Here is a 72,089-nt window from a genome sequence, read left to right on the forward strand (position 1 = left end):
CATTCTCTTTGCTCACATTCCAACATCATTCAGTTGTATTTGAATTCATGACACTGCATGAAAATGTTTCTTTATAAATAGTGATTTCTTTTACTCATATCTAATGAAAACATTTATGTGTCTCAAGTTAGCAAATCTCTCACCACTTGTGGAAAACCAAACTCTCTTAGGCCTAAACCAAGCTGACAGTTTCCCTTTAAATAAAAACTTCTCATCATATTAATAAGTCTAATCCAACCAACTAAACATTCTGTGGTTGCTTCAGAGTGTAACATCCCCTTGATAAAGTTTATGCGGCAGGAAAAGGTTTAAAGTCCTACCCATATATTTCTGCTTTCTTGATGCACTATGGTAGCAGCCAGTAGATAGCATCATTTCTAAATGTCAGCCTAAGTATAATCTATCTGACCCATTTCAAATCTTATAGGTCACAGAGCATTTTATCCAGAGGTGCCTTTTAGTTTTTAAGTATTATAGTCTCTATCTCGCCTCTCCCCAGGAAGAGACCTCCCTGTTCTTCACATGCAGTGAGGAAAGCATCAAGGAATTCAAGCAAATGGTAATATACTTCTCAAGGGAAACAATTTTCTTTTTCTGAAATCAATCATAGTGGCATTCACATGAACAGAAGAAATAGCATTTATCTCCTCAGCTTATTCAGCTCATGCACCCTCTGCAAACACTTAGAAGCCATTGAGCTACTTTCTAGATGTTGAGAATGCCAAAGCACAGACAGACACACAGACAGACACGTATTTATGTTCTAATAATTGTTCTCTGAATCAGTAAAAATATAACTAGCTAGACAGGACAGAGGTGGCTATGTAGTTTTTTTAATAGTGTAGGAAGAAGCAGTTAAAAAAATCTGATTCCCACTTACTTCTCCTTTCAAAAACAAGGGCTCATTGCCCAGTTCCAATGCATTCCACATAGTCATGACTTGTATGACCTTTCTGACTGCACTTTCTATCAAGGAGTCCTGATCATCTACCATAGACCAACACCGCTCACCAAATTTATTATAGCAACTCTCTCTGAGTAACTGCTATATGTAGATTGCAAAACAGTTTCAAGAATAACTCAGAGTTCTCACACATTGTCAGCCATCTAAATAATTTGTATTTGGGGCTGAGGGGGCATTCCCTACCCTGCAGGGTGATGCCATTGAATAAGACTGAGCTCCTAAATTTAAAAAAGGAAAAAAGAAATTAAAACGGTAAGTATCCTTCCTTCAGGAGAGGTGGAATGTATGGGGTTATGTCTCTTCCTGTGTTACATTCAGGGTATAATGATAAGAATATTAAGTTATTAAGTTTCACAAGGTAACACATTTTAAACTCAGACACAGGGGCTGCATCCAGATGAGCATGGCCATGCAGTATGTGGCACTGCAGATCCATCTGTGGCACCACACACCGCACATTCAGGCATTCCCCACACTGCTACCTTGCAGTGCCGGGGGGGGGGGGGGGGGGGGGGGGAGGTGACGGGATTCTGACACTACCTCAAAAAATCCCACACAGAAAAAAAGTGGGGCGGTGCCTGTGACTACAGCCTGTGCCACCTAAAACTGGAGCCTGGCACACCAGAGCCCCCAGGACCCCACGTAAGGCTGCTGGGTGAACACAGTTGCTAGTCACAGCCTTCCCCTCCCCACCCAAGGTAACTTGCTGTGTATTAAAGGGTGCATGGCACAGGTGTTCCTGGGGGATAAGTAGCAGTGGCACACCTTGTTCTCCCCAGGGAACCAAATATCCATGCTCATCTGGACACAACCAGAAGGTGAATCTCTCTCAAACCTAAAAAGGTTTAGCAAAAAGGGATATCTGGCAAGTTTGTGAGTTCAGTCCTCTCCTCCTCAAGGATTGAACAGCAGCAGACTGAGTCTGAGGCTACACATAACTACCCCAAGCTCCTTCACAGCAAAAATATCCTCCTCCTCACCCCTACCTCTCCCCTGCATATAGGTCTTCAGTTTCTAACTCCATCTAAACCCATTTAGTGAAATCATATCAACTGCACTACAGTCAGTGTGCCCCACAGCCATGGAAGAACCCAGAGAGACTAATGTTCTACTTAGGGGTGCACCAGTAGAGATTTTTGGGGCCGATACCAATCTCACATTTTTGACAAGCCACATCAGCAGATACCAATCCAGTTACCAATATGCAGTCAAGCAGCTTGGAGACCAGTGTTGGGCTGGTAAGTCTGTTGTGGGGCAAGGGATGGCTGCCATGCCTTCCCAGGGTGCGCACAGTGGTGGAAGCCAACCCCCCCCACAACATCCTCCAGACTTGCTGATCATGGCTGAAATCTGCGCCCCATCCCAACTGTGCAGCACCTGCCCTGGCCTCAGCCCCACTGCCTCTCTCACTGTGGGGGCCTCCACCTGCCCCCTGTGACGTTCCTTCCCTGCCCCTGCCCCTTCCCCCACAACAGACTTACCTGCCCAGTGCTGCCAGTCGGTGCTCCTGGCCACCTGTGCGCTGCACTGCAACTGCACATATGCATGGGGCGTTTATCAGCCACATTATTGGCTACATCAGCTAAAAAAGCACAATTACTGACACTGTCAATTTTCCTTATATCAGTACCAATCTGATATGGGACCAACATATCCGTGCACCTCAAGTTCTACTCAAAGGCAGAGAGCAAGACCCAGTTTGTGAACTAGGCAGAAAGCACAGGAGATCTTCATGTCATTCCTCTGTCCTGTCTACTAGCCCATGTTTACTGTACAAATGAATTCATACCTACTACTGACAGGAGATTTAAGCCCAGCATAATTTTTTCAGGTTCTTCTTTCCAATCCTATGTTTTATTATATAATTCTTCAGTCTAATCTTTACCTTGCTCATTGAATAATCAGCCATTTATTCTAATAAAGGCTTTCCATTAACCTTTCATCCACATAATAATGGTTTAATCTCTATCCCTGTCCTGAGAAATTCTGCCTACCCTACTTTTATCACCACTTTGTTTCAGTTTTGGCTCCAGTTTCTTTAATACACTGAATATTTTTCTCTTCTTTCTACCTACAGCCTGAAGAAGGCCTTGTTCCCAAAACAACCTCTGCTATCTGAATTACTAGCTATATCTACTGAAGTGCACTGGTTTTGACTGGCTTCTAGGAGTCTGGGCTTGTTTATCATCCTGATACTGATACTGGGCAAACCACTTAACTTTTTTGCGTGCCTGTACACAAGCATGGAGGCTGCTTCAATCCACTGTAATTACAGAGCATCAGAGCAGACTCAATTAACTGAGTCTGCTGAAGCGTGGTAATTACTGTGCTCTAGTCAGCCACTATGTCTCATGTATCAGCATTTCTGCATTTCAAACTGGCAGCAGGGACACTGATACATGAGTGGCTCAGGGCCAGGACTGCTGCAGGGACATAGAGCCCAGACCCCTTTCCCCTGCAGCCCGCCCCGAGGCAGGCAGCCTCATGTCCAGGAGCCAGGGCCGCTGTGGGCAGAGGGGACCCTCCCTACTCCCTTTGCAATTGCTGGATCAGGACTTTGTGGGGGTCAGGTCTGCATGGCACAGAGGCTTCCTCCCCTCACCCTCCCACCCACCTAAGCCTCCCACCACTGAACAGTGAATGTCTGTTGGGTTCACTCCCACTCTAACTTGTAGCACTTTACTTAAAAGTGCTATTAGTTAAAGCACTTCTGCCAGGGGCTTTTTGAACTTCCCTACTTATCCAGAGAGATTAAATTATTTCATCAGAGTCATATAAGACATTATGGCAGCACCAGGATCTGAACCTCAAATCCAGTTCCAGTTCAGTGAATTAACCACAAGCCTATCTTTGGCTGAAAACCAAAGCTAGAAACAGAATTAATGAATGCACAGTTCCCAGCTCCATGGTCAGACTTCTACAAAGAAATATTATTTTTCTCTGATCAAGACTCTAGGCTAACTGAAAAGTCATGGTGTATCTACATCATTCATCCAAACCCTCTTTATCATAAGGAATTTAAGTGTTCGAACACCACTGTATGGAAACAAGGCTGTATTGTGTTACTTCTTTCAGAGATTAAATATCATGGCAAAATGAATGAAAACAGAAGGCACTGGAATGGCTGATCTGTTCTTTTGAGATGGCAATGGGAATATTTAAATACCGCCCTGTTGCTAACATTTATGGAAACAATAATAATCTGCATGGCACTGCACAGTGAAAACACATAGATCTGTATTCAAGGATTCCTTAGTCATGGAAAAACTATTGTTTCCCTCCATGCTTCTACTCGATGGCTTTTCTCCTTCATGATTAAACCTACCATCTTTCCTACTCAGAAATTGTAATAAGGGTTTGTATCTCCCAGCCCAAAGGATCAAGACTCCAAATACACTAAGGGTCAAATTTTGGGTTGTGTCAATGAAACTCTGAAGTAACTCTACTGACTTCACTGGAGTAACTCTGGATTTAAACCAGTGCACAAATTCCGTGCATAGAATCTGTGCCTGTATAGGAACCATGCTGCTCATCATCACTGAAATGAGGCAGTTTCTGGAGTGGACCATGGGATTTATTAACCAGTTACCATCTCTTACAAAAAAAACTTCATTAAATCATTTAAAATGGCTCTTCCAGTCTGGGGCAAGCAATGCAAGGAAGAGTTGTGCATGCTGTATCCACTCTGCATCCAGCCTCCTGTGCTGTCAATTTAAAACTCTTCGTGAATACTGCAAGATAGTTTAAAAGAACTTAGAACTCAAAGGAGTTACAGAAGTCATAAAAAAGAATCACTCTTTAATATTCTTTTCACTGCAAATGGCAGGATAAAATGTCAGACTTCTGTGCCCAGAACAGCCATCTGTCTTTAGGACATTCAAAATGGGACAGAAGCTTGATAAAGGCATCTCAATGAGGCAGAGTAATTTAAGGGACTGCGTACAGGCAAGCTTGCAGCAAGGAACTCTAGTCTCAGCTTTGACATTCAGGTTGGTAAGTCACTTAACATTTCTGTTCCTCTGTTTCCATATCTGAAAAATGGGGATAGCAGCATAACATACACTACCTCATAATGTATTTAAAGGTTAATCAGTTGAGTTTTCTACATGTTTAAATATACTATGTGCTTTGTGCTGTGAGACAGAATGGAGTGGCTGATATAAAACTAAGTGCATGTCAAGATGAAAGATGAGCCCCACTCAGAAAGACTGGATCATAGCCTAAACTTCCCCAACTTGGAAGGGTGTCTAAATATAGGGTTTCAGATATACCCTAAGTCTATTCAAGAGCAGCCCTACTTAGCAGGAGTATATTTGATATTTGCTTTACCTCACATCCAGGAGAAGACTTACTAAAAGAAGTTTGACTTCACCCCTGGAAAGTTTTAAATTCATAGTTAAAAAATGAAGGAAATATGCCTCAGATGCATTGAGTAGGCAACACTGTCAGCAACAGGCTGAAGGTACTCAGTAAAAAAAAAAGAGAGAGAAAATTGTCTTTTCATAAAAGCAAGCGCATCTTTATCAGAGCTGACACTGATCATTAAAAACTGAAAGCCGTAGCACTATATATTGATGGAACCTCTAGGACTTGGCCTTACAGCTAGAAGACATTTCTAGTGAAGTACCATTTTTCCCCATCTGAGGCAATGAAATCCAGTCTGATGTAAGTTTTTATTGCTCAAAGTGATAGATAAACCTTTGAAACTTAATGTATGGTTTAAATCCATGCACTGCATATAAATTAACTGAAAAAGCCAGCTCTTTTAATGAACTGGGACCCATGCAGATCAGTAACCCTACAAAAGTGGTCACCGGTAAGATTCATTTCTTACATGAGTAGGCAGAAATGTGAAATACTAATATGTTTGTCACTGCTTACTGAAGCCTTTTTGCTAGGTAGCTTGTAACTTTTCATACCTTAAAGGAAATACAGCATTAGAAAGAGCTAAGAAGCAAAACTAAGGAAGGTGCCTGAATGACTTGGCCAGGGAGGTGGTGATGGTTAGTTTCTCCTGTAATGTGACTTGTGCTCAGTTATTCACCTGGTCACCAAGAGCCTTCTCCAAGTGTCCACCAATTAAGCATGGTAAAATGAAAACTGAGCTATTAGGTGATATAAGGAGCACACACTGAGCTTGTTTCTGACAGAGGAAACTCTCTCACTTTCTAACATTACATCCTACCCATTTCAGCCATGGGTGATCCTTTTGCATTTGTGAATACTGTCAACTCCTTTAGGATCTTTGGAGAAAGACATGAGAGCTTATTGTATGCTGCCTCCTGCTATAGGCCTGACAGTGAGTCTCTTCCCTCCCACTAGAGAGCAGTGCCATGCATGGATAGTACCATTAATTTAAGAAAAACTACGGGCATTTCTACGTTGTCTCCAGCTGTGCCCAGAAGCACCACTGTGAAGCATATCCAGCCCACAACTCCTACTCTTTGGACACCAACTCTCAAAAATGAAACATTGTGAATGTCCCAGCTCTGCTCCTAGCCTGTCTGTCACAGATGTGGTTACCACTACATAGCCAACTGCACTGTACGGGGACCATATTGCCTCATTTCTTCAATATGGCAGGCACAGAGAGGGATTGAGTGACAAAAGGTGTTTCATAGCCATGCTTCTGGACATGGCCCAAAAGTGTTGTGGACAGCCCCTATATGTCTAAATTACTGTTTTCTGCTGAAAGTAAACAGTTTATAAAATTAACCCTAAAGTGTAAGTAGCTTATGATGTACTTAATACTTTAAAAAATCCTAGTTTCTTTCACCAAGCTTATTTCAGGTTTCCCAAAACAAGTTGGACTAGTCAAACACTAGCAAGTTTGCTTTGGGAATACTAATGAAGAATGTCTTGCATTCAAAAGCTTGTCTAACTATCCCAACTCCACAGTTGGTCCAATAAAAGATATTACCCTATGAAATCCTTGCCCTTTGGAAAAAAATAGAATACAGAATTCCAATAATGACTTCCAATGAATTCCAATCAATGACTTGATGAACAAGAACCTCATTTAAAGTCTTTTCAATGACCCTAAAGGCAGAAGTGGAGAGAAGAGATAACGTAAGCAAAATGGGATAAGACCTTTTATGTGTAGTGTATAAAAAGGCTCTATCGATTTTTTTTTCTATGGATCTAAAAGTTGAACATAGCATGGCACCTGATCAGATGCTACTCTTGAAAGAACATTATGTACATGGCTATAATAGGGGAAGAAATCCCTTTCTTTTGCCACGGTGACTATACATTTAGCTATTATACTAAAGAAAACCTCCATGCACAAGTTGAACAGGACCATTTAGGATGATTTTTAAATTGGTTTCCATATCTGAGATCAACTTTCAAACTAGTGCAAGTCTTCTTCCAGGCACCAGTCAACAGCAACAAGGGCTCAATTCAAATTTTGGGGTACCCAATAAGTTTTCACTGTGGCTTGAGCTCCCACCCCGAAAACTGAGATCATTGAATTTGGCTGAAATGTCCCACATAAACAAAAGCCCCTCCTCTCAAGAACTGTAAACTCAGAGGACAGACTTATTCCAGGACACAAAGATAAGGAAAACAAAGGGAAACACCAAATGTGATTTAAAACACTACCAACTACGAAGTACAGTCTCTAATATGCACCCCTTTTGGGAAGACTCTTGGGAGACCCCAGCCATGCCCAGGCAGGCTGAGACATGGGGGACTCACCCAAAGGGTTAGTTTCAGGGGAGCCTGTGCCCCTATACCTCCTACTCAGCAGGAGAGTCCTGTAAGCTGCTCCTTGGATCACACTGCATCTCAGGGAGCTGCTAGTGAGCATGGGTCCTTCTGCGGTGCAAAGGTCCTCTTGTTTCCCTTCACGTTGGCTCTCCCGGCTCCTGGCATGACATCGCCACAATATCCAATCGGGGTCAGCCAGGTCTTCAGCCTTTTTCTCTAAGCCAATCAATTTTGAAAGACCACTGGCCAGTTTGACCAACTGGGCTAGGGGGTCTGATGCCTCCTGCTTACATGACTGACCCCCATGCCCTTTTATTTACAGTAAATAACAGGGGACTCCACAGAGAATAGGCCAAACAAAAGCCACAGGTATGAGCCTACAGTGCAGTATCTCCTGTCCCTTTCCAGCTTACCCAAGCAGGGGAGAGAAAAGCAAGTCTATTTTTGGACCTTGGACTGAACTGAGAGGAGTATGGTAATTCTCATGAAAAGACTTAGCCTCTCAAAATTCCCAGCCCAGTTATCATTTGAATATTGTAGAGGATGCTCAGAAAAGTTCAACAACTACTATAGAAGTCCATCCAGCCTGCACCTAAAGATACACCTTTTTGAGGATCTCCCAAGACTAGAAATCTAATTCTTGAACACAGGCAGTAAATCACAAAAGATTTGCACATAAACAGCAGTTCAACTAAAATCATTAACAGTGACAAGTCCTACTAGCTTATCTCTTCTTCTGTGATTTTCAGCAGCCAGATCTAAGTTGGACTCACAGGTTTTGGGGAAAGGCTGAAGACCTCCTCATACTTTTTTATGACTGTCATCTAGAAACTTTCCTTCAACATTCCTACCCTCAAAGTGAATGAGGCATCTATAAATGACACATTATGAGCCAGAACTGAGTTTGCTATAAAAATCTGCTCTCCGATTCACACATTGGCCACATTCTGATCTATTCCTGTGCCACTACGAAACAGCTGGACTACAAGATATAATTTACTCCCCATGAGAAGATGCTGGCAAATAACAATGCTACCCAACAGAAAAAAACAGTCTGCTTTAAAAATATTAATCCAGTGCTAAAAGCCTCCCTTTACCCCAGACTGGCCTTGTATTATGAAGAGTTCAGTTACAGCTGAGAATAGAGGCAGTAGAAGTGTTTAAGGTATGTAACAGAAAACTGCAGGCAGAATTCATGGCCTGTTAAATATTCATACTGCATTGGCTGCTCCAGAGCTATCCATTTTCATCTTTAATTCTGAATCCTTCTGAACTTGAACTTCTCATCTTAACTCATGCAAACCATTTAACTCATTTCCTTTTGCCCCGGCAGTGCAGCTCACAAGCAGTTAATGTTCAGCTCTAAGCAGCAGAGGCAGTGGGGAGAAAAACAAGAGCAGGAAGATCCTGCAGCTGCAGCAGAAGTGGAGACAGATTGCAAGTGAACTTCCTTGGGCACAGGCAGGCGCAACAGAAAATCAGTGTCCAGCAGCAGGAGCAAAAGCCAAGACTATAGGAAATGTACTTCATTATGGCCAGGCAGCAGTGGCACTGAAGAGGAAAGAAACTGCAGTTCTGGTTCTGCAGGATCTTCTCCTCCAGCAGCAGTCAGAATTCCTCTGCCTTTGGGAATAAATCCCACATTTCACTCCAGGGTCTCTCTCCTGAAGTATATACCCTAGGTCTCCCTGGGGCAGGTAGAAATGCATAGCTTGAAAGATGAGCTACAAGGCATAACTAGGACGATGTTACCACAAGCTCGTGTAGATCTTTGCTTACAACTAAATGCCCTGTATATAACCAAGAGGCAGAGTTAACCTGCAAGTACTTTTTCTCACACTTGCTGTTACACGCAGTAGTAGTATAGGGAAGATCTGTTCTTCAGCACTATTTCCTGTCCCTATAGTCACTTGCTGAACTATAAGCAACTTGCCACTAAGTTTTCAGCATCTCAATCATTTTCAGTCTAATGTATGTGTGCAGTTCTCCAGTCTCCTGTGTGCTTAGATGCAACATGACAGCAACACCCACATATGATGAGTTACTGCAAAGGCAGAAGGACTGTGTGGAGGAAATGTGTCCACAAGCCTTTCACAAGGACTCTCTTATCTTCCTGTGAGCATTGCCATTAAGACATATGGAAAGGATAGTGAATGTGATTTTTGTTACAGGATAATTTTTCTTTCATAACTCCTACATCACATCCATAAAAAAAATGAGCTGATGAATTTGCTCTTGGAGTCTATGAATTTGTCTTTCTGGAATGAAATCGATATGTTTTTACAGAAGACTGTGCCCTGTGTTCCTGCACTGAGCTTTTGTATCTTGTTAGACATTAGAAAGAAATGTGAAGGAGTCAGCAATCTCTGCTGCCATCTTCTGATGTTACTTTTTATGCAAGCAATGAACAAGGGGAAGAAATCAAAGCCAAGTCCAATCCTCTCTCAAAATGAGATGTAATAAATTCATGCCTTTTAACCAAGAGCCAGAGGTCTGTCATGGAATCATAGAAATTAGAGCTGAAGATGGCTTATTAGATCATTTTGTCCCATTACCTTGACAGGATAGAATTGCTCCCTACTGTATACTCTCCTGTCTAGTCCAAGTTTAATTATCTCAGTGATGAATCCTCCATATTTCCATAACAGCCTCTACTCTGCAGTCTAATGAACTCCATAGAAAGGTCTCCTTCCCCTAATATTCTTTCTGGGCCATATTCTGATACCCTTTCCAGTTTCTGAGTGTGCAACTCCACTTCCATGGATTCATGACACCATTTCTGGTGCAGTCACATTAGGATTTTCATCAGGCTTGTGACCCAAACATTAAGTGTTATGATTTTACTTGGGGCCACAACCCCTACTGCTGGTGTATAAGAAGCTCCAGGGGGACTACTTACTGACTTGGTTGCTCCCTGGCTACACAGACCCTAGAGGTCCCTGCCTGCTCTTTCAACTTGCCCTCATATCTTTCTGTCAAGGGTAGATTTTACCCCTTTGCTGATAATTCACATAAAGAGCCATTAGGCCTTGCTTTATATAATCCCTTCATCTCCTTGGTTAGTACCTGATCAAACACCCCTAGAATGGTCTTCTAAGACAAGCTCAGCTGATGTATTTTCCAGCAGGCAAGTCACATTTCCTGACCTCTAAAGGGACTGGGATTTCATTACATATATAATACTTTGTTCTCCATAGACTTCATGCAGTTCCTTATTAGATCATCCTATCCACACATCCCTCAATGGCTCAAAGATTTGACTCAATAATTTTTCAAAAGTACTTAGTTCTTTTTTCCTTCTTAGTAAGTGTACAGGTCTCACAGCAATAAAGATAGTAAGCATTGCAATGCTTCTAAGCCGAATCTTGGTTTTCTTAGCGGTCATTCAGCATCAAAAATTCTCAACAGAGAAAAAAAGCAGACGTTCTTGTTTTATATCCATTCCTTAAGTCTCTCCCTCAACAAAATGTCAGCAGTAATTAAGGTTACTAGCTATTGAAACTGTCTAGCTTGTTGATTTCTGTGGTTACTGATTACTATCTAAGCTTGTTCAAATCTTTCTTTCAGCTTTCAGCCATTCATTTGGTTTTATCTTCATTGATCTTCGGTTCCATGTTATTAGCCACTTCATCCAAGTTTGCAACCATTCTTGTACAATCTTTCTCTCTGCTATGATAGCCAAATCCTTAGCACATCCACAAATCTACTGCAGCCTATTTAAATTTGCAATTCTGCAAATGAGAATTTTGCAGTGCTCAAGCCCTTATTTTAATAGCCACATCAAAAAGTACTGGGGAGAGCATTTCCCTGCCTCAATGTCAAATCAGGCAGAAATTTTACTCACTACTACTACTACTCTACTTTTTATATAGCATATAGTCACAACTTAATTTTATCAAGGGTGACAAATTCTTTTACCAGGTCACTTTATGCTATGCTATCATATTCTTTCTTAAAAATCTATAAGAACTATGTATGCAATATGCATTCTGATTATATTCCCATCTTTTTTCAATAGAACTAGCCAAGGACTGAAGTAATGAATGTGACTAAGGCCATCAGAATCTGGTATTCACTTTCTTTGCTCAGTTTCATCCTATTTCTTAGTTATACCTCCAGGGACTACTTTTTCTTATTAGTTCTTACAGCTCTTTAAAATGTCTCTGTCAAGCTGAGATGCCCAAAATGATTGTAGTATTCATCGCACCAAAACCACAAAGGGAAAAAATACCAGATCTAGGTTTTGTCATTGATTTCATTAGGAGCCTGTTGTAGCCTATAGCTGTAGTCCTCAACACAATGTTTTTGAATATGTACAGGAAAGCTTCATTGACTGCTTTTCATAGCATTTTAGTAAATACCCATTTTCCTCATCCCTCACAGTAACTGCCATTGCTAAAAATAAGAATCCATCATCCATCACCACTGCTAAAAGATAACAATCCATCATCTATCAATTCAAGGTGCTGTCTGCCCCTCCTCCAAGTCATATGGCACTTGAAGTATAATTGCTCCTCCCTGGACTTTGTCAGATGGCTCCCTTTTTCTCTCTAGCATTATATATCCATATTCAGACCTATAGAGTAGCTAATATGGAAGAAATCTCTACCCACAGATTATAAATCCCTGTGAACATATTATTACAAATGCAAAATAGTGAGATCTTACAGTATGAGTCATCAACCATGTAGAATCCCCACAGGGTTTATAGAAAGAAATTCTAAAGTACATGAGAAGTCAAAAATGACTTAGATTAATGTTGTTATAAGCCAGGAATCTGTTCTGCTCTCAATAACCCTTGATGTCTCTGATAACCTTTGTTTCAAACATTTTTATCCCCTGACTGTAAAGTTAACTCTGACTTCCTTTCTGATCCTCCACACAATTTCACTTTTACTGTATCATTCTCCCCTGCAGCTCCTTTCATCTGGAACTGCCTTCTGGTATCACCTCTGATACTGTGCTTCTTTTTAAATATCCACTGAAAAGGTGCATTTGTTCCCCTTCATTTTCTCACCGCAACTTTTTTTAAATGTGAGCCTAATTTGTATGTGAGGCATTGGGCAACAATGATATATTTTAATGGACTTCTTCATTGACTGGGTATGGTCTAAAAAAAGGTTGAAGGAATAGGAATTAAAATAAAGTGGTCTTTTTGGTGGGGTCAGGAAGTCCATCTATCACAAGCTCAAGAAACGTTACGTGCTACTCTGGCTACCATAAATTGTTGCAGGATTTGTAGACAATGCCATCTCATCCCATTCCCTGATGCTACAGTACCTGTTAGAAGATGACTATATTTCAATACAACACCAGAAGACAGCATTGTGTGGAACAGTCCTCTACCCAGTGACTTTTACAATGTGATAAGACAACAAATGAATGAATAAATAAATAAATAAATAAATATAATATAATATATATCTAAAGCACATCTGGCTGTACTTTAAAGAAGCATCACTGAGCCTGAAATATGCTCATATGAATGTTCCCTGTCAAGATGGTATGGGCCAGGGTAACGCTGGGACTAGGGGGTCAGTGCACACATCCACAGGAGGCCTCAAATGCCTCTACACAAACGCTCGTAGTATGGGTAACAAGCAGAAGGAACTCACCCTCCTGCTCGCTGACACCAGCCCAGACATAGTGGGGATTACGGAAACGTGGTGGGACTCAACGCACGATTGGACGGTGAATGTCAAGGGATATAGGCTGTACAGGAGGGACAGGATAGGAAAGAGAGGTGGGGGCGTGGCGCTCTATATTAAGGAGGAATACACATCCTCGTCAATTAGCAAGGAGTCAGGGGAGGGGCACTCTGAGGTGCTTTGGGTTAGAGTACAAGGCAGTCGAGGGGAAAGGGACTTAACGGTGGGAGTCTACTCCCAACCAGGGAGAAGAGCTTGACCAGGAATTCTTGGGTCAGCTCACAGAAGTAGTGAAGGCTAAGGATGTGGTAGTCATGGGGGACCTGAATTTCCAGGACATCTGCTGGGAAGAACAGTCAGCCAGGTCTGAACGCTCACGTAGGTTCTTGGCCAGAGTGCAGGACCTCCATCTAACCCAGGAGGTGCACAGCCCCACCAGGAGAGGCGCCTTGTTGGACGTAGTGCTGGCCACGGGTGATGATCTGGTGAGGGGGCTGCGGGTGCTCGACCACCTGGGCGACAGCGATCATCGCCTGCTGCAATTCACCATCCAGCGCAAGGCGGCAAAGGCATGCAGTAAGGCAGCGGCCCTAGATTTTAGAAGGGCAAACTTCAACGACTTAAGGAGGATAGTTGGAGAAGCGCTGAGGTCCTGGAGGAGAGGGGAGCGAGGTGTCCAAGGAGAGTGGTTGCTCCTTAAGGAGACAATCCTCCAAGCCCAAAGGAAGGTAATCCCAACGAGGATCAAAGGGAGCAGGAGAGCACACAAGCCTCCGTGGCTCACCAAAAGCATCTGGGAATGTCTCCTTGCTAAAAAGGAGGCTTACACCCAATGGAAAGAAGGGGTCATCACCAGGGAGGACTATTCTGTAGTTGATCGGGGATGTAGCGGGGTAGTTAGGAAGGCCAAGGCAGAGATGGAACTGGGGCTACCTTCCCAGATTAAGGACAATAAGAAGTCCTTTTTTAAATACGTAGGGGGTAAAAAGAAGGTCCCGGGTAATGTGGGGCCCTTGCAGGACGCCATGGGAAACTCGGTTGTCACACCAGACAGCAAGGCTAACATGTTTAACGATTTCTTTGCCTCCATCTTCCTAAATAGGGACCAGAACAGCCACCTCCCTGCTGGGCCCCCCTCGGGCCCCGGGGGAGGCACACCTGGGCCACGGGTTAGTGAGGATTTAGTTAGGGAGCTTCTGGAGGGGTTGGACATATTTAAGTCAGCCGGTCCAGATGATCTCCACCCTAGAGTTCTAAAGGAACTGGCCGAGGTCATTGCAAGTCCCCTGGCACGGCTTTATGAGCACTCGTGGTGCTCTGGTGAAGTACCGGAGGACTGGAAGAGGGCCAACGTGGTCCCCATCTTCAAAAAAGGCAGGAAGGAGGACCCGGGAAACTATAGGCCAGTTAGTCTTACCTCAATCCTAGGCAAGCTGTTGGAGAAAATTATTCTGGCACGCATTCAGGAGGGGCCAGCAGGGGACTGCATGCTTAGGGGCAACCAAAACGGGCTCATCAGTGGCAGGTCCTGTCAGACCAACCTGGTGGCCTTTTACAATCAGATCACCAGATCATTAGATTCAGGGGTAGCAGTGGATATAGTCTTCCCGGATTTCCGGAAGGCTTTTGACACTGTCTCTCACCCCGTTCTCATTAAGAAACTGGGGGGCTGTGGTGTAGACACCCACACAGTCAAATGGGTCGCCAACTGGCTGGAGGGCCGCACCCAAAGGGTGGTAGTGGATGGGTCCTTCTCAACCTGGAAGGACGTGGGCAGTGGGGTCCCCCAGGGCTCGGTCCTCGGGCCTGCACTGTTCAACATCTTCATCAGTGATTTGGACTGGGGGGTAAAAAGCACCCTGTTCAAGTTTGCTGATGACACTAAGATGTGGGGGGACGTGGGCACACTGGAAGGATGCAACAGGCTACAATCAGACCTAGACAGGTTACAAGGGTGGGCACATGAGAATAGGATGGGTTTCAACACAGACAATTGCAAGGTGATGCACCTTGGGAGGAACAACCGGCACCATACCTACAGGTTAGGGAACTCCCCTCTTGTCAGCACAGAGGCGGAAAAGGATCTTGGGGTCATCATTGATTCCAAGATGAACATGGGCCGGCAGTGTAGGGAGGCAGTTAGGAAGGCCAACTGCACCCTGTCATGCATCCACAGATGCATCTTGAGCAGGTCCAAAGCGGTGACCCTCCCCATCTATGTGGCACTGGTCAAGCCGCAGTTGGAGTACTGCGTCCAGTTCTGGGCGCCACACTTCAAGAGGGATGTCGACAGCATGGAGAGGGTCCAGAGGAGGGCCACTCGTCTGATCAGGGGACAACAGGGCAGGCCCTATGAGGAGAGGCTACGGGACCTGAACCTGTTCAGCCTCCAAAAGAGAAGGCTGAAGGGGGATCTTGTGGCCTGTTATAAACTAGTCAGGGGGATCAGCAGGCATTGGGGGAGTCACTGTTCCCCCGAGCACCGCCAGGAGTGACCAGGAGTAACGGTCACAAGCTGACAGAGGGTAGGTTTAGGTTAGATATCAGGAGGTGCTACTTCACGGTCAGGGCGGCTAGGGTCTGGAACCAACTTCCAAGAGAAGTGGTGCAGGCTCCTACCCTGGGGGTCTTTAAGAGGAGGTTAGATGAACAGCTTGCTGGGGTCATTTGACCCCAGTATTCTTTCCTGCCATGGCAGGGTGTCAGACTAGATGATCTGCTCAGGTCGCTTCCGACCCTAGAAACTATGAAACTATGAATTGTACGTCAATTTATGTTATGTATATATAGATATTTGTTGGAGATATTGTTCTCCCCTACCTTGAAGATCTTTAAGAGGAGACTAGACAAGCACCTAACTGGGGTCATCTGGCCCCAGCGCTCTTGAACTTGATGATCTACTAAGGTCCCTTCTGACACTAAAAATTTATTGAATTATTTTTTATTATATATGTATTCAATGCCATTTTGACCGGGAATCTTTATATGAGCATATTTCATATGAACATATTGGTAGCAGAGTTACACACCTAATCCATAAATTCTGACTCTCAGTACTCTGAAAGTTGAGAAATGGGATTAGGGGGTAGGTTTAGGAAATTGCACGACTACTTCTTCACCTTTTAAAAAAAATTAGCCTCATCTCTGATCATGGTATCATACCTAATTGTTTTGTACTCAGATTCAGATTTCATAGAATGGCCAACATGGACCATTGATCGTTCTTAGTCCAAATATTTCAGTCCTTAAAGAATGAATATGGTAGCCATATGTACAAAATGGAAAAGACCAAAATGTAACAGTTGCTGTGGCTCATATGAATTTTCTCTGTCAAAATGATATTGAAGAAGTATGCATAATTTTATATATATCCACAATTTATAATATATATAAAATTACACACAATTCTTCAATATCATTCTGAGAGTAATAGATACACTGGAGGGTAGGGCTAGGATTCAAAGTGACCGAGACAAGTCAGAGGATTAGGCCAAAGGAAATCACATGAGGTTCAACAAGGGCAACTGCAAAGTTCTCCATTTAGGATGGAAGAATCCCATGCACTGGTTCAGGCTGGGGGCTGACTGGCTGGGCAGCAGTTCTGTAGAAAAGGACCTACACTGGGGGTTACAGTGAACCATAAGCTAAATATAAGCCAACAATGTGTCCATGTTGCCAAGAAGGCTAATGGCAACATGGCAACATTTTATATATATTATAAACTGTGAATATATAAAAATATAAAATTATGCATAATTATTCAATATCATTTTGACAGGGAAAATTTACATGAGCCACAGCAACTGTTACATTCTGGTCTTTCCCATTCTGTACATATGGCTACCATATTCATTTTTTAAGGACTGATATATTTGGACTAAGAATGATCAATGGCCCATGTGTGCCACATTGGTAGGAGTATCACCAGCAGGTCAAGGGAATTGATTATGCCCCTCTATTCAGCACTGGTGAAGCCACAGCCCAAGTACTGTGTTCAGTGTTGGGCCTCTCACTACAGAAAGGATGTTGACAAATTGGAAAGAGTCCAGTGGAAGGTGACAAAAATAGTTCAGGGGCTGGGGCAAATGACTTCTGAGGAGAGGCTGAGGGAACTGGGCTTATTTAGTCTAGAGAAGAGAAAATAAGGGGTGGAATTAATAGCAGCCTTCAACTATTACCTGAAGAGTGGTTCAAAAGAGGATGGAGCTGGACTGTTCTCAGTAGAGCAGATGACACAACAAGGAACAAGAGTCTCAAGTCGCACCAAGGGAAGTTGAGGTTAGATATTAGGAAGAACTTTCTCACTAGGAGGGTGGTGAAGCACTGGAACAGGTTCCCCAGAGAGGTTGTGGAATCTCCATTCTTGGAGGTTTTTAAGAACCAGCTAAACAAAGCCTTGGTTGGTTTGATCTAGTTGGGGATGGTCCTGCTTTGAGCAGGAGGTTGGACTAGATGACCTCCTGAGGTCCCTTCCAACACTAATTTTCTATGATTCTATTATTCTATTAACTGGCTCTTAGGTTCTATGAAAAATGTAAAATGCATTTTTTTTCAGTAAACACTTTGTATTTTATGTGTGAGCCACAAAATATAGCTTTTTCATCCTAGTGTAGATTTATGAACATGCTTTTCTGAAATCTATAGTAGTTTATTAACAGCAGAATTCAAATACTCTGCTTTAGCAGTGCTTAACCCTAGACTTCTTCCAAATACACACATGCCAGGATGCCAAATATAATAATTTTTATATCCAACTGCACATTCTTGATTAAATGCTGCAATATCTCTGCATCGAGGATGGACTAGGGGTTGGGGGGTTTTCTCCTAGTCATTTCATAATGCATTGATGAAAGGTGCATCAACAATGAGAATAATCCTATTACATAGAAGTGGAGCCACAGTCAAGAGACCTTTCCCTTTTATTTTCCTAACCTGTGAATCATTCCATCCTCCACTGGCAGACTTGCTCCATTTGCTGAACTAGTATTGGATTTACACAGTAGCTTTGAATGGTGTTTTAAAAGAATTCATGAATATTAATTTGGAGTATTTTTTTTCTATAATGTGTTTACAGTAGTTCAATGATTACTCTCTGGTAATTGTGTATTAATAATGCCAGTTGTTTATATACAAATTTAAAAATAAATAAGCAGCAGTTCCATTAGCAACGGACTCTAAACAGCAATTTCATAATGAAGACAAAAATCCTCTACTTCACATTAAGAAACTGTATAAACACACCAGTCCAGAAGTGAGGGTCAATGCCAAAACAGACAGACAGATGCAGTCAAATATAACTAGGTGTTTTACCTCCTAACAAAAAGCAATCTGTTGCCTACTGGCTAAGTAGAGAATTACCTAATTATCTTTGGCCCAACTCTGTGATCTTAGCTTTTATAGAGTATTACTTATTGAAGTGAAGCTCCACTAAGCTTGAGAAGATTATTCACACTAGGTTAATACTATTCAGGAGCAATAAAACTGTAGAATTAGACCCAGAGCAAACTAAGACTTAGTCTAACACCCTATCATGCGGAGGTTACCAATCTCAATGAGCTTTGATCACCAAAAATCAGGGGCCTAATTTTCATTCATAACAGGACTTCTTTATACCACTTCGGTAGTTGTGGCAGCTGGAGCCACTTACAGGGGTCAGGGGCACCAGGAACAGACCCCAACACTCCCAAAGGCAGACCCAGGGACCCCAGCACCACAGAGAATTTACCTGGAAGGGAACCGTAGCTGGAGCCAGGTGCTCCAGCCCTACGCTCTTCAAACATCTGTCAATCAGACTGGGCAGCAGCCAGCTAATGGCATCAGATGCAACCACCACTGCAAAAACCATGGCAGAAGCCGAGTGCAAGGGAAACAAACAAGGTGATACGCCAAGCTCACCAGAGTGCAATCTGGACAGCGCAGGTTCCCAATGACGCTGACCTGGCCAGAGGTGAGCAGGAGCAATGTAAGGGTGTCAGAAAAGACTCCCCATGCAGAGCTCCCTGAGAAGGGTTTTTGGGCTCTATCATTGCCCTTGGAGCTCTTAATTGTTACAGCTCTCTTTGAACCCATGGAGGGCATGGCAGTTCCAGGCCTGGTGAAGGGATGGTGTAGGGCCAAGGATTATGAACAAGTGCCAGGCTGCAACTACAAGCCGGCACTTCCCACTGAGGATGAGGGGGTCGAGGCCCTACAGGAGGTCATAAGGGGCAGAGCCAGTAATTGGGAATAGTGGCACAACGGCCCCCATGGTTGATGAGTAGACTGGGGTTTGGGGAAGGCAGAGCCCCAGGACCAACAGCACTAATTTGGTGAGTATTAGTGTCTCTGGGACACAGCAGAAACACCACTGAATACCTCTGTGGTGGCGAGAAGCCCCCACAGGCTCTGAGGGGGATGTGGGAAACCCCGAGAGCCCCTGCACGGGACAAACAGGCCCCCCACACCCTGGAAAACTTACCATTAGGAGGGCGGCCGGAGCCGGAACTGGACCTGTGGCCGCACGAGCCAATATTTTGCCAGCTCTTCAAACAGCTGCTCCCAGGACAGGGGAGTGCCAGGCCAATAGTGGTGGTGGGAGATGCTGCTGCCATGGGAAGATTTAAAAACCCTGCCGGAAGCCGGCAGGGAGGCGGAGGGAGAGAGAGCCAGCAGGGGAGCACACCAAGTGTGGTGTGATTCCTGCAGCAGCAGGAGCATTGCTGCAGGTGCAAAGCCTGTATCTGGAGCAGGCAGAACAGGCTGGGGAGGATCCATTAGGATGGGGACATCGAGGGGTGTCGTCTGCTACCACTGTGGTCGAGCCGGGCATGTGGCAAGGGAACGCGGACTCGGCTTTAGTGAACTGAATCACGGTTTGGCTACATCCACCCCGCCCCGAGAAACGGCAAAGGAGGGGGACCAAAGTAAGCCCCTGAACTGCAGCTTGGTTCTACTGCACATGAAGGAGGTTCAGACTGCCTGGTCGTGACAGCCTGTATTGGGGATTGGGTGGTAAGGGCGACCCTGGACACAGGATGCGGACTTGGCCCTGTGAACGAGAGTAAAAGAAGCTGGACCGTTAGTAATGACCTGCATCTTGGGTGGCGAGATATGCTTTCAGAGCTGCTACCTCCCTTTGAAGGTAATAGAGTTCAGAGGCAAACTACAGGTCAGCTTGGCTCCAGCACTGATCTACGAGATGATCTTCGGCCAAGAATGGAGGCCATTTTACACGGTACTTAGATTTCATAGACATTAGGGCTGGAAGGGACCTTGGAAGATCGAGTCCAGCCCTCTGCCCAAAGGGCAGAAAGTCAGCTGAGTTCATAGGATCCCAGCAAGATAAGCATCCAATTTGCTCTTGAAGGTGTTCAATGTAGGTGCTTGAACCACCTCTGATGACAGACTGTTCCAGACCTTGGGAGCTCGGACAGTAAAGAAATTCTTCCTTATGTCCAGCCTGAAACAGACTTCCAGTAGTTTATAACAGTTTGACCTTGTCATCCCTTGGGGCGCTCTGGTGAACAAACGTTCCCCAGATCCTGGTGGTCATCCCTGATAAACTTATAGGTGGCCATCAGATCACCCCTGAGCCTGCACTTTTCCAGGTTAAAGAGCCCCATGGCTCTCAGCCTGTCGTCGTAAGGTCTGTTTTCCTGACCTCTGATCATATGCATGGCTCTCCTCTGGACTCTCTCAAGCTTCTCCACATCCTTTTGGAATTGTGGAGTCCAAAATTGGACACAGTACTCCATCTGCGGCCTCACCAAGGCTGAGTACAAAGAGAGAATGATGTCCCGGGATTTGTTGAGAAGTATCTATGGATGCAAGCCAGCGTTTTGGTCACTGTACTAGCCCCAGCATCACATTGCAGGTTCATGTTCATCTTGTGGTCAATGATGACCCCCAAGTCTCTTTCTTCCATAGTGCTAGCCAGCGTAGCACTGCCGAGCCTTATAAGGATGCTGCAGGTCTTTCTTCCCAAGGTGGAGAAACTTGCATTTTTCAGTGTTAAACACCATCAGGTTCTCATCCGCCCATTTGCTGAGCCTGTCCAGGTGAGCTTGGATCACCCTCCTGTCTTCTGGTGTGGATGCTTTGCCCCAAGGCTTGGTATCAATGAAGATGTTGAACAATATGGGTCCAAGGACAGAGCCTTGGGGGACCCCACTGGTCATACGGCACCATCACAATTGACTTCTATCAGTTACCACCCTCTGGGTCCAGCTGCGGAGCCAGTTCTCCAGCCAGCGGATTGTGCTGGACCCAAGGCCAGAATTGGCCAGTTTTGCCAAGAGGTGATCATGGGATACCAGATTGAAGGCTTTTTTGAAGTCAAGATATATAACATCAATCTTTTCTCCCTTGTCCAGATGATAGGTCACCTGGTCATAGAAGGTAATGAGATTGGTCAAGCAAGACCTACCTGCAACAAACCCATGCTGTCTATCCTTCAGGATGTTGGCATCTGCCAATCCATTAAGGATGGCCTCTTTAATAAATTTTTCTAAGGCCTTCCCCGGGATAGAAGTCAGGCTAATAGGCCTATAGTTAGCCGGATCCACTTTCCTCCCTTTCTTGAAGATAGGCACCACACTGGCCTTCTTCCAGTCTTTGGGCACTTCACCAGAGTGCCAGGAGTTTTCAAATCTGTGCCAGAGGCTGGGCTCTGATGCTTGCCAGCTCCTTGAGTACTCTGGGGTGTAGATTGTCAGGACCGTCTGACTTGAAGGTATTTAGCCTCTCAAGGGGTTCCTTCATGGAGGGCAGGGGATCTCCCACTCCAGGACCTCCCTGTCTCCCGTGGTGGGCATGGATGACCCATGGGACTGATGGAAGACCGATTCAAAGTACCCATTAAATAGTTTGGCTTTTTCCTGGGTGTCATTTGTCAGCTGGGTGTCATTTGTCCAACGTTGCCCTTGCTTCTCCTCTGGCTCTCCACATATCTGAAAAAGGACTTTTTTATTGTCCTTGACAACTAGCTTGAAGCTAGTTGTTCAGTTGCAGCCTTGGCTTTCCTGGTTTGCTCCCTGCAGGACCAGACCAATGCAGAATATTCCTCCTTGGAAGTAAATCCCATCCTCCATCCTTTGTAGACCTTCCTTTTTAGCCTCAAAAGGTCTGCTAGATCCCTGGAGAGCCAGGGGGCTGCTGTGTCCTCTTGCTGCCTTTCCTCTGAGATGGAATTGAATTAGCTTGTGCATTGAGAATCGCTCCCTTGAGGAGCAACCACTCTTCCTGGACTCCCCTCCCCGTGGGGTTGTGGTCCATTAGGGCCTCACTGATGAGCCTCCTGAGCTTGTCAAATTCAGCTTTCCAAGGACTTCCGTGTTGCTGACTGACTTGCCAGCTTTACAGTGGATGGTGAAGGTGATCAGCTCATGGTCACTGTCACCCAGCTTTCCATCTGTCACTAGGTTGCTGATTAGGTCATCCCCATTAGCCAATACCAGGTTGAACAGCTCTTTACCTCTCGTTGGCCCATAGACCTCTTGAGTCAGGTAGAGGTCATCCATGCACTTGAGCATGTGCTATCAACCGAGGAGGAGAGAAAGTGACTAAGAAGGGAAGGCTGAGCTGAGGAAACCACCCCCCCCACACAGGGAAGCTGTCCAGGACTGCATTGATATGGGCAGGTGGCCAGCACTGCACAGTTCCTCCAGGCTCAACAGGAAGACCCACAGCTCCAACGGCTAGGGACAGAGGACCCAGGAGATGGGATATCCAGCAGTCACTCCAGTGTTGAGGTAATAGGGGGGCTGCTATACCAGGTCCAGAGGGGTCAGAAAGCGATGGCAGAAAGGTGGCAGCTAGTGGTTCCATCCTCGCTTCGCCGACAAATTTGGAAATTGGCACATGACACCCCACTAGGTGGTCATTTAGGGCATACCAAAACCTGGGTGAGACTAGTCCAGGACTTCTTTTGGCCACATCTACTGGAAGATGTAGCTATATGGGGAGCAGCTTGCCCAGAGTACCAAAAAGCCCAGGAATGGAGACCGCAGAGGGCACCCTTGTGACCCATGCCCATAACTGAGACACCATTCTCCTGCGTAGCACTCAACATTGTGGGTCCCCTACCAAAGTCTTACGAAGGATATCAATATGTGTTAGTTCTAGTGGATTACGCCATGAGGTTCCTGGATGCAGTTCCACTCAGGTCTATTACAGCTACTTATGTGGCAGAAGAACTCCTAAAATGGATCACTACGGTAGGAATCCCACGTGAAATACTCACTGACCAGGGGACGAATTTTATGTCGGGCATGATGAAGATTCTCTGTAGCACCCTCGGCATCACCCACCTCAAAACATTAATTTATCACCTCCAGACGAACAGCTTAGTTGAAAGGCTAAACTGGACCATCAAAAGGATGCTCAGGCAGTGCGCACAGGAGGACCCCTGTAGATGGGATACCATATTGACCCCGCTAGTGTTTGCCCTAAGCGATGCACCCCAAGAGTCAACACAGTTCTCACCTTTCCAGCTAGTATATGGGCACCGTCCCAGGGGTCTGTCATAGATCAGCTGGGAGGAATGGGAGAGGCTGGTGGGGCCCGGAATAGTACCTGAAAAGTACCAACAGGAGCTACAAGACCAGATCAACAAGGCCCAGTGAATCGCTTGCCAGAACCTATGAGTCACACTAGAACAACAGGAGGCCCAGTATAATAGAAGAACAAAACCCAGAACATTCCAACCAGGGGACATGGTATTATTATCGCTTCCAGCGTCAATGAGTAAACACCTCGCAATGTGGCAAAGCCAATTTAAGGTGATCCACTAGGTAGGCCCAGTAGATTATGATCCACACTGAAGGGACAAGTGCAAGTAGGGGAAGATTTGGATACTGATCAATGACAGGAACTGGAGGAGGTGAAAGAAGCTTTCCGGGATGTGTTCCAAGAAACCCCAGGGACAGTGCAGGAAATCAAGCACAAGGTCAGGACAACACCTGGCACACTAGTCAGGGGGAGATGGAGGCCTGTAGCCCAATGATGGCAACAGGAAATATGACAGGAGATTGAGAAGATGCGGAAGCAGGAAATTATCCAGCAGTCCTGAAGCCCATGGCACAGTCTAGTCATACCAGTGGCTAAACCTGATGGATCACTCCACTTGTGCACTGACTTTCAAAAGTTAAATGCATTAGTGACCTTCAATGCATTACCCATGCCTCATATTGCCCACCTCATCAAGAGAACTGGGGAAGCCAGATACATATCCACCAGTTCCTGGTGCTAACAGACCACACCCCCACTGCAGTGGTTAACCAAAAAACAAAGCAAAAATACCCGCATTACCCGCTGGGTACTGGCTCTTCAACCTTTCAAGTTCATGATAATACACCGCCCCAGCAAGGATAATCTCATAGCAGATTTTCTCTCTAGATGTTGCAGCTCAGAGGAGCCAGCTGAGGAGGCACATCAAGCACATGAAAAGGAACATCAGGCTATTCGGAAGGCATTACAAGAGGTCCAGAAGCCACAAGGCAGCTTAAGGGTGGAGGTCTGTGGTGGCAAGAAGCCCCCACAGGCTCTGAGGGGGCTAGGGGAAACCCCAAGAGCCCCTGCACAGGACAAACAGGCCCCCCACACCCTGGAAAACTTTAGGAGTGCAGCTGGAGCCAAAATCGGAGCTGTGGCTGCCCAAGCGGGCATTACACTGGCTTTTCAAACAGCTGCTCCTAGGGCAGAGGAGCACCAGGCCAATGGCAGTGGTGGGAGATGCCACCGCAGGAAGGTTTAAAAACCCCACTGGAATCTGGCAGACAGAAGGAGGGAGAGAGAGCCAGCAGGGGAGCATGCCAGGTGTAGCGTGACTCCTGTGGCTGGCCAGAGTGTTGCTGCAGGCAGGGAGCCTGCATCTGGAGCAGAGGGAACAGCATCCCTGCATTAGGCTGGGGAGGATCCATCCTCCCCCCAGCTACCTACATTTCAAAGTTGATAAAAAAGCATCTCTGTCTGGGGAGAGAGAGGGACACCAGACAATGGGAGCCCAGCCCTCTTGCACCAGGGTCTGGGGCTCCAGCTGCCTTAACATGCAGGCAAACCTACCGGAGCCAAAGCCGATGCTTGATACCTTTACAAAGGGGCTCACAGGGCACGGTGGAACTACACAAGCAGCACCCAAGCGGTTGGCAAGTGGATGGGGTATAGGGGAGGCAGAGCCCCAAGGAACATTGCAGCACCAATGTAAATACCTCTGTCACTAAGTCCCCCAAGAAGAGGAATGTCACTGAACCCCTTCTTTCACCCAGTAACAACAAGTCATGGCAAGCGAGTTGGGGGGGGGGTGCCCTGGTAAAAGAAGATGGTACAGTACTCACTACGCCCACTAATGACATCACACCCTCCTTCAATTACATTTCCATGAAGTCATGGCAGGAAAGTCGGGGTGCCTGACCTAGGAAGAGGGGAGATACTCACAACTCCAACTGAAGGCATCACAGTAGTGGAAATAATTCAAAGCCACACAGTTACTAAAGATGGAAGGAACTATTATGACCATCTAGTCCAGGGATGATCAAGATCAGGCCCATGGGCCAGATCCAAGCCATGGAGCTCTCCACCTTTCTGGAAATTTGGAAGCCAAGTGGTGTGGTAGCAGCTGTAGCTCTGGAAGCCACAGCAATTAATGCTGTTACCATTAAATTCCAGCCCTGTGAGCCAGATGACACAGCTCTGCTCTCCAAATCTGGTCTGCAGACCAGCACCATGCTCCAGATCTAGCCCATGGATTGGACCCCCACTCTGTATCCAGCTTACAGACCAGCCCCAAGTCATTTATCCATCCTGTGGGGCTGAATGAATTGAACATCACTGATTTAGCCAGACCTCCTCTACTGAAAGGCCACTGAATTTAAACTAACTCATAATAACTTAATTAAACTCACAACTTCTTATTGAGCTGAGGCACCTCTTCCAGAAAGACATCCAAATCCTGATTTAAATACTTCAGATGATGGAGAATCCATCACAGTACTAGGAAGCTTGTTTTGGTCACTAATCACTGATGTATCTGATGCAGAAGTTTCAGTTATTTTGATGAAGAAAAGATATTTCCTGATTTTCATGTGCCAAAACAATCTAGGTTCTACAGGAAATGATAACGATGAATCAATATCACACCGCTGTGTTACGCTATGCTGCCAGAGATGCCATCTCTCAGGTGATATATAAAACCAAATTTTTGTTGCTTATGTTCATTAAAGATTCTGAAGGAGCTTTCTGAAAGAATAGGAGGAAGTGATAGGCACATACCTTGGCCACATTTCAAAGTGGCAATTAGTTTACACCTTCCATTCCCCCTCCACTTTTAGTTGGCTATAGTAGCATATTCTTCACTTTCTGTGCTGACCTAACAGCTACTGAGCAGTTGCTCTGCTGTGTGCTGTTAAACAGCTGCCAGGTTTGCTTATATATAGTGATTAGTTAAGCAATCCCAATCTATTTGTAATTTCAGCCAGTAAAATTTGTACTTCAGGAACTTTGCCTGAAAGTCTATATATTCATGTCAGAGATTAGTTATTAATTGGTGCATCATTATTATTTTAATAAGGCCCTTAATTTGTTTATTAAGTCAGGCAAAACCATCTATGTTTTCTTCAAAATAGGGTCACTCATTTTGTTGTCAGACAGTTTCCATGTATGTGCGCCTGAAATGTAAAAGCTTTGAGAATTCCCATTTTGCAGTTAAGCCATGGGTTCAAAAGACTTGTGCACATTTCTTCACATTTATACAAGTTCTCACATGCATCTCAGATACCAGAAAAGGAATCAGTAGCCTACCCAAAAAGTAACATGCAATTGACTTTCCCTGTGTGGCTTCTAAAAAAAACTTAGGTTTGAAGTCAAAGTTTATCAGCAAAGATCAGTCTAGAAATCATTATAACTATCCTGATCCAAAAAAGAGTTTGCAAAAACCTTCAGGAGTTCTTTGTAGAGACTTACAATGGGGCTGACACATCACTACTGATTCATGAAGACAGGTTTGAGTTTGAAATGGTGTAACAGGAAGCCTAGGGCTCCTGTTATTTAGAGAGAGCCTACAGCAGCAACATGCCAAGCAGCTAAATAGGGTCCTACTATAGGAAGAGAGGCAGCAAGGAAATGCTGCTGCCTAGGCAATAAGCTGCCCAGAAAGGTAAAGGGGAACACCAGCAGCCAGTCAAGGGAACACTGCCCAGAATGAGCTGGCTGCCAGGGAATAGCCAGTTAGGGCATTTATACACGTGCTCTGGGAATGCAGTGGGTGAGTAAGGCACTTTAATTAGAGCAGCTCTCAGAGCCACTTGAATTAAAGCTCCCAGAGCATCTCATGCATCAGTGTCCCCACACTTAAAAATAGCAGCAGAGTCACTTTAACTAGAGCTTGTTCCATGAGCTTTAGTTAAAGTGCCCCACACCATCATTTTTAAGTGCAGGGATGCTGATGCATGAGATGTTGGAGTCTGCTGGAGTGTAGTAATTACCACATTCCAACAGACTCAGTTAATCGAACCTGCTCTGACATGCTGTGCAGCCTCGCTGCTTGTGTATAGGTGTCCTTTGGAGCCAAAGGCTGCGAGTGCCTATTGCAAGGCTACTTGCCCAGCAGCAGTGCAATATGGCTGGAATCTACTACAGGCAGCAAGGTTGTTAGAGCAACACGTGTAAGATGCCTTGGAGATCAGACATAGGGCCCTGATGAGAAATTCCTGCAGGAGGCTGAGGGAATCACCTGACCAGAAAGGGGCAGGGCTTGGGAAGCACATAAACCCTCTTGCAGCTGCCCCAGGGATGTGATGCTGTTACAGATTCTTATTACTACTGAAAAGCTATGTTACAATTGCTCTAAATTCCAGCAGAAACATCTTCTGAACTAAGGGTAGAGACAGACGTTCAAAAAACCTGAGTCTAAATTGATTTAATCTTTGCAGGTTAGTCTAACTTGGCTAAGCTAAGTCAGTTTATGACTGTACAGACATCCCAAAAATGCAGACACATGCCTGCAGTGGCTCAGGCTAGAAGCCGGGGGGTGCTAAAGCATCCCTCCCTTCCCCTCTACAGTGCTAAGCTGAGAGGGGGAGAGGGGGTCCCCCCCACTTCTGAGCAGCCCAGCAGGAAATTGATAACATTGTCTTTATAACCCCTAACTCAGTGTTTATCACCCCATTAAGAAAACAAGAGAGGGACATTAACAGTTACCTGTTGATTCTGCCTTTGTCCAGTCTGCCACAGCATAGACAGTAGCCAACATGTGGTCTGCTAGGTAATACAGACACCTCTCAGCAAGGCAGAGGGGAATTCCTGCTTGGGGGGGGGGGAAAGAAGCCCATAGTCTCTGCTGGAGCTGCAGCCAGGGAGCAGAGGGGAGGGGTCAACTCTGCTGTGGAGCAGAGTCCCACTGAGCCCAGAGGGCATGCCAGGATGCTTGGGGGAGTCTGATTCAACTTAAACCAGCAAGGGGTCTAGGAAAGACATTGCATAAACCAGTTTGACACAAATCAGTTAAGTCTGATATTATGTTCAACCAGTTTATCTAAAACCAGTTTCAGCCATTTTCAAACCAGTTTATGTGTACTGAACGTCTGTTCTGTTACAAGTTTAAGCCAGTTTCTGAACACTTAAACTAGTTTGTGTAATTTCTATCCCTAGCCTAAGTGTAAACATTTCACTGTACTCCCATTAGCATTAAGGATTCTTGCCACTTTACCAACATTGAATAAACACATGCAACAGTCCTAGGAGGAAACTATGTCCCCTGTTTTACAGATGGGGAGACTGAGGAAGAGGAGAGATTTTCCTGAAGCTATAGGTACAGCAAGCATCAGGGCCAGGATTAACAAGACCTGATTTCTATTCCTGTTCTAGTTCACACTCTTGCTTAACCATGTTAGAAGTTAGCAAACGAAACCCACAAAAAACCACCCTAAATCTAAGCCACATCTAAAAGTCAAAGGGAAAAGAAGCTAAATCTGTAACAGCTATGCAATTGCATCTTGGGTAAATGCATTAAGGACACAAAGCTATTGTCACTCCTTCGCAATAACATTTTAGTTTTTACAGCTGCTCATGTGGCACACACCTGGGATGTACAGTCAACCTTCATTACACTTAGCATCTAGAGACACTTTCCAATATTCAAAGGGCTTTATAAACATTAATTAAATGTAGGCTGGGCAGTTCAAGCAGCCTCTGAAGGACAGCCTGCAGGCTCAGTTTCATAGATTTCATAGATTTCATAGACATTAGGGCTGGAAGGGACCTCGGGAGATCATTGAGTCCAGCCCCCTGCCCAAAGGGCAGGAAGTCAGCTGGGGTCATAGGATCCCAGCAAGATAAGAATCCAATTTACTCTTGAAGGTGTTCAACGTAGGTGCTTGAACCACCTCTGCTGGCAGACTGTTCCAGAACTTGGGGGCTCGGACAGTAAAGAAATTCTTCCTTATGTCCAGCCTGAAACGGTCTTGCAGGAGTTTGTGACCGTTCGACCTCGTCATCCCTTGGGGCGCTCTGGTGAACAAACGTTCCCCCAGATCCTGGTGGTCACCCTTGATAAACTTATAGGTGGCCATCAGATCACCCCTGAGCCTGCGCTTTTCCAGGCTAAAGAGTCCCATGGCTCTCAGCCTGTCATCGTAAGATCTGATTTCCTGACCTCTGATCATGCACATGGCTCTCCTCTGGACTCTCTCAAGCTTCTCCACATCCTTTTTGAATTGTGGAGCCCAAAACTGGACGCAGTACTCCAGCTGCGGCCTCACCAAGGCCGAGTACAAGGGGAGAATGACGTCCCGGGATTTGCTCGAGAAGCATCTATGGATGCAAGCCAGCGTTTTGGTCGCTTTACTAGCCGCAGCATCGCATTGCAGGCTCATGTTCATCTTGTGGTCAATGATGACCCCCAAGTCTCTTTCTTCTGTAGTGCTAACCAACGTAGCACTGCCGAGCCTATAAGGGTGCTGCAGGTTTTTCCTCCCAAGGTGGAGAACCTTGCATTTTTCGGTGTTAAACACCATGAGGTTCTCATCTGCCCATTTGCTGAGCTTCTCCAGGTCAGCCTGGATCACCCGCCTATCTTCTGGCATGGATGCTTTGCCCCAAAGTTTGGTGTCATCGGCGAACTTGGCCAGTCCACTCCTGACTTCAATGTCCACATCATTAATGAAGATGTTGAACAGTATGGGTCCCAGGACAGAGCCTTGAGGGACCCCACTGGTCACAGGGCACCACAATGAGTGACTGCCATCAATCACAACCCTCTGGGTCTGACCACAGAGCCAATTTCCCAGCCAGCGGATCGTGGTGGAGCCAAGGCCATAACTGGCCAGTTTGGCCAAGAGGTGATCATGGGATACCAGATCAAAAGCTTTTTTGAAGTCAAGATATATGACATCAATCTCTTCTCCCTCACCCAGATGATAGGTCACCTGGTCATAGAAGGAAATGAGATTGGTCAAACAAGACCTACCCGCAACAGACCCGTGCTGGCTATCCCTTAGAACGTTAGCCTGGGCCAGTCCATCAAGGATGGCCCCCTTAATAAACTTTTCTAAGATCTTCCCCAGGATAGAAGTCAGGCTAATGGGCCTGTAGTTAGTCGGATCCACTCTCCTCCCTTTCTTGAAGATCGGCACCACATTGGCCTTCTTCCAGTCTTCAGGCACTACACCAGAGTGCCAGGAGTTTTCAAAGATCCGTGCCAGGGGCTGGGCTATGATGCTCGCCAGCTCCTTGAGTACCCTGGGGTGCAGATTGTCAGTTCTCTCCATCTTCTCTCTACAAATGCCAAATTGCAAGTTCTGGCTACTCTGGCACCTACCTGTGTAAGCTTTCATGCTCTTTTCATTAATACTCCTTCTGCAGGCTGCTGTCAGCTTGTTCACACATAGGACTGGGAATTAAAGGAATTTAATTGGGCTCTAACCACTGATTCAGTGTGTGACCTTCCAGGCAAGACACTTGACCTTTTTCCCCCGTAACTCAAGCCCAGATGGAAAACTTAAAACTAAAACAGGGACTTCAATGAAAACCAGGTACTGCACTTGAGCTTAGCGGTATGAACAGAAAAGGAACTAGAAACTTAGTCACTTTACCCAATACACACCAATGGCAGAACACAGAAATATTCATGCCATCAAAACCATTGCATATTATAACACCGTCAAGGATCAGAGACCAGAATAAGGAGGTATTTATGATTGAGGTTGAAATATCTGCTACCTGAAGTAAAAATGTGGTTTATGTATCAGTATCTGGACTAAGATTTGCATGGTTTTCCTTTCAACCAATTCTGTTTCTTGATCCTTATATCTAATTGCATGTCTTTCATCTTGGCATAGATCAAGCCAACTGCTATGGTCCATTGTTGATAATGTAAGTTAGAGACAAGTTTTATATAAGTAAAGTAGTGGAAATAGTCTATGATAGTGACTAAAACAGAGAGGATTGGGCAATGGGATTCTTGATTTCTGTCCTTGCTTCTGCCACTGGTAGACATTCTGACTTCTGGCAAGTCATTTAACTTTTCTGCATCTCCATCTGTAAGATACAAATAACCGTGTTTGCCAGCTACACAGACATGAAAATGAACTGGTCCTTCCAAATAGCTTTCAAATCCTCAAATGGAGGTAAAAAATGCTAAGCAACAACATTAATAATGAAAGTGATTCTGAGAAACATAGATTATGCACCATATGGAAGGCACTGAAAAGTCATAATTATCAGAACATGAAACGAAAGTTTGAGATAACAGTTATACTGAGTCAGAGTCTATGTGAATCTCCAGGTAAATGCCAAGTTTAGGAGCAAGTCCAACATCCTCTGCAGGGGAGCTAAACTGATCTGAAGCAGAATAATATGCAAAAAAAAAAAAAAAAATACCTGCCAGGAAATCCTCAGATATTTCTTCCCAGTAGACTCCCACTCACATGATTTTCAGTGGAACAGAGTGATTCTGACCAACATTAATATTTAGTGCTTCCAAGGCAGCTTCCAGCCATGGATGGCAAAATGATGCCAAATGAGTTCTCTGAGAAGTATGGTTCTGTACTGCACATTAAACACAGAAGATGTGCCTACATATGCAAATGCCGCTGAATGGGTTTACTCTGGAGTAAACCCACCCTAGGCAGGCATCTACAAGGGCATAGATTTGGGAGCGGATTTGGGAGCATATTTGCTCCCAATGGGAACAGCCCGGAAAGGTCTGCTCCCACCCTGCTCAGCTCTGCTGCAGCTGCCAGGGCAAGCTTTAGGCTCCCCCTTGGTACTAGTCCAGAAACTGGCAGAGAGCATGGGGCCAGGACACAGGTGTCTCCTGATGGGGGCTGGGAGATTGCAACCTGCCCCTAGGAGCTGGGGCCAGGAGCTTCCTGCTGCCAGGGCAGGGGGACATTGTCTCCACCCAGGTTCCAGTGACAGAGCCCACCCTAACAGTAGGCAGCTCCCAGGGGCAGGGAGTAATCTTCTGCTCCCTACTGCCCAGCTGACCAGGAGAAAATTTGCTCCTGGTCAGCCATCTACACATGTCTTACTGCACAGTAAGTACTCAGCAGTTAATTTGCTACTTGCATTGGCATGGCAGGTAGCAAATTAATTGCCATGTAGAGCAAATTACTGCACAGTAAGGGTCTGCATAGGTAGATGTTGATGCTTACTATGCAGCAGTTTCCTCTACTGCACAGTAAAGTGTCTTGTTTAAACATGCCCAGACAGGCACTTAAATACTGTAGCCAAGAGAGACATAGCAATTCCTAAAATAGGAAAAGTAGGGATTAGTGTGCAGAAATTAATCTATAATTTGTCGTGTCATCAATGAATTTGGTTTATTTTAAGTCTATCAATACGGAGTGCAAGTCTCAAATAAATTCATTACATGGAATTCCTCCAGCAAAGGATTCTTGGTTTGTAAGTAACTGAAATGATAAATAATACAATTAAACATACAAGCTACATTGTAATTTATGTAACTCACATAGTTGACTTATGTAACTACCACAGCCTAAATTTTGAACTGTACCATAATTATTAATTGTCATAATTTTTAGCTCATACCATGATAAGGAACAACATAAACTTTCCAGTTAGGGAATATAAATCAAACCACATGACTTATATAATTAGCCCACCACAAACTGTAAATCCTCAAGTGGAATACACTACTGAAATTTTGCTTCTTAGTGAATATTTCTTCCAAACATCTTTTCTTCTCAGATAGTTATAAGAAAATGAGTTGAAACAGTTGAAATTCACAAAATGGGGATACCAGAGCAAGTTATAGCTATAATTAATTCAAACTTTACAGTGGGAGCATCTACACAGATGCTACTGTGCAGTAGCTCACTGCTAATGTGCACTAGCATAGGAAAAAAAACATGCAGGGACAGTACTATGCAGTAACACTGGTTACTGTGCAGTCCACTATTCATGTAGACACAGCCAGTGAATCTTCACTGTTTATTTTCATCTACTTACTGGGTACAGTCTACACATGCAAGCGCTGCGGGATAGGTTTACTCTGAAGTAAATTACTCTAAAGTAAACCTACCCCGAGCAGGTGTCTACACATGTGAGGATATGGGAACAGATTTGCTGCTCCTGGCAGAAGTTGGCCCTCATCCCCTCCAGCCCTGCATCAGCCAGGTGGAGCTGGAGGTGTGGGTCACACCTGCCTATAGCTGGCAGCCATCTTTAAAAGGCACCCCACATGCTGCTCCCTGGCTACCTGCCTTCATAGAATCATAGAAGTAGGGTCAGAAGGGACCTTGTAGAACTTCAAGTCCAACCCCCTGCCTGGGCAGGAGAAAAAACTGGGCTCAAATGATCCTAAGTTAGGTAGGCATCAAGCCTCCTCTTAAAGACCCCCAGGGTAGGAGCCAGCACCACTTCCCTTGGAAGTTGGTTCCAGATCCTAACCGCCCTAACTGTGAAGTAGTCCTTAGGGATGTCTAATCTAAACCTACTCGCCAACAACTTGCGGCCGTTATTCCTTGTTACGCCAGAGGGCGCTAGGGGAAACAAGGTCTCTCCCAAACCCTTCTGGTCCCCCCAAGTGAGTTTATAGACAGTCACCAGGTCCCCCCTCAGCCTTCTCTTGTGAAGGCTGAACAGGTTCAGGTCCCATAGCCTCTCCTCATAGGGCCTGCCCTGTTGTCCCTGGATCATGCGAGTGGCCTCCTCTGGACCCTTTCAATGTTGTCCACATTCCTCCTGAAGTGCAGCGCCCAGAACTGGATGCAGTACTCCAGCTGCGGCCTGACCAGTGTCGCGTAGAGGAGGAGGATCACCCCCTTGGACCTGCTTGAGATACACCTCTGGATGCACGACAATGTCTGGTTAGCCCTGCCAACCATGACCTCGCATTGTCGGCCCATGTTCATCTTGGAGTCAATAATGACTCCAAGATCCCTTTCTGCCTCCATGCTCTCAAGAAGGGAGTTTCCCATCTTATAAGTGTGCTGCTGGTTACTACTTGTCACTTGTCAGTATTGAAGCGCATCCTGTTTCTGTTAGCCCACCCCTGTAACCTATCCAGGTCTTGCTGCAGTTTTTCCTTCCCTACTAGCATGCTCACCTCACCCCAAATTTTGGTATCATCAGCGAATTTAAACAGCTTAACAGCTTGCTTTTCACCCCATTGTCCAAATCGCTGATAAAGAAATTGAACAGTGCGGGCCCAAGGACCAACCCCTGGGGGACTCCGCTGCCCACTTCTCCTCAGGTCAAATATGACCCATCCACCACCACCCTCTGAGTATGACCCTTGAGCCAATCTGCGATCCATCTGACTGTGTAGGCATCAATGCCACAGTTGCCCAATTTTTTAATGAGGATGGGGTGGGAGATGGTGTCAAAGGCCATGCTGAAGTCCAGAAAGACTACATCCACAGCAACACCTGCATCCAATGCTTTTGTGACCTGATCATAAAAGGCAATCAGGTTGGTCTGACATGACCTGCCCCTAATGAAACCATGCTGGTTGCCTTTGAGCATCATCTCTGAGGCTGGCTCATCACAGACATGCTCCATGATGATCTTCTCAAAGAGTTTCCCTAGGATTGAGGTAAGACTGACGGGCCTATAGTTGCCTGGGTCCTCCCTCCTCCCTTTTTTAAAGATGGGGACCATGTTGGCTATCTTCCAATTGTCTGGCCCAAGCACCACAAGCACTCATAAAGCCATGCCAAGGGCCCTGCAATAACCCCTGCTAGCTCCCTCAACACCCTGGGGTGAAGAGCATCTGGATCCACTGATTTGAACGTGTCCAGCCCGCCACAAGCTCTCTAACCCGGTCCTCCCCAACCTGAGGTCTGGAGGCGTTCCCCTCGAGTCCATCTTGCATCACAGTGGGAAAGTCCCAGTCCCTGCCCAAGAAAACGGAGGTGAAGAATTGGTTAAAGAGGTCTGCTTTCTCCTCTGGCACAACCACCAGATTGCTGACCCACCACAGGGACCACCACTTGGCCCAGGTCAGTCTTGGCCCTGGCAGCTCCCCCACATCATGTGGCCATCTGGCCTGGTTCACTGCACCATTCCAGGCCTCCTATCCCCATGCTACTGCCCCCCAGAATCCATGTTGCCACACAGACCCCAGCAGAGATACCAAAGACACACGCCTGGACACTACCACCAGGGCCATCCATGCACTCCTGGGCCTTCAGCCCTGCCACATGTGGGCCTGCCTGGCCAACCTGGCTGCACATCAACCAGACCACCTGGGATGACAAGCAGTGGCTTGAGTCTTTTGCATGAACTGGATCTCCTCAAGCAGCTCTGTCCACACCTGGGGTGGCAGGATACAACGATGCAGCAGCCCCTCCCAACAGACACCTAGCTGGCCATCACCCTGGTCAGGCTGGCCACACCCACCAGTCTCCACTATGTGTGCCACCTGTGTAGCATGGGCAAGGTGACTGCTGGGGAGGCCATTCCTAGAAGTATGGCAGCACCCTCCAGGCCATGTTGGGGAACATCATGCTCTGCATGCACAACCCCCTGGAGGTGGTGGTGGGGTTCCATGCCCTGGGCTTCCCCCAATGCATCAGGACCCAAGACAGGACCCACATCCCCATCACCTGCCCACCCTGTGATGACTGTCCCTACTATAGTCAGCAGGGCTTCTACTTCATCATGCTCCAAGCCATTGTCAATCACTGTGGTGCCTTAATGAACATGAGCACCAGCTGGGCAAGCAGGGCACATGATACCTGTGTGTTACACAAATCTACCCTGACAGCTGTGGTGGACTGTGGGCACTTCATACCAGAGTACTGGACCTTCAGCTGGGTGTGGTGGCAGTCTTACCCCTCCTCATTGGAGACTGCACTTACTTGCTCTTGCTCTGGCTTATGTAGCCCTACACCAGCCAGCTGGACCCCACCAGGAACACTTCAGTTGGTGCCTCAGTTGGTGTTCAGTCTGGAATACAGTGAGGCCCAGTGTGAGGCTGAAGCCATACAGTGATGCCATCTGTGAAGCATGGGACATGGTGTAGGGACAGTACAGAGCTGTGTACTATGCCCTTGGCATCAGGGTATTAAAATGCACAGCCTCCCACCTACCATCAACTTCTGAGTTACATCAAAGGCGTGGCAGATGAGTCAGGTGGGCAGAGTGCCCTAAACCGTGGGCAGGTCAACATTTAGACCAGCCTTGAGACAGTCCCCATCATACCACAGCAACAGCGGCGGTCCTCCCCTTGTCCTCCCCCGCCCCCCCGCCAAGGTCCCAGGATTGCTGCTTACCCCCCAGCAGAGGCCAGGATACTGGGTGCAAGAGGTGCTGGCCAACCAACTCCTCCTGCACTCCCCACTATAGCCCACCTGAATAGCTACCCATGGACCCCCATCCTACTGTGCACCCCAGCACCACGTTCACTGAAAACAGTACTCATAAAAGCACTTTATTCCCCTCCACAAACACAGACCCACCCTCCTTCCGTCCCCTAAACCAGACCCTACTCCCCCTCCCCCAAATCACAAAACCCCTCCACCACTGCCCACCCACCATCAATAAAGCACCCTCTTTGCCATGCAAAATATTTACAGTGCATGCTGTGTGCGTCCTCCTGGGGTGGGGGGCCATGGGATGGGGGCACCTAGGGGACAGAGCTGGGGGTCAGGCACCCAGCACCCAGCCTCTGGTCACACCTCCACCACCTAGAGGGCTACCTGTGGCTGCACATGTCCCTGCCCCCCACAGCTGAGGAGGACACTGCCACCAGTATTGACATGTTCCTCACCATGTGAGAGACCCATGCCTACCTAGTTGGGTCAGCACAGGCTAATCAATAAAGTTTTGCACTGTCTCCTGCCTCCCTGCAAGCTGTAGGGGAGGGGGCTTTGAGGGACAGAGGGAGCACAGGTGGCCCAGGAGGAGAGGCTGGCAGGGGCAGAGAGGGCCTTCCTCCCCATGCAGGACTTACCAGGTGGGCATGGCAGGCATGCCTGGCAGCCCAAGTCAGTCCACGCTGGCAGCAAGGATATGCAGCTCCCAGAAGTGTCCTTAGGCACAGGGGCACAGCATCCTGCTTCCTGGGCAGGGGCCTCCTCTGGGGAGGAGCTGGAGGTGCTGAGGTCTGGTAGTGCCATGGCTGGCCTTGCCTTGTAGGTGGGGCTGAGCCTACACAGCTGAAGGGGCAGCCATGCTTCCAGAGCTGCTGGAAGAGTTCAGGGGTGGGGAGCATGGCAGGATGGGCTCATGGCAACCCACGGGGCCCTCCCCTGATAACACATCACCATGGGTGCTAGGCTGCAGTGGAGGCTCAGGCAGGCTGCCCATGCTCATATACATGGCAGGGCTCTGGCCAGGGCTCAAGGCACAAAGATGTCATCCAACTGCCACATCAAGGGCATGGACTTGTGGTCAGTGACAGTGACCCACTATGCCTGCAAGGCCTTGACCTTTATGCAGCACTGGCACACCAACTGGTCGTGCCCATGCTCCTGAATGCAGCCCGACAGGCCCTCATAGATGTGCATGCCGGAGTGCCTACTTCATGCAAACTGGCTGAGGACCTCAGCCTCTTCCCACAGCGTGACAAGGTCTATGATCTCCTCCTGGAACCAGTTGCAGCCCCGGAAGGCAGTGTGTGTCATCAGGTAGGATGCCAACATGGCTCACTAAGCCTCCATGTGGCAGTCCCGGTGCTGGTGGGCCTGAGCAGGATCATGCAGCTCCCAGAGCAGGGGCAAAGCGTGGGATAGGCAGGCTCAGGGCAAGGGTGTGCTAGGCACCCATGATGGGGTCTGGACAGGCTACTATGGGTGGCCTGGGACCCAGTGGCCAAAGGCTGGCTATAGGTGGCCCAGGGTGCTGCTGGGCCTGGCAGGTGCCTGCAGCACCCAGCACAATGCAATGGCATGGGCCTGGCAGCCTCATGGCAACACAGTACCAGGGAATGGTGCCAGGGTGCGGGCAGGTTGTTGTGGTTCACCTGGGCCCTCTGCAGTAGCCAAAGGAGGTGGTCCCACGGCCTTGGCATCCCCACAGGCTTTTAAGGGCCTGGTGGTGGGACTGACCAGGAGGAAATTTGCTCCTGGCCAGCATCTACAAATTAATTACAATGCAATAATAATGTATCTCAAGTAAATTTGTTACTTGTATTTACATGTGTAGACGGTGATGCTTACTATGCAGTAATTTGCTCTAGTCGCAAGTAAAGCATCTCATATGGACACACCCACTGATTCCTAACAGAGCTTCTCAAGAGGCTAAAGAAAAACAATCACAAGATGTAGGAACAAATGGGTTTAAAGTGGGTTTAAATAAATTTAGACTGGAAATGAGGAGGTTTCTAATCACCTAAGAAGTAAGTTTCTGGAAAAGCACTCCAGGAGTAGCAGAAGTACCAGGGGTAAGAAACCTAATTGGTTTCTAGATGGAGAGTGATACATTTATGAAAGATTATATGATGCGGTTGTCTGTGGTAATAGGAACTGGATTCAATGACCAATATGGACTAATATGGTAATTGATGGGTATCTCATGCAGAAGACCAAACTAGATTATTACAATGGTTCCATCTAGCAATGACAATTCAAGAGTCAACCTGCAAAAAAACTAATCATTGCTTAGTACACAGGTGCTCAACCCCCAACCTGTGGGCCACATTCAGCCTGCATTCTCATGTCATCCAGTCTGCAAGGCAGTGGCACTACTCCTCCATCACCAAATTTCCAGAGCCGTACGGAGCCACAGCTCTGTGTGTTGGATCTGCCACCTGATCTGAGGAAGCAGATCCAGGCAGGGGTAGTACCAGGCTCCAGACCCAATCCCAGCATGTAGTGGGGCTGGGAGGAGGTGGCACTAGGCCCCAGGGCCCAGTGTGAGCGGTTGGGAGGGGGCATGACCAGCCCCTGGAACCCAATCCTGGCAGGCTGGAACAGGAGGGGTTGGTGCCAGGCCTCCAGGAATCAATCCTTGTGGGAGGGGGGCAATCCCAGGCCTCCAGGGACCAATCCTGGCATGCAGAAGTAGGAGGTGGCAGTGCCAGGGCCCTGAGACCCAATTGCAGTATGCTGGGGTGAGATGGAGCAAAGTCAGGCCCCCAAGGACCTCATCTGAGGTGTGGGGACTGTGCCAGGTCCTTAGTGACCAATCCTAGCATGCAGAGGCTAGGAGGAAGTCGTGCTATGTCCCAAGGCCTGATCATGGTGGACCAGCCCCACCCCACCCAACCAGCTCACAGTGCCAAAAGATTGAGCACCAGTGACTTAGCATATTGTGTAAAGGTAACTGCAGAATGGAAAATATGTATACCAAAAGTGAGTCCACTGAACAGAGTGGTTCTAATCTATTTTCCTCTAATACAGAAGAATCATTTAACCTCTACGTAATTTAGTTTACACAACTGTAAAATATGGACAATATCTACCTGCTGTATAGAATGCTGTTGCTTAATTAGTAAATATTTATAAAGGGTTGCTAAATCTTTGGCTTAAAGAGGAGACAGACATTCACATGACTATTGAATGAAGGTTTCTGCTCCTTTATGATAGAGGTTATTGTTAGACTCCCCATTACATTATAACTTATTAGAAATAAATGTCAACTGCAATTTTCAAAGTGCTAAGAACAGGCATTATAGGCTGTTTCCAGGTAATTTATCCCTCCCAGCTCCAGCTGACAAGGATGAATTTTCTGTATCTTCATGAATCACTTTAATGTAGTTACTCTGGCGATGTGCAGCAAGATTTGTATATTTCTAACGCTGTTGTATTGTAAAGTTTGCCATTCAGTTTTTAAATACTAGCCATAATTTTCTGCACATTTGCTCCAAAGTTTTTGGTAACTTTATATAATGGATCATGTATATCTGTCTACATGACACCTTGTTGCCTAATAAGGAATGTGTGTGTTCAAGATTAAAGTGATAAATGCTTAAAGAGACAAATTTACTGCACAGACTCCAAGGAAAGGACCTAAGCATCAATTTATACTACAACGTAGACCTCTGCTTTACATATAACTGTGGTTTGACCTAAGGCTCCAAAATGCCATGTCTGTCCACACTCTCCATCTAAAACAAAGATACTATAGAACTACAGTATGCTGTTCTTACTGGATAGGAGAAGCAACCACAATGTGATTGCAGCTGTGATCCAGGTAGGTCTAAATAGTAACATCCTAAAGAGTGGAGGGTTTCTCCTGCATTATCCAGAACTTCGAGGAAATATCTTAGAATTATCGTCAAGGCATTTAACCTTTTAAAATGTAGTCATTAATCAATCAAGAGTTTTAATATTATTTCCAAACGTGTTTGAAAAGCCCATCGATCTGGTTTATATTAATGCCAGTCTAAGGAACAGTTACTTGGTAATAAGGAAATCATTGCCATTGGAGTTGTTTTTATTCTAAAAGTTGCATTAATTTATATTACTCTCCCCTTCCTTTGTCCTGATTTTGACAGTCCCTTTATTACATCCTTATTGGAAAGGAAGTGTGCAAAGTGGATAAAAGAACTGTCAAAATTGTAAATCTGAACTATAAATGTTTCATCTTCTTCTAACAAATGCACAACAGATAGTTTATCTTCAAAACACAGAAGCAGAAAACAAGGAAGAAGGAAAGCCACCAACATAGCCACCCTTGTCAGTGTCAGAAAATGGATTGTGTGAGACCCTCCTATTTTACCCTAATGGATGATTCCCGCCGAACACTTTAGAGAGATGAAAAAATGCCAGGTCCCTGTCAGTCTGTCCTTTGTTTACCTTAAATTCTCATTACTGGCTGCTAATGTAATGATATGGTTTTTGCCCTTTAAAAAAATAGACTCACCAGATACAAAGTTCACTGTACATTCCTACTGTGTGCTGCCATTTTCCTGTAGACTTAAGCTCTGCTTACTCATTAGGGCCTTCACTTCAATGGGTTCTAAGTCTAGCACTTAGCTGGTTCCTGCTTAAACAATGGCTATATTCCCACTAACTTCAAGGGTACAAAGTTGGCCTCTTGATATCTTTGCATAAGTGCTAGCAGCAAAACCCCTTGCTTCAGCTTGGTAAGTGCTTCAGTGACTTTGCTTGAAATATAGGGAAAAGATCAATGTTTGAGCCAGAGATCATCCTGCTGAGTTCCAAACATTCAGAAATTTTACCATAAACAGAAAAGAAAGAACTATTTCCATATTCCAAGGAGATCCTTTGTGTAATGGAAAGAGATGCACTCTCTGGGTCTGATGGTGGGAACATCCTTCTTGTGCAGTAGTGATATTGATATGCTGTACTACTGTTGTTTTTGAGAGCCGCTTTTTCCTGCTGTTTCTTTGTAGTGGTGCTTGCAACAGACACCCCTACCTCCTTCCTTCCTCTCTTCCCTTCCCCCTTGTTCATTCAAATCCCTCACTCTATACACTATTCTGTTTCTCCTCTCACAGCATCTGATGAAGTGAACTCAAGTTCACACAATCTTTTGCCGTGTTGGTGCATCTACATGAGACAATTACCGTGTATTAGCCTAATAACACTGTGCAGTAGCGTCACAGCAAAAACTGTGCTAATAACCTTCTGCACAGTGTTATTAAGCAAATGCACAGTAACCGTCACTAATAACCGTGCACTGGTGCTACTGCACAGTAACTCTAGTCCTGTGCATTTAGTTAGCACTTTATTAAGGAAGTACTAAACTAAAGGTGCAGTATCTGAGGTGCATTAATGAACATGTAGACATGCCCTGTATATATCTTTATTTAATCTTTAAGGTGCATTTCTACCCTATCTTCTTCCAACAATACATGATGCTACCCACAGTTGCCTTCAAACTATACATTAGTAGCTGCATTTCAGCCCTGGAAGGTGGATCCCTTGTTTTATATCTGTATCCATTTCTTTGAGGTGTAGCATTAAAATAAATAAGCAATGGACACTCACCCTCTTTTGCACACATTATCTCTTTGTTATGTTTGGGCAGTGCCTAACATAATAAAGTCCTGTATCCATGCCTCATTGGAAGCATTAATTCTGTTACTTTCTCTTGTAACATAAGAAAAATGGAACAGCCAAAAAATCAAAAGTTAAGAAGTACAACCCTGATAAAAAGAAATAGCCTTGCATACATATGATTAACTATGGAATTCACTGCCACTACTATTGGTAAATGCCAAAAGCCTAACAAAGTTTTGGATGGTTACATGGTTATAATTAAATTTCAACAAAATATTGGCATGATATGCCATGCTGACAAGGCATACACAAATCTATGAGCATTAGAGACCACAAGAAAAACAATTCAGGTAATTCCATATCTGTTTTCTGTGTGGATCTTACTCCCGTCTCTAAAGCACTAGAGCTGGCTGCTTTCAGAAGCAGGATCCCAGACCAGACAGATGTTAGGTCTCATCTGGTTTGGCAATCCCTATGTTGGCCATGTATATTCTAGCAGTGTTTTTCAGCTTGGCAGGCACACGAAATGCTAGACCTTAAATTCAAATTAATCTGGTTATACTACCGCATGGCTAATGTGTTCTCTGCCAATATGTAGCATCCTGGCCTCTGATTCAGCTAGCTCATACTTTCTTTGATCAGCTCTTCCATTTAAGGCATTGTTTTATAACTAGAAACTATTTGTGGAAGAAACCACCCAAAGCAAAGAAATACCTAAAGCAATGCAGTGGCAGAGGAACCACAAACTGGGAGCAGTGAGTGCATACAGATTAGTAAGTACTGGGTGCCCTGATGATGGTGATGTGGAAAGAGATTTTTAATATTCATGTTATAATTTGTAATCAGGACCTCCACTAAAAGGCCCTGGAAAATATTTTAAGTTAAAAATTATGGTTTTAAAAGGTATATGTGATCCCAAGTCAATAGCTGTTTTCCCTTAGTTACAGTGGGGTGTTTTAGTCTTACTGTTTCTGAGCCAAGACAGCATTCACCAGAAGCAGCAATCAAAGGAAAAGCCTTTTCTTCCCACCTTTTTCAGGATCCTTCTTCCTCTGAGAGAAAGTTGGCAGAGTTGTAAGGAAGGGAGGGGGTGATCTTATCAAGCGCTTCCTATCAAAATCTGCCGGACAGGAAAACACATCAGCTGATTGCTCCCAATGGGCTTTGGAGGAGAAAGTTGCAAGCCACAAGTTTATCAGCTCTCAGAAAGCAAATTAAATGAAAGGGGCTACCACAGCCTGATGATCAGGTGTGATATTATAAAGAAAATGTTTTAGCACCCCCCCCCCAAGGACCAGTGTAAATATTCACTGAGCTGGACAGGAATCTATTATTCACAGAAAGGCCAATTTACTGAAGAATCTTAAAGGATTCAGTTTCACCATTAACTTAACATCTGGACTTATCTCAGGCTTTGTTCAATGCTAATCACAAGCCTTCTGCAGACAGAACAAGAGATGAGGAAAAATGTTCTGTCTTAGGTGATATTAATGGTTTCAGCCACAGCCAGGAAAACACAGGTGCCCTGGTATAACTCTACAGAGGTCAATACTGTAGTTTGATCCAGAAATTCTGTACAAACCTTCAAGGCTTGATCAGAAAAGATAACATTGCTGGACGTACATCCTCATCTTACTGGAAGAAAAAGCCACAGCTTTTTAAAGGTGTTGGGTGCTTTTACCATGACCCTACACCAGTGGTTCTCAACCTTTATAGACTCAAGGCTACACTCATGGTAGCCAACTCTAAGTTTTTACTCATTTTTTGAGTGAAACACAAGAGCAATTTTTTTGTTGCAAAGGACTCAGAGAGACAACCAAAGGTCAGAATGTTTCTAACATTAAGGATTCCTATTTGTAATCTCTGTGCTTATCTTGTGAATTGTGTATGTACACTTAATAGTGCTGATATCACATGGCACGCCGTGGCATCTTTGAAACGATCGAGACACCCCAGGGTGCCAAGGAACACTGATTGAGACCCACTGCCCTACACTATGCTGGGCACGAGAAACTCTTACTGGGGTCCATGGAAGGTGGTAAGTAACTCTTCAAATGTGAGCAGGCATTTCTCAACATTGAAAAAAGGTGCAGTACAGCCCCACTGAAATGATCATATTGCCTACATGGGCCATAACAGCGTGCCAAAGGCATGACCTGCCATAATAAATAGAGAAGGGCATAGTGCCAATAAACATAGTATCCAGACGGTCTGTCCTATAGAGTCCAACACAATTTTCCACTCCAGTACAGCATTCCTCCCCCCCCACCCACAACCCCCTTTTTTATTTCCAGTTAGGTCATCTTTGAGATCACCACAGAATTCTGTGTTGTCATGGCTACATTGTTTCCAGTCCCTGAGCTGGTTTGTTTAAACGCATCTTAGGCATCTCTACATTACACTGAAGACTACCATTTAGACATACTGTAAAAGCTGACCATAATAATCATAGAAAGCCTGTGAAAGTACTATGAATATCCCCTCCTTTTCACTTCATACCTTTGTCAGCTAAATTCTAATTAGCAGAGGACAGATAACACTTGACAAACTCCACAAATATGCAGACACAGCTTCCATAAGTAGACTGCCATCCTCATAATATCATTAATAATGAAGATATTTCCCCATTGTTACCATGGGACCACATGTCTGATAAGACTAAACTGAATTACTGAATGTACCGGATATTCATGTTGAGTAAACAGAACAAAGAAGAGATGGTAAAGATTTCAGCCCAAACAATGACATGAACTCAAACTTGTAAAAATTGGAATAATAAAGCTGTATTTGCTTTGTAGATAAATCAATTCCTGCAAAAAAATAAATAAATTAATGAAATTGTGTAGCCCTGAGGAGTAGTGTGAATGTAAAAATTTAAAGGCACAAGATCCTTTCTTCCTATCAGCCACAGCCATTATAAATTGCTAAAAAACCCTCTACTTCCCTTTGCTGCTGTTTTTGTAGAAACAAGTGTATTTATCCATTAGAAAAACACAGGGTAGAGCATTAGATAGATCTATCGACACATGCATTTAACCTATACTGCAAAATCAACTTACAACAGACAATCCTGATGATACTGTAGTAGTTTCCTTTGCAACACTACCAGTAACCATAAAATCTTACACACCAACGTGGGATTCTGGTGATCAGAGCCTTATTACTTTTGTGTTACCATCCTCATTTTCACAAACAAGTTCAGGTCAGATTTGTACTGCAAAGGCAACAACAAAGAATATACTGGCACCTTGCAGGAAGAAATGCTTGATATTCAGTAGGTATGCTCTTCCTTCTGAATCCAACTCATGCACACCAGCAGAGGGCAGCTCAGCTACTCTCTGAATTAATATGCACATTGTACCCAGCTGTTGTGGATAAATCCATAGCCAGCACTTGAAAGCATTTGACTTAGTTATTACATATGCACATCATTAAGTTTTAATAGTAGAGTAAATGGAGGATTTTCATTATATCTGCCGGTCCATGACTTTTATTTGAACCAACCACAATGATGTCTTTTTAACTATATCTGTCTCTCTATAAACAGAGATATAATTTTCTGATTATTAAAGCAAGATCCTAAATTTCTAAAATGCCAACACCAAAAAATAGACATAACCATCTAGATTAAGAGCCAATGGATAACTGATTATCTGATGATACCCTTTTGCTCAGACATTTGGATGAATTAATTGTGGAGTCTAACTAAATCAAGCTCATCAACTTGGCATTATTCAATAGAAGTCTGTGGTATTTACCAAATGAATAGTCTGAATTAGGTTCTTATAAGTAAACAGACAAGTTTAAGCAGAGTGATAATGAGCAATCTTCTTGATGTTTCAGAGCAGACTGGCTTCTCCACAAGTGTAACAACTGGAGCTGATTTCTCTTTGGAATGACCCACTGCCTTTTGCACTCTGTAGCTAGCAGGAATGTATCTTGTCCTTCCAGCTTTGCCTTCTGCTCAATGTTTCATGTAGTGGAATGTCTAAACAAATATATATATAGAAACCCAAATGCATAGTAAAAATAATAAACTAAATATGAATCAAAATTAGAACCTCAAGCTGACCCATTTCCAATTACCAAAAACTAGGCAAAATAAAAGGATTCAGATTTGAATCTTCTGATATAAACTAGCCCTTGTGTTTTTAATTATGTCTCTGATGCACAATCAGAAGAAATATGTTTTCAGGGTCCAACTCAAAGCATATGAAATCACTGCTGAATCCAAACCTGAACCCTAGCTCTGATTTGGCCTCAGATCTTAATCCAGCTGCTGAAATATACTTTATACACAAATAACATAGACTGTAATTTATTTGGGGCAAGGACTACTTTTTATTCTGAGGCTATGCGGTACATAGAACAATGACCATGTTCCATGATTGGACTCTTGGGTGCAATCACAGTGCCATCCCCACATCCTGGTCAGAACACCATCTGCCAAATATACCCATAATAGTAATAGCATAAAAAATAATTGTGCCCATTTAGGACTTAATGGTCATTGCCTCAAAATAGACAATCAGACCCTCACTGGAACAGCAAGGACAGGTATTAATCCTCTTGCTGCAAAAATGCAGCACCCTACTAGATGAGCTAAAGGAGAATTTCAGCCAGCCATTAAAGGCTGCCTGAAACAGTCAAGCAGTTCTGATTCCAACCAACCACCAGTTTAGTTCTGCACCTCACTATACACGGTGGTATATGACAGTAATTAATGTTTGCACACTGTTTTGAAGCCATGAAATGTTGGTAAATGCTTCATATATTTTGCTCTATTTTCATCCTCAAGCACTGGTAAAAACTGGAATGAAATGGGAGGGGAAATGTTTGGTAATTAATCACAATTGAATGACCAATATATCAGCCCTGGAAATTTAACAAAAACCAAAAAGGTTGATGTAGCTTAGGGCATAACTGAAATAATGTTCTATGCTCCATTTCCATTCTGAAACCCTCCTTACAATGCACAAAGATCAATACTTTGCTTGATAGATGGATGGTTTCAAAAGCTTCAAAAGTCAGCTGGCTGACTTCTAGTCCATGGAATATGAGGAATGTATCAGCCATTGCCCAGCTGAAGCATTAGTTTGGAAACTCTTCTAACAGGTATTTGTTAAAAGTGTGCAAAGACTTGTGACCTGTTTATACAATGACTGTCAACACATAGGAGAGGAGCTCAACCACCTTTTAACTTCTCAAGCCTTCCTTGAAATTGAGAAGCTGTTTCCATTTCAACAGGCTAAACTGAAGTCTAAACTAGAAAGACAATTTCATTTTCCATGACTTGAATCTCAGTTGTGAACCACAGAGTGTTATTGAGTAGTATGCTAGTACAGTACATTACTTGATGTTTCATCTTTTGCAAGTACAGGAGTGAAATTTTTCACAAGAGGCTATTGATTTTTAACTCCTCACTTTGACTTGAAGTACTCTGTAGATGTAGCTTGGAGCCTTGCACTGAAAAGTCATTCCTTGTTACACAAAATAGATGGAAATACCAGACAGAAACCAAGGATTCTAGTTTCACTTGACTTGGTCAGGTCTGACTTCAAGTTTATCAATGATACCAAAGTTTAGGAGCATCCCAATGTATACTGCAGGAGAGTTTCTTCCTGTAGAAACATGTGGAAGTGGAGGACAAAGACTGATTGTTGTACACTATGGTAAAGGGGCTCCTGGAGGGAGGAAAGGGGAATCAGAAGCATCCACAGTCCTTTAGTTTGTTTTAGTTGCTAGAAGCAAAGCTTGTCAATGTGAAAGGATTGGAGAAGAGGTTCTGGGCCTGGTTTCTAAGGTATGTTTATATGGTAACAGGAGATACCATACTGAGATATGCTACATTGGCTCCTCATGTGCAAGCTCCTGAACTAGAAATAATGTAATTATGACAGTGAAGCACTGAACTCAGAGCTGTAAACCCTGTCTCCCAGGCTAGGGACAGAAGTTATACATAAACTGGTTCAGGTGATTGTTAGGGTGACAATATTTGAATCTTGGGGATCACTGGATTTGCAGCTGAAACAAGGTTTTAATCTATGTCTCAGCAAAAGCTGCTAATCACAAGGCAAAATGAGATACTAAAAGTAACTTTGATAATGCTTAGGCAAGCAGTTTCTTAACAATGTTGTAGTGTTGTAAGTTTACTGTGTAAGAAGAACAAGATTCAGCCCACCAGCTATCGTCAGGAGATAAAGCAGAAGCAAGACCTTGGAGAGGGTGCTGAAACCAGCAGGAAACCAGAAAGAACCAGCAAATGGCTGGAGGAAGTGGATGTCAAAGTCTTGAGCATGCGCTTTTAGCAGAGGCATATAGATGAGTGAAATGCATAGGCAATTCCATGTTAATGGAGTAAACAAAGGCGGAGCTTGAGATGGGAAGAGATATGGGTGGAACAAAAGGAGAGATGAAGCTGAAGTGAATGTTAATGAGCATGAATCAAGGTATATAAAATGTGAAAAGAACTAATGTTCAGTGCAGGTCCCCTGGTTCATGGGCTGTGTATCTGTGACAGACGTGGCCTGAAGCTGTCTCCATTCTGAATAAAGCTGTTGCAAGCAGTTTGTGCTGGTGTTTGCTCCCTGCTTGCTCTGGCTAATGAGTAACAGGATCCATGAGCAATTGGATCATCGTCTCCCTAGTCATTGGGCGCCGCATGGAGTTGGGGTCTAACAGCAATCAGAAACAGGTTCATACCTATAACAAAACAAAAGCTTAGTGCACATAAACTAATTTCAAAATGGCCCAAAACTGGTTTGAGATAAACCCAATTGAATGTAGTGTCAGACTTAACTGATTGGGGTAAAACGGGTTTATGCAACTTCCCAGACCCCTTCCTGGTTTAAGTTAAACCAGAGTCACCCAGCATCCCAGCATACTTTTCAGCCCTGGGCTGAGCTAGGCTGTGCTCTCTGCTCCAAAGAGCAGGGCTGGCTTGCCCCTTTGCTACCTAGCTGGAGCAATGAGGGCTGGCTGACAAAGGGGTTGGAGGGCAAGCCCAGCTGGGGATGCAACCCAATTTACATGGAGGGGACTGCCCCCCACCACACAAACCCCGGCTGGGGGCTGGGGCCAGGGAGAGGAGTTAAACATCCCTTCCCCCTCTCAAACTTACTGCTGACTGCAACTGTGGACTACAAATCCCAGAGGCACCTGGAGCAGAAACAGGCAGTAATGAACAGCCCTGCAGAGTCCTGCCACTAACTCTGGACTGCAAACCCCAGAGACTTCAGAGGCAGCAGGAAGAGGAAGTGAGCACACAGCCAGAGAGCCATGCTCTAGTGCACCCCAGCTTCTGGCCTAAGCCACTGCAGGCATGTGGCTGCATTTCCTGATTCAAAGACAAATGTCTGTTCACTTCTGTTACAATTTAATCTGTGCAGTTTAGACTAACCTGCAAAGACTGAATTGATTCAGCCTAGAGCTTTTTGATTGTCTGTATACCTAGCCTCAGAGATTAGTGTACATTAGTGCACTTAATGTACTATACATACAAAGAGGTGAAGAGACCATTGGGGGATGCATATTACAGTAGAGAGATGCATCATGACCTACTTGAGATGAAGAATCACAGGGAACAGGGATGCTGTGGCAATATTATGTAGAACTCCATTGCACTCCCATTCTTCCAACATCCTAACTTAACATTTTGCTGAAGCACTAAAGTTCCATGTTTTCAGGCCTTTTCAGAAAGCTTTACACATGGGTTAAACCTCCAGGCTCTTGTCTGTGAAAAACTAGTAAGTAGGCATTCATAACTTGCAGTAAACTTTCAAAATTTCAAATCATATGCTAAGTAAAACCAACATTTAATGCACACTGGGCATGTGTACAGCCTGTTCCCAGGAACAATCTCCAAGCCCCCACTCCCTGATCATGGAACAGGGACTGGGAGCTTTCTGCACAGGGAGAGTTTCCCACCCAACCTGGAATTGGCTGAGACCTGCCCCAGGCTGCATGAGGAAGTCTGCATGTGCAACCTGGAGGTGGCTGGGTACTTTCCCATTTTGAGCAATCCCCAGCCAGCTGTGGGCTGCATGTGCAGACTTCCCCATGGAGTCTGGGACTGGCCTAAAACTGCCCCAGTCAGGGGCAGGTCCCATCCCCATGCCCCAATTGGGCAATCAAGGCACTGGGCTTGGAAAGAGCTGCAGAGGAGGGGCAGGTCCCAGCCTCCTGCCCCAATTCACCTGTGGGGCAGCCAGCAGTGAACTCCCAGTGGGGAGCTTTCTACTTGCTGCTAGCTGCCCCACTGGCAGGTTGGGACAGGGGACTGGGACCTTCCCCTCCCAAGCCCTCTCCTCCTGATCAGGGAGCCAGGGTCAAGAGTTCCCTGCTGCTGGGGCAGGGAGACACTGTCTCTGGTTGGGCTCCTCCACCAGAGTCTGCCCTGGCAGCAGACAGCTTCCATGGGCAGAGAGCAAGTTCCCAGCCCCTGCCAGAAGACAGCTGTCTCCTAGCCCAATGCTGCTTACCATCCCCTGGGCTAGCACCCAGGGGGAGTCTAGAGCTCCCCCTGGCTGCTGCAGGGGACCAGTACAGGGCTGGAGGAGGCAGAAGCAGATTACTGCCAGGGGCAGCAAATATGGTCCTGAATCGCAGCATGTGTAGATGCCTGCCTGGAGTGGATTTACTCTAGAGTAAACCCACCCTGTAGCATTTGCACATGTAGAAGCACCTGGTGACAGCATTATAAATAAAATAAAACATAGGAAACAATATATGAAAGATATTTTTTTTATCTTCTACAGATGAGCAATGATAAAACAGAATTGAAACAAGTGTGTACCCATTACTGCAACTTTTCTCCCTTCCACTGTATCACAATTTTTCCAGTGAATTTGTAGCTATTTCTTGATTTCCCTGTTGATATTCAGCCAAATTCTGGATTAAATTTGCATAAGGTTCATGTAAAACAAACATGAAATCTTCAGGAAAGAGAATAGATGGATTTTGTCTACTAATCTAGCCCAATATGTAGCAGCTTTTCAATTCCTTTCAGCCTCATCATGCAGGTTTTTGAGACATCTAAAGTTGTTTGTTGCAAAGTATTTTCACAGAATTCTAGGATGGGGCATAATTTTGAGGGGGCATATTATAATTACAAAATTAATTGGAGGATTTCACACAATGCCAAGGTTTTTTGTGTAAACATCTTCCATGCTTGGTAATAATCCATGATCGGTAATAATCCATGATCATTTGTCTGTATAATTTGCATTTTCAGATTGTCAAATGATCTTATTCTTAATATTTAAACATGCAGCTAGCTATGTCCAGGCTCTGGCTATGTACATGGCGTGATAAGTACCCATTCTATCAAGTGTTTCATCTTGGCTTTTGCTGATAATCATTACAAAGCTACTCTGATAGGAAATTGCCTTCTGCATATCTTAAAAGGTAGGTCTGTGTCTGGTGGACATAATGTTACTGTGAGCCAAAAAAGGGGTTTTCCAGTAGCCTCTCCTATTACACTTCTAAGTCTATAGTGTTGCCATAAAGTCTTTTTACAGTAAGTCTCATGCCTTTAATTAAACCTATTTTCACAATCATTCCCATCCTTAAGCATGAGCTTGTGGGGGGTGATGAACTGTTGATAATCTTGGTCAATACTGGATATCTTTGTTACCAAGTTCATTATCTACACTATCTAAGCTTAGGTATAGTCTTTCTTTTCCAATAATTCTGGCAGTTAAGTCCTCCTTTATAGCACTGATGTGTTCCTTTTTGGGGCAAAGAATCACAGCTTTGCATGAAGTGTCACAGTGTACTGAACCCCAGGACTGTCTGCCAGCTTGCTTAAGAGCTTGTAGGTGACACATGCATGCACTGTACCACATAAAAAACAGAGCTGAGAGAGAAGATAACTGCTGAGAGAGTCTTCACCAGCTAAGAACTGCCTGCCCAGAGAAGCTTTCCATCTACTGACTCCTCTGTGAAATCCTGTGAAATACAAACTTTCATTTCTACCCAGGAGAACTTTTATAATCTTTTCTCTAATGCCTGATGAACAAATTAAAGATTTTTTTTTGCAAAAATCTTGTTGGTCTAAAAAAAGATATCACCTCTACCATGAGCCCTGATTGCTGTATCACATACTTCTTTTTCTGTGACCATGTTTTTTATTAATTTCTCACACATTTTTGTCAGAAACTTTTGCAATTTTTGAATGTTGTGCAAATCAACACTTTATAAGTTCTAAAATTATATGTAAGGTGTGGACATACAGCAAGTGCAAATACCTTAAAATGTTCCTATACCATCTACTCCTTAGCATATTAGTATATAGATAATGGAGGCTGTTTTGGTACAGTTCTCCAACCAGCAGCCATTAATCCACTAATGTTCCTTAGACATGCTTTCCCTTTTGTTGCTTTTATATTTTATGACCCCAATTCAGGAGACAAATGGATCTGACTCCAGTTTGCTACAAAGAATGGTTGCAGTCATCTGATCATGAAAAAGCCTCAGAACCTTGATATATTTTTCAGGGCATCCAAAACTGGCCAGTACTTTCCACAAGGCCAGTACTTTGATTCAGTCAAAGGCCTTAGTAAGGTCCATAAAGGCCATAGGCAGGTCCTGATATTGTTCCTGATACTTTTCTTGGACCTGGTGGCCAACAAAGACCATATAATTTGCCCTGCGGGAGGATCTTAAACCACAATGAGACTACTGCAGGACTTCCTCAGAGCAAGAGGTAGAAAACAGTTCAGAAGGATGCAGATGAGTATTCTCCCTTCCAGAGAAAAGTGGAATTGATAGTTCCTGCACACAGACTTGTCTCCTTTCTTGAAGACAGTAATGGTGCTCGGCATTTCCCAGGACCCCAGGGATCTCTTTATTGTTCCAATTTCAAAGAATAGGTTTGTGGAGTCTCAATACCAGTCCATCATCCCAAGGATGAATCATCACCCTAATTCTGTTCTCCATTTTTTTTTACCATAATCCTGGTTCTCATTAAGGACTGCCTTCCTTTCCAGAATTAACACTGAATATCAAATGGATAGAGGGCTCTTCAAGCTGGGATATTTTCACTCAAAGACTAAAGTATTTAAAATAACCATACTTGACTGCTGATGACTGTGCCATCTTCACGCACACTGTGGAAAACCTTCAGATTCCACTGGATCTCTTAGCAGAAGTCTAGTAAACTTTGGGCCTGTCTCTCAACACTGAGATGACCAAAGTCTGCTCCAGACCATGAACATGATCCCCTTTCTCAAATTATCATCAAAGCCTGAAGAGGTGTCACCAACAATACCTGTGGGAAATATTCCACATCAAATGGGAAGATCATCGCACAAACACTAGGATCCTTGCTGAAGCCAATGTTACCAGCATTGTGTTGTTTATTCTCAAGCACCAACTTTGCTGGACCAGACATTGTGTGCAGGTATCCAACTCTTGACTCCCAAAACAAGCGCTCTATTCCAGCTTAGTTGTGGTCTGAGATTTTGCAACAGCCAAAGGAAACACTACAAGGACACACTGAAGGCATACCTCAAGAAAACGGATGGGAGGAGGCATACCTCAAGAGTTGGGAGGAGTTGACTGGTGACAGACTCCAATGGTGCCACAACCTCAACCAAGCGGCAGATCATTTATAGGTAAAGCATCTTGCCCGCAAAACAGAGAAGAGAGAACAGAGGAAAGAAAAAAAGAGAAATCCCATCCAGGGGCTTACTTTCTCCTGGAGAAAGATCTGTAATTCCTGCAGACAGATCTGTGGTTTGAGGATTGGTCTCTTACGTTACCTCAGAATCCATCAATGAGCTGTGGTAGAGATCATGCTTGAATAGAGGGATTGCCACCACCAGCAATTATATTTATAAATACAGGGTCCAACATAATATTTATACTGCAGTAGTAGTGAGCACATTCCACATCTCTCCCCTACTTCTCTTCCTTTTTTTTTTTCAGAAAACCAAAGTAAAACATTGCAGCATGAAGTATATGGGTTCCAGTAATACTGTGGCTTGCAATCCAACCATCCCATACCATTTCTGTAGTCTTTTACTTAGACATATTCTTTTTTCTGGACATAAAAATACATCTGAAATATTGTAGTTAGTGTGGCCATTAAAAAAATTATATGAATGGAATTAGACACGTCACTCCTGGGGTTATGCTGTATTCCCAGATTGACATGGACTTACTGCACAGTATGGGCATGTAACACTTCACATCAGCAAACAAAAGTTCTGAACAGGAAGTCCTCCATAAACCATGAAGAGAGCCATATCAAGCATTCTTTTCCAGATAAAACTAAAATCCAGCCCCTAACACCTCTTAGACTTTGGGTGTCAGTTGTGAGGTTTATTTTTATTAAATATTAGTAATAGTAATAAATATAAACCCGATATTTTTGCAGGACTAGGGCTGCCTATGCAACCTTTGGATCATGATACCATTGTGAATGACATAATTGCATGCTATTTTTCCCCACAGGGACCCCTGACTCACTGAACAAGATGGGCAGTTCTCACTCAATGAGAAGCTATTCAATATTTCATCCTCATTGTGCAAACCATGGTCCAAGGCTTTATTTAGTACAAGGTCTGAATATAGAACTATTAATTCCTTGTGGGATTTTCTACGGCTCTAATCACTATAGTCTCTAAGTGCTTCTCACATGCACAATGATTTTATTTAAACAACAGCTCTGTGAGGTAAGGAGGAATTATTATTTCCATGTTGCCGATGGAGAACTGAAAGGCATGGATTTAGTATCAAAGGTGGATGCTACTAGAACCTGATTTTTTTTTTTTTTTTTTTTTTTTTAGAGTCCTTAGCTTTTTATCACATCCTAGATGTTCAAAACACAATTTTTATTTAATTCAGTTGCGGGTATAAGTGCTCAGACTCCAAGGGTTTAATCCTATTTCATCTTTACATGCCTAACTGGCACTTATGTCACCATGGGACTGCCATTTATGCACAGTTTGGATTCTATCTCCACCTGTGGTGGAACAGAATCACCCAGATACATGTGTATTTCTGTCTAAGGCAGAAAATATCCTACGGCTTTTTATCCAATGAATATTAAATGCTGGATGTCTAAACCATTAGGTGCAGCATTTTGGAAGACCTTAGGTCCCTAAATCCAAAACAGGCATATAGAAAATCCCCAAATCGGTGGCTACCTACCTAAACTACTTAGATGCCTCCCTATGCACATGACCAGCCTTATCAGACACCTACTACACCTCTGAGTCTTTTCCTAAAACATTTCCTCAAGCCTTCTGTCTCTCAGCAAAGCTGTTTGGACAGTGAATGTGAGAGCTCATAAAGGATGCCCTCAGTTTTCTGTTCATGGCTTCCAAACTTGAATGATTTTAGTAATCTAAAATATAAAATATCATGCACCTATCCAATTGCTTATTGCCAGTTTTGTTTCTGAATTTATTTTGGTCCTCAAGACAGATTTCAAGCTGTTTTGGTCTTTGTCTGTTTTTCAATGTGTTTGATCTGTAAAATTTGGTTCAATCCCAAACATGTACATTTTCTCTATGTCCACTTCTTTAATTCTGTTTTTATCCATGAGTTTCAAGTTGGCTTGCCTGACCATGTTTCTGTTCAATCTCTGGCAGGATGCACTTGTCTAAACCTAAGATCCTGCAGACAGAGGGGGGAAAAAGACATCATAATTTCCATCATACTTGAATGGGAAGTATGCATTATGAGACTGTCCACAGAAAACAGAAACAACATTTTGGCTACTGTCGTTCCATTGCATAACCAAAGCAGAGTTCCACAGGATCCAGACGGGTGAGATCAGCTTCACGATTTCTCCTTGAAAGATCCCTCTGCAGATCAGGATCAGCTCCATATCATACTTTTGACCATGTGTACCAAGTCTCCATCCATGTCAAATACTTGAACCAGTAGTTAGAAATCTGATCTGCTCCTGAATTATCATTGTCAGCTAAGTACATATGTTCAAAAAGCCCAAGGAGGAAGTGCTGAAATTATCACGCTTTACTCAAAGTATTCTAGATTAAGTCTGGAGTGAACAAAACAGACATTCATTGTCTGGGTAGAAGGGGGAAGGGCTCAGAGCCTGCCTGCACTGGCTAAGGCCAGTAGGATGGGGTGCTGCTGCATGCCTCCCAGGAGGCTGCCAGCTGGCCACCCTTGATTGGACAGCAGAGCCTCACTCCCCAGCCCCATTCCCCTGCCAGCTGGCTGTTGTCAGCATCAGTGCCAAGAGGGTGGTGGGGGTGGGACGGAACTTCCCTGCCACACGGTCTTGCAGCGGGGGGGCTCCATTCCCCTCCCTGCCTTGACCTCCTTACAACTGCAGCTCAGAACTGCCCAGCTTTTTGCTGCACCAGGAACTAGGGCTGGGTGGGTAGAGGAACACAGCCTCCCTGCCACATGGGCCCATCCCCTCCCCCCCCCAGGACCTAGGCCAGCAAGCTAAGGGGGGGATCCATGCAGCAGGAGGCCTCCATTCCCAATAGCCCCAGTCTCCTGATGGATGCAGCGGGCAGGCAGGGAACAGAGCCCCCCGCCACATAGCACTGCTCCCCCTCACCCCATTGAAGCTTGCTGGGTCAAGTTTTATAGGAGCCAGGCTGGGTCTGTGTGGCCGGGGGGAGGGGGAGGGCTTCAGTTATACCACTCACCAGCCCCCAGTTCCCAGTGCAGCAAAAAAATGCATTCAGGTCCAAGCTCCAGCCATCAGGAGGCTGGGATGGTTGGGGAATGGAGCTCCCCTGCCATACTTACCCAGCCTGGCCCCTCCAGAACCTGAGCCAACAAGCTAGGGGGAGCTCTGTGGCGGGGGCTCCATTCACCTTCCCCCTCATCCACCCCAGTCTTTTGATGGCTGCAGCTTGGAGCTGCACACGGCTTTTCGCTGTGCCAAAAACTAGGGCCAAGTGGGCTGAGGAAAGGAGCCCCTCTGCTGTATGAGCCCTCCCCCAGCTTGCTCACTCAGGTCTTGGGGAGGGCCAGGCTGGGTCAGGTCCATGTGGCAGGAGGGCTCTGGTCCCTCACCTGCCCCCAGTTCCTGGAGTAGTGAAGAGCCCTGCACAGCTCCAAGCTGCAGCTATCAGGAGGCTGTGGGGGAGAGGAACAGAGCCCCTCTGCCACATGGACCTATCCTCCCCTCCCTTCCCCCCCGACCCAAGCAAGTAAGCTGAGAGGAGGCGTACAGCAGGGGAGCTCCATTTCTCTCCCCTGCCTAGCTGCACAGGGAGGAGACAGAGCCTTTTCTGTCTCATCTCTGTGACAGCCCAGGGTGGCACTGGGCTGGTGCTTACCTGCAGCAGATTAGCACCAGCCAAGGCAAGCACACCACTCTGTAAGGGGCCCCTGGTATGGCAACCTACCTTGACTTGTGATGGGATGTGGTACAGATCTTCGATAAACTACTCTAACCTAAAGCATTTTAGTCTGATACCACATCCATCCAGGGTTACCTTAGAGTAGGATCCTTCATTTTAAAAGCACTCTATGTGCCATGAATGTCTGTTCAGTTATGGCTGTAGAGCACTTCCTGCATGCTTAACACGCAATGAGTGTCATGTCTGTACCTAGCCATCATTACTAACTATATCAGGGTGGGGAGGGGAAAGAAGAACACCACAGTGAAGACCAGCAGTAAGAACTATTTCCCTTTAATTATAGCATGATATGCTGCTAAATAGCAATTCATCTACAATTTATAGGCTTGTCAATGCAAGCAGTAGGATACCTCTCTGAGGGGATGGGCCTCAGCCATCAACCTCCAGCCTGCTGCCATCTGACATTCAAGAAAGAACCACAGGGTGAAGCTCACATACTGGCCAGACATACCTTCCCTCTGTAACAGCCCTAGGACTGGTAAATATAGAATCAGGGGACTTACTTTGTTTGCCTTACTTGCATTATTCTTATCTGTTATTACCTTGTATTAATAAAATATGCCTATTATCAAATGAAAGAAATCATGGTTAATCTGAGGATTTAGGTTTGCCCAGAATAAGATATTTGGGTCATAAATCCACTGCCAACAAGAGCCAGGCCCCATAAGGGATGTAAGTGCTACAAGTTAGGCATTGCAACACCTATATTTTAAGGTATCTGAGCCCCAAAGTATAATTCAAAACCCTTACTTAATGACCTAGGCCTACTACAGTTTGCATAGGAAGTTAGACTCTTCAAGAAGGACAATCCAAAATAGCTGCATACTAAACAGGGAGATGTGTAGAGTCACCCAGCCAGAAACACTGAGCAGAGGTAGACCCAGACCCAGCACAGAGGCTTGGGAGCCTCTGTTTAGCAGCTATGGGTCAGGAACTTCCATCCACTAGGGATCCAGAGCCCAGGCTCTTCACCTGATTGTAGCTCTGTAAAGCTTTTCCTTCAAAAAACTAATTCAGTCTTACTGTTTTTTCTACTTTTAAAACATGCCCAAAAAAGGAGGAGTTGCCCACAGATTAAGGCATTCAACTGGGAAGCAGGAATCCTAGGTTCTGGTCCTTGGGACAATTTCTATTATTCAATGGCTGCCTAATATAAAATGCATTAACAGTTTCTGAGGCGTAACACTTAAGCCTCTGCAAAAGAAATTGTAATTAAATATCAGGTTTCAAGGCTGTTACCTGGAGCAATCTGGAAGGAATTTTTTCTGATACAACACTGGCCAAATACACTTTGTTTTTGTTAAACTTTCCTATTAACTATCAGAGAAACAAAAGCATCAGAGTAGTACTCTGATTTACTCAGCAATTCATCTTCCCTCAAGGCATGGCTTCCAAAGCTTGCCCACATACTCATAGTCAAACTGATCGCTAGTTTTAAGGTTTGGGAAAGAATTTTCCCTAACATTGTTAGGAAGAAGTTAGAGATGTGTATGGGGCAGCAGGGAAGAGAAAATAATTCTGCAGTGGGGTATAGTTCTCTGATGGGGAAGGTGACATGAGATAAATGAGATTTAGTTGCATGCTTACAAGTCAGTTTTATGGTATAGTTGCTAAAAATATAGGATCCCACACTATATTTAACACAGGATATTTGCTTCGTTCAGTGCACAGGATAGACTTGTTATAAGGTTATATGGTTGGGTATTAAAAGTAGTACCTTCCGTGTTGCAAAATTTGCAGGTTATTCAATGAAAGAGGCAGAAGCTTGCAGGAAGAAAAAGCATGATCTCATGTGGCTTAAACAGTTGAATGCCACTACAAGGGATTGTTTTTCTTCCCTCTCTCTGCCATAGTCATAACTGAATATATTAACCACTAAGTTACAGAATCCCATTCTGGCTTCCTTGCTCTCCTGATCCTCCCATTAAATTTACATTCATTTCTGCACAGAGACCTAGCTGCAGCAGGGAAAGCGGAGAGTGCTGCTTTCCCTCACACTAGCTTAGCCTTTAGAGAGGTGGTTAAGGCAGTCTCCTGGGAGTTGGAAGACATGCTTTGCAGGGCTGTGCAAAATTTTGATAAGTGTTTCATTGCAGAGTTGTTTTGACATGTTTGTAAGGGAAGAGAAATGACACTGGTGGCAGAGCGTAAGTCACCAGTGCAGGAAGGGTGTTTGCAAGCAGCCATCCCAACACTGAAGCTACAGAGAACCACACAGGGATCCTTCTTCTCCCAGTGTTTCCGGAGGGGAGGAGGAAGGAACATGAGCTCTGCCATAAAGAGAGACTCAGAGCAGACAAAGGGTGAACAACCAGAACCAGAAGTTCCTGAATCCAACAGAGTGAGATCGGGAACAGCTGAGAGCATCAAGAAGGCCGCAAGGAAGGCTCTTCAGAAAGTCAGCTCTAGTGAGAAAACTGACAGGGAAGAAACCAAGACAAAGCAGCTTTCAGGTAACCTGAAGCCTCAGCATGGCAGCCTGGCAAAGAGGACTGAGAAAGAGGTACCGGAAAGACCTGAATAGAAGGACAGAGCTAAGTTAACTTTGTTTTCTCCATCTGGGAAGAGGGGAAGCATCCTCCTAGACCTAGAGCAATAGTGAAGAGTAACTATCTGCACATAGGCTGGGAGGCTGTGTAAACTCGAGTCAGTTCATTTTCTAAAGCCCTGGTGGGGGCTAATCAGGACTAAGTTGGTGGTGACTTATTTGAGCCAGAGACACAGGAAGACCTCTGACAGACTCTGGCAGATTATATGGACTACAAGTTAACACATGGTGGAACAGGAGAGGGTACAGGGGCTGGTGGAGCCCTCACTATACTAAGGTGGACATAAGGACCAATTGTGAAAGAAGCTACACTCCCAGACATTTCTTCTTTTCTCCCTTTTCAGCAACTCGTGGCATTCGAGAGTGTGGGTGTGCAGCATATTGCATTAAGAAGGGTCTTGGCAGTCTTCTGCCAACCGGCTGAAGAGCGATGACTGCCTTAGTAGAAGAAAAAAAAAAAAGAAAACCTTACAGAGAAGGTAATAACCATCCGAGACTAACTGATTACCTAAATCAAGGTGAGACTGACATCAATTATACTTTAACGTTCATCAGGAACAGACAGCATTCCGAGCTCAAAACAACAAAATTGAAATGAAACAAAAGGCTTTGAAAAAGTTTCAAACTGAAACAAGGGCACTTAAAACATTTTGAAAGTTTTGAAACATTTTGAATTTCAAAGCAAGGCTTGCTGCAGCTAAACAGAAACTAAGGAGAGGGAGGGTGAAGTGGGGAGAAGTACTGCTCTCTGATATCGACATCTAGCTCCCTGTTCGATTCCCCAGCTTTCTGATCATTTCCTCAGCTCTTCCCAGGGGGTGCAGGCTCCCGATCTGCACACAGGGTTTCAGCAGGCTGCTGCTGAAACCCTGCTGAAACCCAGCCTGCAGATCCAGGGGCCCGCACCCCCCGGAAGAGCTGGGGAAGCAATCAGAGAGCTGGGGATTCAAACAGAGGGCTGGGGAATTGAACCAGGAGCTGGGGGAATGTTCAGGTCCCTAAACATTCCCCCAGTTGCCGGTTTGATCCCCCAGCTCCCTGATTGCTTCCCCCAGCTCTTCCCAGGGCATGCAGGCCCCCTTATGAAGTGCAATGACAGCAGGCTGCCACTGCCAGCTGGGACTGGTGCTGAGTGCAGCTCCTGCCAAGTGCTGGGAAGCCTGGTGCTACCACTGGCCCCAGCCGGCAGCATGCTGTCATCCTGCATGCAGATCCAGAGGCCCGCACCCCTCCCTGGGTAGGAGCCTGGCACAACCCCACAGCCCTCGGGGGGGGCACACGTGCCCGTATCTGCGCATGGGATGACTGCATGCTGCCACTGCTGGCTGGAGCCAGTGGCAAAAACAGACTTCCTGATATTTGGCACAGGCTGCGCCCACCGGCAGTCCCAGCTGGCAGTGGCAGCCTGGTGTCATCCTATGCATAGATCTGGGGGCCTGTGCCCCCCAGGAGAAATCTGTCACAGCCCCACAAGGGGGCCCGAGCACCCAAATCTGCGTGCAGGATGACAACAGGATGCTGCTGCCATGTGGAGCCAGCACCAGCACTCGATGCAGGCTGCACTGGGCAGACTCGGGTGCTGGTGTTGGCCCCAGCTGGCAGCGTCAGCCTGCTGTCATCCTGCACACTGTTCTGGGGGCTAGCACCCCCTGGGAAGAATCTGGCACAGCCCTGCAGCCTTCCCAGGGGGTGTGGGCCCCCAGATCTGCATGCGGGATGATAGCAGGCTACTGCTGCCAGCAAGTGATACAGGTTTTGCTTTGAATTGTTTGAGGTGCAGTTTCCCAGAACCCCTGCACCTATCTCCTTGAAACTTATGCTTCATGCCCTCAGAAGGGGCTACCATTCCTGCAATTTGCATCTGAATCAGGCAAGAAATGACAAAGTTACAGGCATTTTCATGATTCCCCATTATAGCCTATGGGCAAAACATGGAAACGTGTTTTGACTAAATGAACGGAACGGTGCTTCGAAACTAAACAAAATAACAAAACAAAACACTGTCCCTTTGAAATGGTGAAATGGAAATTTAAACTAAATGGTGCTGTTTCGCGCAGCCTTTGAATCTCATTAGATTGAGTTGGGAATTTAACCAACATCTTCCGCTTTGTGGGTGAGTTTCATCCACTAGGGAAGTATATCAAGGAGGCATCAACATCAGGCATGCTTTTAAACAAAAATAGCTCTGGCTCTGTCTCTGGATGGGCACAGTGTTGCTGGTGTAGGCAGGAAGCATTCTAAGCGCCAAGGCACTGGATCAGAATCTCTAGACGATTTGGGTGTTACACCAAGAAGTTCCTGGATCCCAGTAGAGCTGAGGTTTGAATCATGTGCCAAGACAGCTCTAGGAATGCACAGGAACAGAACTGCAGGTAGCCCCTGAACAGGGTGAAGAGATTTGGATCAAAATTTTGGAATTAAACACCTAAAACCGACCTAAATCCTGGTTTAGACACCTATATTTTCTTTTGAATCAATGCATCTCAGTCCCTAGTCTCTAGAATGGGAAAAGTAGCATTTGCTTTTTTCCCAACCATTGATCATCTTGCCTCTAAGTGTGACTTTTGTACAATATATGCATTGTACCTAGCACAACAAGGACTGAATCTCAACTATACACTGATCCATAGGTGACAGTTTTCAGCAAAGTATAAATATTAATAAAATAGTACTGGACTTATTAGTTTATATACAGATGGAACTGCTAGATGTAGAAGTAATCAATAGTAAGAAGGAGCCCAGTATTTCTCCGCTTCTCAGCTGATTGCCCTATCTAATAGGCTATACAGCCATGTCCCTTTTTAGCTTGTTTTTTTTAATATTAAAAAAGGATTCTGGTTTGGTTGCAATTTGGGTCATGGTTCAAACCACACTTCCCCCTTCCCAAACTAGCTTTTCTATTCATAATTATTATTGGCAAGACAGGGAAGATACACTCTGTTTCCCAGGGACTTAAAAGTGAACAGGGAACAAACAGGAGATTATTTATGACAAAGTTAGCAGTAAATTACCTGTCCTTTGCCAAGAGTGACACAGTAAATACAAATCACAAAATCACCCTTCTCTGAAAGAAAATAATCTGTGGGCTCTTTAAAGGAAAGAATTATATACCTGCCTATAGTGCAATAAATGTTCTATTTAAAATGAAGTAATTTCTGAGCTCTTCAGCATAAGGCTTATGATTAAAGTGGCAGCGCCAATATTAAAATTTAATGTTCCCAATATTGTCATGTTACAATAAATCAAACTGTTAAGAACTAAGATCCTTTCTTTCCCCAGGTGAAAACAGCTACAGTGCTTTAATTTGAATGGATGTTGGATTATGATTAAGAAGTAGGTTATTGATCGTGAAATACATGAATTTGTGTCTCTACAGCAATCAGATGGGGTTGCAGGGAATAGTTTATAGTATGCATTGTACAGCTCTATCTGTCAGTGCCAACTCATATTCAAGGGTTTTATTAATACAATAGGATACAGAGATGACAAGCTTGCCAGCAGAAATAATAAGCTACTGATTGTTTGGAATATTTAGACTCCTTTGCTTCAAGTGCTTATGTAGTTTTTCTTGTTAATATACAGAGTTTTCTGGTTCGAAAGTGAAGAATGTCAAAGCAGAAGAACAAGTTGTTTCTGTTACCTAGAAATAATAATACTTAGCACATAGGTAGGGTTTCACTTCCACAGATCTCAAGATACTTTACAAAGGCAAATAAGCACTAATCAGGAAAAAAGAAAGTTTTGGATCACATTCTGCCATCCTCATATGAGCAGGACTGTGTACTCCCCCAAAATTATCCATCACAGTTATTGGAAAATTATTAACTAAGTTTAGCCTGAGGACTAGCCAACAGGATGCCATTGTATCAGGTACTAGCCAAACAGAAATTAATAGTTAGAGCCTTTAATCTTAAATACTTAGTTAGGACAGACAAGTGAAACAGTCAATCAGCCTACATTTTCTAGGACAACCCCAAGTTTTGGGGCTCTGTCCATGGATTGTGAAGGAATCACTGAAACAGGACTTTTGTCCTAAACTTGAAGAGCTACCTCCTAAACCAGAAGCAACATAATCTGCACCCTGTACTGAAATGCAGAGCTTGTTTTTAAAATAATAATGAACTTAGCACAGTGCCACTTGAACACAGCTAATCTGCTTCCAGTTCAAAGGGTGCTGCAAAACCACAGGGTGGGAGCTTCACTAACTGGAAGTGAGGTAAACTATTCTTGGTTCATCAGAAACATGGAGCATGAAGAACTGTGTCCTAGATTTTGCTTCCATGAAAAATGGTCATTTTTGATGGCTAGGGGGGAGATAACAGTATGGAAGCCAAGTGGTACATATCAAGCTAGCTCCATTTTTTTTTCTTCTCACTTTTGGGGGTGGCATTTAGTTAGAAGGAGGATAAACTAAACAGAAAGAAAATGGAAGGGGGAGAAGATGTTGAAGGAAGCTGTGTGAGAGGGACAGAACAAAGCAGAGAAAGACAGAAAGGGGAAGTGACTGGCAGAAGAGGCTGGCAGGACTTGGAGCATGGCACGCTTAATGTTCTTTGTTAGATAATAACAGGAGAGGACCCCATGTCCAAAACTCTCTTAATAGAGGAGGGAGGTATGCTGCAACTGCAGCTAGCAACTCAGCCACATGCAAAGCGAGCAAGCTACTTGTTCTCCCTCCAACCCCTTCTTTCCTACAACCTGTGCTCCTCCCTCCAGCTCCCATGAAGGTTGGCACAGAGCATATGTCCAATCAACACAGGACAAAGAAAGTCCAGGTCAAACTACAGAAAATTCTGTCACCATCAGTGTCTGCAACTCCCTGGTTCAACAGCTCCTCCATCTGACCCTACCAGCTAAAATCTCTGACTGACTCCTTCTTGTCATTTCTTTTCCAAAGCCACATGGCAGAGGAAAGGAATCTATTGCATGGATCCTACATCACCATAAATATGAGATTTAGGCACCTAACCAACGTCTTAAATACCTATGTCCAACATTTTGGGGGACTTGAGATTCTAAAGCTTCTTCTTCACTGCACCTTACCTTCCTATATTCTCTAGGTATATAACATCAGAATGTGAGCTTATACTTAAGCCCTAATAGGATTCTTAGCATTAGACATTCTCCTGCCTATTTCACCTGTGGTGCCTAATCCAGCAGGCAATCTCCTGAATCAGGCCAGCTGTAAAAGATAACCATGGACAAGACTTTGGTAAGGACAACGGGTTTTATGACCTATTGAGTTAGAGCAGGGGTGGGCAAAATACAGCCCACGGGCTGGATCTGGCCCACGAGGCCATTCTATCTGGCCTATGGGGCTCCTAAAACATTTAGAAAATTAATATTTATCTGCCTTTGGTTCCTGTCAAAAATGACAGAAACCAGGGGCAGCAGGACCCAGGGGAAGCCTAGTGGGCTCCTGCAACAGCAGGGCCCACCTGGCCATGCCCCTCCAGCCAGAAACCCCAGCACAGACCATGTGGCTGCAAACTCATGTAAGGGGGGGAGGGCGAGGGAAGACCCTGGGCAGGGAAGAAGCCCAGGGAAAAGCAGCCCCTCCCCCACCCCATGGCTGGAGCTCCCTACTGCAGCCACTCTCAGCCCAGGCGGGGCTGTCCTGAGCAGGCACAGGCAGCCCCACCCACATGGGCTGCAAGCAGCTGCAGTGCAGGTCGCTGGCCACAAGGTGGGGGAGGGGCTGCTTTTCCCACACAGCACCAGCTTGTGAGCTGCCCCTGCTGCCAGCCTGGGCCCCGCGCCAGCTCCAGGCTGGACCGTCGGGGCTGCACCATTGCAGCAGCAGCTGTGGCCCCTCCACCCCCCTGCTTGCCACGCTGGGCAATGTTTGCCGCTGCTGCTGCCTTCCCAGAGCTCACGCACTGGGAAGCACAGCGGCAGTGGCAAACACTGCCTGATGTGGCAAGCAGGGGTCCACAGCTGCTGCTGCACAGCCCCGATGGGCAAGCCCGGAGCCAGTGCAGGGCCCAGGCTGGCAGCAGGGGTGCCTTACAAGCTGGAGCTGAGTACGGGAAAAGTGACCGCTCCCCCGCCCCAAAGCCAGCACCTCACGCTGCAGCTGCTCGCAGCCCATGTGGGGCTGCCTGTGCCTGCTCAGGACAGCCCTGCCTGGGCTGCAAGCAGCTGCAGCAGGGACGGCTGGCCACAGGGCGGGGGAGGGGCTACTCAACACCAGCTCATTCCCTGCTGGAGTGCAGGGGGTCAGTGCTGCATGCTGCCCCTGGCCTGTACTGCAGGGCTGGCGGGGCACTGGGTGTGAGCAAGTGCACGGGGCTCATACCAGTGTTCTGGGGCCAGTGCCAGCAGGAGTACAGGGTGCACCAAAAAGATTCAGGCTGTGTAGGACATAGGTTCAAATACCCTCCAGCAAAAGAAGGAATTGAGTCTAGGTCTCCCACATCCTAGACGCATATTCCACCATAAACAAATATGCCAGCACCCTACCTGTAGTAAGGGAATGGGGAGAGACTCTGGAACTTTTCAACCATACACATATAAATAAAAAGCCCTTCTTATCTTAACTTCGGCTGTCTCTCAGCTTGAATCCCAGTTATGATTTACAGTACGCCCAAACATTCCATCAAAGGCTGAATTGGAAAGCAGCAGCTTTGCCATACAGGCTGATTTGTTAGCAAAAGATAAATCAATGTGGCAGACAGAAATACAGTGGAGATTATAACGTGTATGGTAAATGTGAAAGGCTTCCCGAATGGGAGGGGAAGAGGGTGTATGGGGAAGTGAGTGATTTATGTTGCTAAAAAGATAAAGTTTCCTTTGTGGGGATGTTACATTGCCTTTAAATGGGAAAAGAAGAGAGAGATTTATTTCCAAAACATATGGCATGCAAGGTGGTGCTTTTTGAACCACTTTGCCACTAAGATTTCATTCAGTGGAGCATTTTTCATGGGTCTTTATGTGAGGAAAGGAATAGAACCTACAGAACTCTCCTAACATAGTTATGAATTGCTAATGTGCATGAAGTGTTAAGGGCATCCAAAAATACGTTAAAGCAAGCCAAAGCATTAAAAAATCCTGACAGATAACAGCAGGCAATTAAGGAAGGACAAAGTAATCGCAGAACTGTGGGGTTCAAAACCTACCATAAGGCAAACATTTCTCCCTGAGGCAGGCTTAAAGAAATTAGTTGTGTTACTTTTTTCAAATGGGTATAAGACTAACAAATTTGCTGCTTAAGGCTTGGTAGCAAATTAGGGACAGTCAGACTCCACAATTACAAGGCTCTGAATTCCCTCTTCTCCTTCTCTCTAAGCAAGGGCTCCCTGAAGATGCACTGGCACACACTAACAAGATGGGCTGGGATTGTAAACAGTGGGCAAATCTCAACCCAATAGCATTTGTGTCCCATCTCAGCAGATTCTGATGTGCCTGGCATATTCTACCTAGATCACTCCATACAGCCCTGCTCCATAATCAGCATGAATGACAATCTTAGTGCAGATGATTTAACCCATGTCAACCTCATGATTTATCTGGAATGCATATGAGAAGGTAAGGCAGTAACTTGAATACTCATGAATGCCCAGCATGTTTACCAACTTCATGATGTGGATGCTGCCTTTTAACAACTGTCCTGAGAAAACTTAATCCATTATTACGCTGAGACCATAAAGTGATCATCGGAATATACTAACTTTCAATTATTAACATCTCCGGCTCCATCTTATGGAATCTGAGTCAGAGAGAAAGTCTAAGAAAGTCTTTCCCTGTCCCCCTGGCAATTCCCTAAGTCATCCACAAATCCCTATAAAAGCAGGTTCTTAAGAGGCTACTCTTTGGCTTTTGAAAATCACTCCTGACTGAGGTTAGATCGTTAACCAGTATTTATCAGCATAGTTCCAGTAAACAAAGTTACACTAATTTATTCTGGCTGCAAATCTAGCCCAATATTGTGTTTTACCAAAGAAAATACATTTAACCTAAATCAAGTTAAACTCTACATACTTTAGGAAAATTCCCAGGATTACGTTCTTAAAGAAGAGAGACTCCCTTTAGCCCAGTCATAGCAAATCAGTCACTCAACTACTTCAGTTCTCCTTATCAGTATCTTTGGAAATGTGTTCACCACATCCATCTCTAAACGAACCTTTCTTTTTATAAAAACCAACAACATTATTCAAACAGATAAAATATTAATCCTAAACCTGGGAATAAAACAAGAAAAATAGAAATTGAAGTTTCTTACTATAAAGCATTAATAACCCATTTCTACCTCACGCTAATTATCTGAGGTACTTTTGGAATATATTTTCCCTAGATTAAGTTTTAGTCAGATGTTAGGAAGACTGTTGCCAAGTATTTAAAGCAGACAATGAGAGCCAGAAATCCTTGGTTCTACTTTTAGTTTTACCACTGAAATCTTGTGTGATACCAACTATATCATTTTACTGTGTGATGCTTCATTTTACCCGGTCAAAAACAAGTATCTTATCAAGGTATTTTGAAGCTTCTTTAAATAATGTTGCTAAATCCTTAGATTCTTAGATGAATGGTGCAACAGAAACACAAACTATATCACACAGAATGTGAACTGAGGGGAAAAAATGATGTGCGCCTTTTGAATATTTTTTCTTCTTCTGGCTCACATAGTAAAGTTGCAAAAGAAGGGTCAAGAAATGAGAGCATCCTTATGGTGTCTCTAATTGCCACCAGATGACACAGGCACAAGGAATGCTCAGTGCTCTCCATAACATATTTAGTAGTTCTCTGGATATATGATGTGAACACCTTCTGTGGCTGTATTGAAATGATTCTCTCTTACCCCATCACTTCATCAGCCAGCCTAGGAACACACAGGATACTCAGCCTCATGCCACAAGAATTCAATCTTGGCAGGCGGAACCCTAAAAAATTTAAAAGAAAAACTTACTTGAATGTTAAAGTTTTGCAGTGTAATAGGGAAGAAGTGAATAAATTGTGCTACAAAATGTGCATCAACAAACTGGGAAGGAAAGCATAAATCAGGGTTAGATGCAAAGAGAAGAATGATTGCAAGAAGGATTGACTGAAAGAGGCAATAAAGAGAGTTTTTGACAACAGCTAGAGGCTGTGTGGCTGGACACATTTAAAGCAGAAATAGAGTCGTTCACAATATGAACATAAAAGAGTGTTGGAGGGTGTGAAAGTCCATTGCAGCAAATGTCCAATATAAAGCGTGTAATAAAAGTAAAGCTGCTGGATTTTACAGTGCAGTCATCAAACTGTAAAGGTCTGCCTGGGACTGTCAGGAGCTGAATACACTGGCTCTTTTCAAAAACCCAGTTGCAAAATGTTTCTTGTAAAAGCCGGACAACACTCCCACCAGGCACCTGAACTAGAGTAAGGAATAGCTCAGGTAAATATAGCACCTAATAAGCAATCTTAGGTTTTACACAAATGGCCCAATGAATACTATGGGATGTCTCCACAACCCTCAGTTCATTATAGTTAGGGACCTACTTAAATCATAGTTATGCAATTTTCACAGAAACTGCAAAAAACAGTCATTTCTGGGATCCCCACAAAAAATGGTGTTTCCCATGATTTTGCATGGAATCACCTGAAAAAAATAAAAGTTTACTGGAATACAAAGAAAGCATGGCAATCCCTGCAGCCATAGAGCATGTGGTTTGAGAGAGAGCTACTGAGAGGCTCAGCTACTGATATAAACTCAGTGAAAGAGCCAATCAGGAAAGCAAAAGGATTTTGGCACCTTCTTTTAAGAAGCCAGATGCAATGCTGTACCAATGCTGCAGTCTGAAGATGATGAGTGAAAAGAAATCCAAGAAAGCTAAATACATTTCAGCTCAGGATTGTGTAAGGCAGTTCCCTGTAGGACCTTACATGCAGTTGGTGGTAAATGTTGTTCATCATGCAATGTGACTCTGGATGTGTTGAGGAAAACCAGCATTGACTGACATTTAAAGTCTGAATCTTATATGAAGCAAAAGGCAGAGGGCAGACAGAGTAAGAAACAAGCTCTTATGTGCTCGATCTTTAAAAAAACCACTTTAAAGTAGTTTGACAAGAAGAGAGCCTCCATTCCTGCTAGTGGAGGCATTCACAGCCACCAACATTCCTCTGGAGAAAATTGATAACCCTAAATTATGGGACTACTTGAATAAATATATGCCAAATGCTGGTAGTTTCCCCATGTGTGAACATGCTTTGCCAAGATTATCTACCAGGAGTAATTGTTTCACATGTTCAGTCTACAAAATCCGCGTTGGCAGAATATGAATCAATCTTGATCGTAGCAGACAAAGCAACAGATGCCCAAGATAACTATGTTCCACACATTTTATTTGTACCTGGGAGCTGGACAGATCGTGACTTGCCTGCTTTTCAAACAGAGCCAGTTTACCTCTTGTCTGTCAATTTTTCTACCATGGCACAAGCTGTAGTGAAGGCTGTTGTAAACTACAGCTTAGAATTTAACAAGATCTCCCCATTTCTGTCTGATAATGCACTGTATGGCCCCATCCAGACATGCGTGGACATTTGGGTCCATGGGGACAACTAGCAGTGGCACACCTTATGTTTTGGTACACAGCAAGTTACTCCAGGTTGGGTAGGGAACCTTACCTGGGTTCCTGGGGGCCTCCTGGGGCTGCAGCAGTGGTGATCCTGCAGCACAAAGCCTGGCTAGTAGCAGAGTGTAGCTCCATCAGCCAGGCTCCAGCTTTGGGCAGCACACACTATCCTTGTGTGCACTACCTTATTTTTTTTCCCCCCACTTTTTTTTTTTTAAACCCCCTGGATATTCAGGGGTCAAAAAACCCTCCAGGCTGCTCCCTTGCAGTACGGAGAACAACTGAATGTGCAGTATGTTGTGCCATAGTCATGTCTGCAGCATCATATACCACATGACCACACTCATCTGGATGCAACCTATATGTATGCAAAGAGCTTTCTCTGATGTGCTCCATGGAATGATTCTCAACACAATTCATTTAAATTGCAATGCATATATCCTTTCTTTAGTAAGTGAAAGCTGGTGTACATGTTTTCCTAATGTGGATAGCCTGGTATCCTCCTTTTTAAAAAAGGTTTCAAACATTGTCCAGGCCATAAGCTTTAATACAGGGAGTCCATCAACAATAAAAGCAGGTATCTACATGTGACTGTGTCACTTCTACCAGAGCTAGCACTTACAAGTTGGAATTCATGGTTTAACACAGTGAGTATGAAGAACTACCAGCAATGTGTGTGTAAGGAGCCTGAAATCACACCCACCACACAGTGCATGCTTAAACGACATGAGCTCTTAAGACAGGGTGACATTGAAGATCAAGTTAAGTTTGTGGCATAAACTGCAATCTGGTTCATGAAGCTTCTAACCTTGTTTGAAAGTCAACAGGCTTTGATCCTGCACACAACAAGCAGATGGATTTGCTAAGCTGGGACAAAGGCACGGCATCACAACAACTTTCAAACTATCAACGTGAAAACCAGTGGAGATTAGAACAGCTCCAGGAAGTAGCTGTGAAGTTGAAT

The sequence above is a fragment of the Crocodylus siamensis genome, chromosome 2 (genome assembly GCF_052110815.1).
Source record: "Crocodylus siamensis isolate JL-2025a chromosome 2, ASM5211081v1, whole genome shotgun sequence".
Classification (NCBI taxonomy): domain Eukaryota; kingdom Metazoa; phylum Chordata; order Crocodylia; family Crocodylidae; genus Crocodylus; species Crocodylus siamensis.